Source organism: Erpetoichthys calabaricus, chromosome 5, assembly GCF_900747795.2.
Source record: "Erpetoichthys calabaricus chromosome 5, fErpCal1.3, whole genome shotgun sequence".
Lineage (NCBI taxonomy): Eukaryota > Metazoa > Chordata > Cladistia > Polypteriformes > Polypteridae > Erpetoichthys > Erpetoichthys calabaricus.
In genome coordinates, this window is record NC_041398.2 from 32,428,146 (window position 1) to 32,498,540 (window position 70,395).

Consider the following 70,395-nt stretch of genomic DNA (forward strand, 5'->3'; position numbering starts at 1 on the left):
ATTCACACCTCCCAAACTAGAAAAGACTGACATTAAAGAGAAGGTACTTGCATCACCTGGCAATGATGGGATACAAACATACATCGCCAAAGAGGCTGGAGCCTATATCTGAATCCTCCATGACAACAGAATAAAATACTGACGAAACAAGCAAAGGCCAGCCATGAGGCCACAACCATTTCTTGCAGGTTTACATGAAAAGCTTCTGCCTTGAACAGTTAGAGACAGAAGCTATGTGCAGTGGTGGGATTCAAACCCAAGTCTCCGGAGAGACTGGAATCTGAATCCAGTACCTCAGGTTGCTCTGTCACAGTACCAGTCAGGGCAGAGGTAACCACTATGCTATGAGGAAGTCAGGTGGATTCAATGGGCCATGTATGGAAACCCTCCTCCCTCATTCCTGCCTTACCTTGGCCAGCTTTTAACCAGTGGCATCTTGTCCAACTGCCGGCCAGTGATTAGCTATCAAGGTCCCTTCCCATGTGCCTCTTGATCCATCTCATAACTTGAACACAATTCCACTTGCTAACGCATGTGAGAAAAGGGAACAGAAACCATCCATTCGTGCCTCCTGAGCCAGAGGAGTTTGTCATCCATTCAGACATTTTAAGGAGATGGTCTGCTTGCATTAGCTGGCAACATTGGGATTTACACTCGTGTCTCCAAAGAGACTAGAGCCTAAATCCAGCTCTTTAGACCGGTCAGACAAACTACCTTATGATGACAAATTCCTCCACAGGGACAGAAAATATGTTAAACGAATTACAAATATATAACTCAAAATAAAAGATCACCTCCTTCAAGTCAGTATTTAATAGCTGTACCTTTGGCAGCCATGACAGCCTAGAGTCTGTGTGCTCAGGTCTCTGTCAGCTATGCACATCTGGACACTGCAGCTTCACCACATTCATCCTGCTCCAGCTCTGTCAGAGTGCATGAGGATCATGAGTGAACATCCTTTGTCAATTCCAGCCACAAACTCTCCACTGGACTGAGATCTGTACTCCGACTCAGACACTCCAGGACATTAACATTGCAATTCTTGTAGCAATTCCAGTGTAGCTTTGACTTTAAGCATGGGGTTATTGTCAATCTGAAAAACAAATATTCCCCAAAAGGAAAAAAAATTCTTACAGGCCTTGTCTGGTTTTCCTTCTGTAATTTCTGGAAATGTGTTGCATTTAATTTACCCTTAAACCTCACAGGCTTTCCAGTACGTGCTGCAGAGTAGCATCCCTACAGCGTGATGCTGCCAACATCAGTGGGGATGATCTATCTATCGTATAGTGCCTAATAGATCTATCTCCGAAGGCAATTTCTGACTTGTAAACAACATTACCATTTGCATAATCTACTGTTGGATAATTAAAATATGTCAGCATGTTATTTTAGTATTTCTAAACTTTTCTGGAATGGGTAATTTTCACATGTCCTGCTCATACCTATGATATGCAGAGGTTTTTTTTTTTTTTTAACACTTGGTCTCTCTTTCTCAGTTGATTCTAAACACATTGACTTCTCAGCCGAAACACAAGTAAAACCTGCACACAAATGTAAAGGATGTTTTTGTATGGCTCTGCATCAGTGTGTGAGAGAAGCACTGTAGCCCTGCTGACAGTAGCAATGTCCGATGTCTTCTGCCTGCACATTACTGATGGTCCGTGTGTAATCAAGTACTAAGCCACTGCCACTGAAACGACTTGAGATTCCAGACTGCAGAGTGTTTGACCAGTAGATCAGAAGTTTTGGAGCTTCTCCTGCTCTCTGCTGATACCAGGAAAGAGATTTATAGCTGCCACAGGTAATGGAGCTGCTGGCCTTACAGTTTAAGCTGACAGTTTCTCCTAGTCATGCAGACAGACTTGAGGGAGACAGTCATGATGTTATCGCCACAGCACCCTGGATAAGAATAAAGTTCAATTAATTTAAATGTTTGGACAGAAATGTGTTTGCAATTTTACCTAGTAAAATTCACATTACAGGAAAGCAATTTTTACAGCTCTCACCTTCAATTAAAAACAAGAGGGTCACCAAGAAAGAAGTGACAAATCCATCTCCACTAAATCTTAGAGGCAGGTTTAACTGACTCCATCTTAGTGACTTTACTCTTTAAATCTCTTGAGAAATGAAGAACGTATGCAAATGGAGAAGGGGAGAAAACAGAAGAAAATAACAAGATTGTCAAATTACTGCCACTGTACAGTCTGCATGTTCTGTGTGGTGTTTCTCTAAGATGTGCATGTTAGCTTGATTGTCTACTATAAATAGGCTTGAAACAAACCGCTTGCATTCCAACCAGGTCTGCCTCCTGCCTTACTCCTTATTGATGACACAAAGATGTTAAAATGGAAATAGACCATGGAGATACCAAAAGGAGACATCTCATTACTCATGCCAGCTATTTGGGTCATTCTTCCTCTAATTACAAGTCTTCAATCAGTTTTAGAAAAGGCACTATATGATAGATAGAATATCTATCTATCTTGTCACACACACTTGAGTAGGGGAATCTTGAGGGCTTTTAAAGTAGTTGCAGTTCCACCGTTGTTATAGGTTGATGCTGTCATTTTCACCTTTCCCTCTTTCTTCCTCAGAAATGAAGGCAGGAGGCTTGAAAAACCTTGATGTCTACAGGAAGTCTCTCCATGTCCAGTTTTGGATAAATAGAGCCAGGCTCACTGGAAGTTGGCAGTCAATCAGGGCTCATGTATGCATAAGACACATCTAGACCAGCATTTTTTTATGTCCATCTGCCTATAATGCAAGAAGAATCTAGTTCAGTAGCCATCTCATGCCTGTGTGCATCTGACTTCTCACGTGAAACAACTCGGCTCCACTGTAGACCAAATTTGTTGAAATGTGGCACACTTTTTCATCAAAAAAATTTGTGAAGATGGTTGAATTTTCATTGAGGCATCTTGGATAGATTAAGCTGTACAAAAGGTTTGAACTTTAAAAATTTACCTCTGAAAAGCATTTGTCGAATTGGCAAAACCCGTCTATCTCAAAACAGAGAAACATTGTGTGACATTAAATTAATTATTTTACTATTTCAGTTTTATTTTTGAGAGCGGTTACATCAGCTTGTGTATTTAGTATATTTTCCTCTTATTCTCGTCTGACTGCCAGTCAGATATCCAGTACAAGTGAGTCAAACTTCCAGAGAATAGGAAGATGCGCACAAGAAGCTCATAGAAAAACACACAGAAGTAAAAAATTGGTTATCTAGAAATGAATGGAAGAGGAAAGAAATTATGTAAGCATCACTCTATAACCATAGACTGAATTGACATGCGTTTATGTTACAGTATAAAATAATACATCCATGAGTTATCTGAACATTATTACTGTAAAGAACTGACATTAATCAACTTTTGGCTAATTAATTATACAGAACATGAAGATGCAGCTCCTCTAAGTTATGAAAACATAGCATGGAGTTAGAAAGTGAACTGCAGTTTATATACAGCCAGGCAATCAGAGCTGTGAAGGGTATAAAACAAATAGCATATTGCTACAAATTTATACTGTGCATGAAGAGGATAATTGTGCTGCAAATAGTGAGACAGAGCAGAACTTCCATTTGAGCCTTGCTAAAAGTAGTTGCTTAGCAATACAGCATACGACAAACTGTAGGGGCAATGGCCTGAAGAACTGCTCTTTCCTCTGGGTATTTTGAGACTGAAATTCAGATCTTTAAAATTACTGTCATCATTGGTATTCCAGTTATACAATATATTGGTTCCTTTCCAAGTGGATGGGGAAAATGGAAAAGCCAATATCAATAACTGCACTGCATACATGAGCCCCAGTAGTGTTTCTTGACACACTTCTGCTAATTCGTTTGTTGGCTCATAGTTAAAAATAGAGTGTCAGATTGAGGAAGCGCAGTATAGTGACCATCCACTTAGTCGAGATAGAGAGAATGAAGACTATCTCCATCCAGTCCACAGTGCGTCCCGTAAATAAGCTTGCTTTTATTAATTAGCCTGTAGATTCTGTGGACCTCTCTTAAAGTGAGGTTACTGGCCCAGCACACCACAGCACTGACAATCACACAGGCCTTCACAGAGTTATAGACGATGTGACGGATGTCATTTCCCACATTAAAGGTGCACAGTCTCCTAAGTAAATGAGTCTGCTTTTCCCTTTCTTATATAGTTACTGTGTGTCAAGAGTCAGTCAAGCTATGACCGTAGAACTGCCTCACCGGGACGCCAACACAGTACAGTGCAGACGGATATTGAACAGCCAAATACACTGTAAGCATTATACGCGAGACGGTTTACAGCGAGTGAAAGATGTTAAACAGGGGTTTGGACCTACCGGTAAGTAGTTTCCTTCTTGTTTTTTTCAAATGTTCCACCATTCAGTTCAGCTATGAGCCTCGCGTGTAGTATTCCACGTTTATCGGACGGTGTTTTTAAAGGTGGCACCGAATCTAAGGAGAAGGGTCCGGCTGCAGGTCGCAGACTTGGCCTTCCACGCCTCCTGCCTTCCACAGTCCACCCCACAACCGCCTATAGTCCGTAGAAAGAGAAGAAGAGCAGCTGTACAGTTGTTCCAATTCGAAAAAGAAAAGGAGCTGAAAACGATTTCTGACACGGAACAATGGCACAACAGAACCAGGTATGGACTCACAGAATAAAAAGCTCAGTATATTTAAAGAAACTTTAGATCCATTAAACAAAACTAATGAGATGTACGATTATATACTGTATAGCGAATCCAAGTGTTCTCTGTTTATCGTCATTACTGACATATCTTATTTTAAGCATATCGTTTTAATTATTTTTTACCTCTTGTATTATTTATTTTTAATATTTGCAGTATTATTTCATCTTATTATTTCATCTATATTAACTTTTTCACTTATTTATGAGATGTTATGTAGAGAATCTACAATGTTAGTGTACAATATGAAAGGTATTTATGTTTATCGTCGTCATTAACGTATGTTAAATATCTTATCTTAACTTAGTTAAGTTAGCTATTTATAAAAGCACGTTAGCGCTTTCTGCCAAATTAGTATTACATATTATTTTTGTCTTGATTTCCACAGTCACATTTCTCCATAAAGGCAGAGAATATAAAAACAACTTTGATAACATTGATTAAATATCCAAATGAATCCAAGTGCCCTCTTTGTAAAAAGCACAGAGACTACAGCATCCTGCTACATCACCTTCAGAGTCATGAAGGCCACTTTGTCAAGTATGCAGGTAGTATATATACAGGGTATGCTAAGAGTGTGTGCTTGCAAACAATACTGACGTTTAGATTTCTGAACTGGAACTTTTTTTAAATACAGGTTAAAAAGCTGAGCATTTTCCGTCGTTTGGCAGATTTTACTATTTACAGATGTAACACAGGGTGTGTCCCAAGTGGCCAATTCCATTGTTGTTTTTGTTTAAAAGTCATTGTCAACAGTTTATTGTATGTCAGTATTTAATATTTTTCTTTGATTAAATTTTTTTACCCCTTGTATTAGGGCCTCCCTAGTGTGTGCTTGGTGTGTGCTTGGTGTGTGTGCGCCCTGCGGTGGGCTGGGATTGGCTCCAGCAGACCCCCGTGACCCTGTAGTTAGGATATATAGCGGGTTGGATAATGGATGGATGGATGTATTAGGGCCTTCCAAGCCAAATGAATAGCCATGGCTGTGGAATTTCCATGTTGATGGTATGACCATTTCATATTGTAACTATCATTTTTTTGTATGTCTGTATTTAATGTTGTGTCCAGGTTTCCAAAGGACCATTTTGTGGTGTCTCTGTATTTCATCCTCGAGGCCCCCTTCAGTTTTAATGAGTTATGTCTCAACTTTAGTCCTCTCTCCTTTCATTGTAGTATTTGTAGAGGGAGGATTATATCTGGTTGCTGGTTCCGATTTTTGTCACCTTCTACAATTTGTGTTGGATATTTGTGTTATGTTTAACTTATTTTATTATATTTGTTTTTTTTTTTAATTTCAACATACTGTCCATAGTGGTTTTGAAGTTGCAGAAATGCCTACCTTTCAAAATCCAGATCATTTAAATGTATGTTTATAATGGTTTGCATAAATATTTTTGTAACATTAAACTCCTTTTAACAACGTGACTCTGCTCAGTCCTCTTTAGAATGACATGCTGGCTTTGTGGAAGAGCTGGTGTAGAATGTTACTTGAGAACTCCAGCACCAAAGGGTAAATGAAATTTAAATTTCCTTTAATAACTCTAATTTAGTTCTGCAGCAATATGGCAAATATACTTAGCCATATTGTAAATGAAAGACGAATAGTCCAAATGTTTACCATTATAAACTTAGTGCTTCTTTTTGAAATCACTGAAGTAACTGCTCACATCGGACTGAGCGAGCAAACGCCCTTCTAAATGAAGGCCAAGAACCAAACAAAAAATTAGAAGGTACAGAAACAATGGACAGCCAGGACAGGGTCATTTTTTGTGCTTATTCTTTTGGTTCTTTTTTAACATTTCCTTAGGTAAATATTATTTTCTATGTTTTTAGGTTTAGACTTTATTGAGCCATTAATGAGAAGACAGAGTAAAGACTTGGCACTACATCTGAAATGAACAAATGTCTTGCTATTCTGCTCCATAGCACTGCATTCTGCAGATTTCAGATCTTTACTTTTAGAAGAAACATCAGCGTCCCTTCTCCAACATCCAGCACAGGGCACTGATGAGCAGGTACAGACACATCATTTTATAAACTTCCATAAGAAAGATAAATTACATTTTGTTGATGCTGGCTTACAATGCCTGTGGTGTAGTGAATAAAATGTATAAAAAGACTTAATGCTTGTCTCAGATGCCGACTGTTAATCGTTAAGCAGTAGGAGTCAAAGCCCAAAAGACTGAAAGCCTATTTTATATCTTCTGACAAACTGTAGTACTAGTACAACTCTTAAAGGCCTTAAAACATTTGAAATGCATTGTGTGCTGTATTAATAATAGTGTATTGTAAGAAACATTGAAGACTTGTAGAATCTGTGATCAAAAGCAGCAATGTTAATAATGTATAATAGATTAAATTTGCTGTACATTATTTTTTTTACTTTCCTTACATTCCTTGTAAATGTGGAGGAAAAGGCTATGAGCTTTATGATGACCATTTAAAGAATTTCCTTTCTTTCTTTTTTAATATAATGTATTACAGCAGCATGGAATCCTTCAGCATTTCACCGAGGCACAGAAGTGGTGTGCTGAGAACATTTCCGTGTTCAGAGGGCGAATCTCACTCCCTGCATTACTGTCAATGGACAAAGACGACACTGAGGAGGCCCTTCAGAAATTTGATTTGCTATCTGAATTTCCAGAAGAAGAGGAGAGAGAATATGTCTTTAGACATATTTTTTTCACTTATGGAAGACATGCATCTGTTTTTAGATTAACGTGAGAGGAAAAAGGAAAATGACTGAGTTTTGTGAGAAAATGTAACAAACATACATGTCCCTCATTGTTCAGTTACAACCTACAATTCTTGTTCTATATTTTATATATTCTTTAACTTTTTTGTAATAAATGTTTCAAACCAACTTCATCTTTACAGTCCATTGTCTTAGTGTTATGTATTAAAATAATGTTTTATAAAGCAGGGCAAGGCAATATTTATTTATAAACCACATTTACAACAGCAGCCAGAACTGAACCAAAGTGCTGTACAAGAAAGGGTAAAAGAAGCAGTTCAAATATACCGTATGTACACATCACAAAACTGCAAGAATAACCAGCCATTACATAAAAGATAAACTTAAAATACCCATATATACAGTACATATTTATAATCCTGAATGTACGTGAGCCAACATATACAAACAATGTCAACCTCTTGCAGGGTCAAATGGCAGCAAGAAGAAATAAGACTTTAATGATGACTTAAAAATGGCCTGTGATGGAGCAGACCTAATATAATAAGGAGAGCCATTCCAGAGAAAAGGAGCAGCCACCACAAACACCGATTCCTCCTTTGCTTCAGCCTCGACCTCGGCACAACTAAGCATCGGGCTAGTAGACCACAGGGATCTTGTTGGCACATACAAGTGAAGAGGTTCCAAGAGGCAAGATGGGGCTGATCCACTCAAACATTTGAAAACAAGAAATAGAATTTTAAAATCAATTCTGAAATGGACCAGAAGCCAATGAAGTGAGGTCAGTATTGGTGAAATATGGCCACACTTACGAGAGCCTTCAATAAGCGAACAACAAAGTTGTGGAATAGTTGTAGGCGTCGTAACAGGGCTTGACCAATACCTACATACAAAGAACTGCAATAGTCCAAACGAGATGCTGTAAAAGCTTGGATGGCCTTTTCAAGATCACAGAAAGAAAGAAAAGCCTTTACCTTAAAGTCTCAGCTGGAAAAAGCTTCATTTAACTTCACAATTTATCTGTCTGTCGAGTTTGAATGAGCTGTCACATATCACACCTGGGCTAACTGAAGCTTTATGATACGTATATGGAAAGGGATCCAAGAGCAATATCAGAGACACTCAAACTTTCTTAACTCTTGGACACCATGATCACAGTTTTATTATCATTTAGTTTAAGAAGATGCATTGCCATTCAGGTTTTAATATTATTCAAGCACACATGGAGGGTCTGTATTTTCTTGCTTTGATTTTAGTGGCAAATATATTTAAGTGTCATCAGTATAGAGAAGCCATACTTGTTTTCAGTGGAGCCTAAAGGTAACATGCCTATCAAAAAGATAGCTGGTCCAAGGATGGAACCCCACAAGTAAGAGGAGCTACAGAGGATGAGAACTCACCCAAATGAATAGAAACACTCCTATTTCTTAGATAAGATTTAAACCATTTCAGGGCATTACCTTGGATGACTACATACTGTTCAAGGCAGGATATAAGAATCATAAGATCCACAGCATCAAAAGCTGAAGTAAGATCTAGCAGTACAAGAATGGCAAAATCTCCAGGATTAGTAATTGGGAAGAGGTCACCGTTAACCTTTAACAAGGATGTTTCAGTGCTGCAAGAACATCTGTATCTGGATTGGAATTTTTCCAGAATACTATTTTCATCTAGAAATGTTTGAGTTAGGACAAGTTTTTCAAAGACTTTAGATAAAAAAGGCAGTTTAGAAATTGGCCTGAAATTTGACACATTAGAGGGTCCTTATTTTGTTTTTTATAATACGTTTCTGCACCACAGCGTGTTTCAAGGCAGAAGGAACACAACCAGAAATCAAGCTAGCATTTATTAAGGTAACAATACTTGGTCTGACAGAATCAAAAAAACCATTAACTAATCAAGAGGGGACACTGACCAGGGGGCACTTTGTAGGATTCAGGCGTTACACCAAATCAGACAACAGAGACAATGACACACGCAAGCTCAAAGTAGTCAAAGACAGCTGAACACACTATGGGAAGAATCCTGAGCAGGCAGTGACACCGATGACCTAATAACGGTAATATTATTTACAAAAAAGTATATCTCCGTTTGGAGAGTAAGTTGGGGTATGCAACAAATGACAAATTCCTAATACAAGAAATGGTATATGGCGATTAAATGATTTAAAATCACTAAAAAATTGATTTGTAATTATTGTATCGACCCAAACAAAACATTTTTAAAGTTAAGTTTAAAATCTGTTAGTTCAGTTCCAAAATAAATAAAAACGACGGTTTATGGATGTGCAACTTTCAATAATGCAAATGTTTGCATTTCTTTAGAAAAACAAACGATATAATATCTATTAAGCAATTTGAGAGATTCGCTTCACTTTTTTTGATAAGTACATATTTATAAGTTTGGGTCCCAGGGAGAACAATTATGCATTAAAATTAAAAATCAGGTAAACGTTTGAAAGTTTAATAACTCCACTTGAAATTTATCAACATTATAGCAGCAGCGTAGAACAAAATTAAGAAAACACAATTCAAGACAGACAATGGAAATGAAAGTATGAACTGTATTAGTAAGCTGGATCATTTAAAAAATTGTTCAATATAAACCATTTTAAAAGTTTCTTTTGAACTCGAAAGTTTAGACCTTCATTTTCATGCCTGTTGATTGCTTTGTTGTGTTATTGATCATCATTTATTTTGTAACATAATAAATTAATGTCATTAATGGAATTTTCCTTTATTGAACGAGGTTCCAGAAATAATGTCAGACATGCCGTTTAGTACAAATGTACCATAAAAATAATTTCAAATATTTTGAATGATAGAATTCACTAGAATAGCAGTTACAGCATCCACATTCATATTTAGTATGGGGTTTCCTTAATCTAAAAATATGTTATGCCCTCTTTCTTTTAACTATCGAATCCTGACTCATAAATTATAAAACTGTTTTTTGTTTCTAAAAGTAAACACGACAGTAATACCATAAAGAGAAACTCGGATTCTTGCCTCGTGATTGCAGGAAGTCATATTAATATCGTCTTTTACGGTTACATGGTAAATCAACGTTACTAGTTTTTCAACGAAAGCGATGTGACAGGGGACGCACGCGAATGATGGGGGCGTGGTGTGGAAGGCAGGAGGCGCGGAAGGCCAGGGGCGTGGAAGGCCAAGTCTGCGACCTGCAGCCGGATACTCTTGAATCTAAGGGCAATAGCGTATGTTTTGGAAAGTAGAAAGACAGACAGGGGAGTCCAATGTGGTTTTGTAGTAGATGAAGTAGCGTTACCTTTTTGTCTTAGTAACCTAGAAGTTAGTTATAAGTAAATTTTTATATGTTTTTTAGGGTTCAAAAATGTTTCTTTTATTGTTTTTATACTTTGTTTTTTGTTTGACGTGTGTAATTTCCCCCTGCAGGACCGAAGTGGTGTCTCCCTCTATGTAGGCAAGCTGACCGGGAAATTGAGACGTCTTTATAAGAATGGCTGTGGTCGCAAGAGGGGAAGGTTAATCTATCGGAGAGACTTAATAGAAAGGGCGCGCTAAGAGGTGTCTGGTGGCTGAGCAGTTGGTTGCTTTTAAGGTGCGACTTGAGGCTCCTGAGTTGTTTTTTTTTTTCGAGGAGTTGCAGTTATGGAGTGGGCTGAAACAGAGTCCAGTTTTTTCTTTTTAAAGGCTGCTAATACCAATTCGTGAACTGAAAGAGACTGAGTAAACTTCAGAGTAAGAGCCTTTGTTTTGTTATACGCATTTTATTTTTTTTTTCCTCTATGCATTCTCACAATAAGAATTGTTTGAACTATGTATAACTATTGTATAACTATTTTTATTTATTTAGTGCTGTTTAGTGCAAATGTTTTCACCAACAACTGTTTTTTCTGTGGAATAAAAATCTACTTTTTTTTTGTACATCTGCCTCTCATGCCCATCTTATTACCCCGCAGTCCTGGTCAGTCCAAACTACTACCAGGTCATCTGCTTTAGTACACAGCTTGTGACAGTTTTGCTCAAAGGTCCTTATTTAAACCAACTTAAGTGGTTTAACTAGCAGAATGCAGAGCACTGGTTTAATCCAATTCAATTCATTTTTATTTTCCCAAGAGGGCAGTTTGGTTTGTCATCAGGTTTTATAGACAGACCATGACAGATTATTAAAACACATCACACAGAACACAGCTATCATACATAAATTTAGCACAGCTAATTTAATATATCAGTGAACATAATACTTTTGGGTGGCACGGTGGTGCAGTGGGTAGCGCTGCTGCCTCACAGTTGGGAGATCTGGGGACCTGGGTTCGATTCCCGGGTCCTCCCTGCGTGGAGTTTGCATGTTCTCCCCGTGTCTGCGTGGGTTTCCTCCGGGCGCTCCGGTTTCCTCCCACAGTCCAAAGACATGCAGGTTAGGTGGATTGGCGATTCTAAATTGGCCCTAGTGTGTGCTTGGTGTTTGTGTGTGTCCTGCGGTGGGTTGGCACCCTGCCCAGGATTGTTTCCTGCCTTGTGCCCTGTGTTGGCTGGGATTGGCTCCAGCAGACCCCCGTGACCCTGTGTTCGGATTCAGCGGGTTGGAAAATGGATGGATGGATGATACTTTTGGTTGAATTTTAGGTCAAACATATTACACACAAAAATGATACCAACATCTGACTTGACTGAAGAACTGAATAAAGTTGTCTATATACAGTATTGTCACTACCCAGGGGCCAAGCATCAAGAGAAAGGAAATGCTGGCAATGAATAAAGTTAGTTGAGTGTTTGCTAACACAACAGAAACACAAAAGAACAAACAGCACCCCCTAATGTTTTGGCCTTGAGCTGTTCGGTAACATTTTAGTTTAGGTACTGCTAAAATGCATCTATTACTCATTTGCAATTATGTAACAAGATCTGAAAAAACACTTTCTTGAGTGTTTATACAGTAAATAACAGCCAGCATGGTTTTATGAGAGGGAGATCTTGCCTAATCAATCTTATAGATTTTGTTTTGAACAGGTAACTGCAATAGATGATAAAAGCAAAGCATACTGCATAATTTACTTAGACTTTCAAAAAGCCTTTGATAGAGCTGTCCGTTTTTAAACTAGAAGCTGCAAGCACCAGAGGTAACCTACAAAACCAGATCTGAAACTGGTTAACCAGCAGGAGACACAGAGTACAGATAAGAGGACCGTGGCGGACATCTGGGGCCCCTGTCCAGCCGGGATGCCCCTTCAGCATATGTTACGGGGGAACAAGCATGGGAGACCCAATACCTCCCCCTGGATTCTAGATGGCAGCCTCCCTGGGTTGCAGTGGTGCCTCAGACTTCCGCAGGGCTTCATGGGAGTTGGAGTTTGGTGCAGCCCTGTTGGGTTCCGCAGGCGCCGCCAGGGGGTGCTGCAGCGGGAACCGCTGGGCCCTTGTGGGCAGTATTTTCACCACACCAGGAAGTGCAGCCAGGACTCGGCCATCAAGCCCCTGGAGCACTCCCGGGTGCCTAATAAAAGGCGCCAGCAACCACCACTTTGGAGCCAGAGTTGGGAGGAGGAGGATGAGGTTGCCTAGTAGGAGTGATGGAGGAAGAAAGAGTGTGGTGTGCTTTATTTTGTGTACTTGGGACTGTGTTGTGCCTGTGGGGGTCATGGGGAAGACATGCCCCACAGGTGAAGAAAAATAAAAGTTTATTTATTTTTATACATAGATAGATAGATAGATAGATAGATAGATAGATAGATAGATAGATAGATAGATAGATAGATAGATAGATAGATAGATAGATAGATACTTTATTAATCCCAGGGGGAAATTCACATACTCCAGCAGCAAAAAAATATTAAATTAAAGAGTAATAAAAAATGCAGGTAAAAAAACAGACAATAACTTGAATAATGTTCAACGTTTACCCCCTCTGGTGGAATTGAAGAGTCGCATAGTTTGGGGGAGGAATGATCTTCTCAGTCTGTCAGTGGAGCAGGACAGTGACAGCAGTCTGTCGCTGAAACTGCTCCTCTGTCTGGAGATGACACTGTTTAATGGATGTAGTGGATTCTCCATAATTGATAGGAGCCTGCTGAGTGCCCGTTGCTCTGCTACGGATGTCAAAACCGTCCAGCTCTATGCCAACAATAGAGCCTGCCTTCCTCACCAGTTTGTCCAGGCGTGAGGCATCCTTCTTCTTAATGCTGCATCCCCAGCACACCACTGCGTAGAAGAGGGCACTCGCCACAACCATCTGATAGAACATCTGCAGCATCTTACTGCAGATGTTGAAGGATGCCAGTCTTCTAAGGAAGTACAGGCGGCTCTGTCCTTTCTTGCACAGAGAATCAGTATTGGCAGTCCAGTCCAATTTATCGTCCATCTGCACTCCCAGGTATTTATAGGTCTGCACCCTCTGCACACAGTCACCTCTGATGATCACGGGGTCCATGAGAGGCCTGGGTCTCCTAAAATCCACCACCAGTTCCTTGGTTTTGCCTCCAGTGTGAGTCTGTGTCAGGTCGAGTGCATATATAGCGCCTTTTACAAGGACAATGCACCATGTGGAGAGAGGTCATCTGTGAAGTCCCCTAAGTGACTCATTAATTCTGGTGTAGTTAGTAAACTTGTGAAATTTGCAGATGACACTAAAATTAGAGGAAAGGTAGACATAGAGGATGCAGTAAAAAAAAAAAAATGAAAAAGACATGGACAACCTTCAGAACAGGGCCAACATTAGGAAGATGCAGTTTAATCAAGAAAAGTGCAAAGTGCTACACACGTGCAAAAGAATGTCAATTATAAATGCAAGATGTGAGACACTGTCACACACTAAGCAACCTTTGAAAAGGAGTTAGGGGTTTATGTTCACACAACATTTTCACCATCAAAGCAATGTGCAGAAGAAATTAAAAAGATGACGACACTTTAGTTTAGGTACTCCAACATTGCTCATTCACTCTTAAGTAACAAGACCTTAACAAAGGCTTCTTTTGGTCTTCATAACACTTATAAAACATCAGTAGATCGGTTATTCATCTCCATGCAGTGCGTCATATTGACATGATGGTAAAATGGCTTGTTAATATGAAGGATTCACATCTTATACTAATTATGTAATATGAAAAAAGATGTGCCTCAGTCAGGGCCGGATTTATATGAAAAGAGGCCCTAGGCTATTCCACTTATGAGGCCCTTTCACCTTCCATTTTTAAGTTTGTAAATTACATGAGAGATAATAAAATACGTAATACTCGTTGATCTTAACCAATACATTTTTATGTTTGTTTATTAGTCATATGCATAGAATTTCTCCTTATTTTCGGTTCAGTGTTTTAGTGTTCACTGTTTTTAGAATAGTGTAATTTTAGTTTTGCTAACAATTTGAATGTAGGCCCCTCTTGATCTTGAGGCCCTAGGCTGAAGCCTAGTTAGCCTATAGGAAAATCCGGCCCTGGCCTCAATGAAGCACCCTCAGACCACTCCAAAGTGAATTTTTGTTTGTAAGTCACATTGCAAAGATGAATAAACACTTCACTGATGCTTTGTGTTATGAAAACCAAAAGAAGCTTTTGTTAATGTCTTGTTACATAACAGTGAATGAGTAATAGATACATTTTTGCAGGACCTAAACTAAAGTGTTACCAAAAAAGCAAATAATATGTTAGGTTTTATTGTGAAAACTGTTAAATATAAATCAAGGGATGGTATGCCTAGATTATATAATGCACTACTGAGACCACATCTGGAATATTTTAGTGCTATTCTTGTCACCAAAATACAAGAAAGACATAGCTGCACTTGATGTTGTGCAGAGGAGAGCAACCAAGTGCATCATGGGACATACAGTGCATCTGGAAAGTATTCACAGCGCATCACTTTTTCCACATTTTGTTATGTTACAGCCTTATTCCAAAATGGATTAAATTCATTTTTTTCCTCAGAATTCTACACACAACACCCCATAATGACAACGTGAAAAAAGTTTACTTGAGGTTTTTGCAAATTTATTAAAAATAAAAAAATTGAGAAAGCACATGTACATGAGTATTCACAGCCTTTGCCATGAAACTCAAAATTAAGCTCAGGTGCATCCTGTTTCCCCTGATCATCCTTGAGATGTTTCTGCAGCTTCATTGAAGTCCACCTGTGGTAAATTCAGTTGGTTGGACATGATTTGGAAAGACACACACCTGTCTATATAAGGTCCCACAGTTGACAGTTCATGTCAGAGCACAAACCAAGCATGAAGTCAAAGGAATTCTCTGTAGACCTCCGAGACAGGATTGTCTCGAGGCACAAATCTGGGGAAGGTTACAGAAAAATTTCTGCTGCTTTGAAGGTCCCAATGAGCACAGGGCCTCCATCATCCGTAAGTGGAAGAAGTTCGAAACCACCAGGACTCTTCCTAGAGCTGGCCGGCCATCTAAACTGAGCGATCGGGGGAGAAGGGCATTAGTCAGGGAGGTGACCAAGAACCCGATGGTCACTCTGTCAGAGCTCCAGAGGTCCTATGTGGAGAGAGGAGAACCTTCCAGAAGGACAACCATCTCTGCAGCAATCCACCAATCATTCCTGTATGGTAGAGGGCCAGACGGAAGCCACTCCTTAGTAAAAGACACATGGCAGCCTGCCTGGAGTTTGCCAAAAGGCACCTGAAGGACTCTCAGACCGTGAGAAAGAAAATTCTCTGGTCGGATGAGACAAAGATTGAACTCTTTGGTGTGAATGCCAGGCGTCACGTTTGGATGAAGCATGGTGGTGGCAGCATCATGCTGTGGGGATGTTTTTCAGTGGCAGAGACTAGTCAGGATAAAGGGAAAGATGACTGCAGCAATGTACAGAGACATCCTGGATGAAAACCTGCTCCAGAGCGCTCTTGACCTCAGACTGGGGCGACGGTTCATCTTTCAGCAGGACAACGACCCTAAGCACACAGCCAAGATATCAAAGGAGTGGCTTCAGGATAACTCTGTGAATGTCCTTGAGTGGCCCGGCCAGAGCCCAGACTTGAATCCGATCAAACATCTCTGGAGAGATCTTAAAATGGCTGTGCACCGACGCTTCCCATCCAACCTGATGGAGCTTGAGAGGTGCTGCAAAGAGGAATGGGCGAAACTGGCCAAGGATAGGTGTGCCAAGCTTGTGGCATCATATTCAAAAAGACTAAGGATCTGGTATCCCATAGGTTGCCAGTTCGAATCCCCGTCACTGCCAAAAAGGCCACTGCTCTGCTGGGCCCTTGAGCAAGGCCCTTAACCTGTAATTGCTCCAGGGGCGCTATACAATGGCTGACCCTGCACTCTGACCCCAAGGGGTATGCGAAAACTACCAAATTCCTAATACAAGAAATTGTATCAGGCGAAATAAAGAACAAAAAAAAAAAAAAAAAAAAAGGTGCATCGACAAAGTATTGAGCAAGGGCTGTGAATACTTATGTACATGTGATTTCTCAGTTTTTTTTATTTTTAATAAATTTGCAAAAACCTCAAGTAAACTTTTTTCACGTTGTCATTATGGGGTGTTGTGTGTAGAATTCTGAAGAAAAGAATGAATTTAATCCATTTTGGAATAAGGCTGTAACATAACAAAATGTGGAAAATGTGATGCGCTGTGAATACTTTCCAGATGCACTGTAAGGACATGGCCTACTGCAGGGGTGTCCAACTCCGGTCCTGGTGGGCCACAGTGGCTACAGGTTTTCATTCTAAACATCTTCTTAATTAGTGAGCCGTTTTTGCTGCTGATTAACTTGTTTGGCCTTCGTTTTAATTGACATGACTCATGCCCCTTAGTTGTTTCTTTTTCCTTAATGAGCAGCCAAACAATAATGAGACACAAAACAAGCTGCCATGTGACCAGCTAACCAGAAAATAAAGAAAGGTAAAGGTCTCGGTCATGTTGGTCTGCTTAGGTCACCAAAACATCTTGACGGTGGTCTTAGGAAAAACAGAAAAGCTCTCAAAACAGAGCAGCAACAAGTCACGATATTCAATTACAGCTTTAATGAACAGCAAGAATTGGCTTCTCATTAAGAAAGTGATTGGAGTGAAATTGGTTGGAGATTGAAGATCCAATTTAGCTGGTCATCTGTCGGCTTGTTTCATGTCTCATTTCTGTTTGGCTGTCATTTAATAAAGAAATTAATCAAGAGGACTGAATCCTTAAAAACAGGGCTATTAATATGAAGGGAAAAGAAGTTAATTAGCAGTGAAAACTGGTCACTGATTAGGGAAAGGGTTAGAATGAAAACCTGTAGCCACTGCAGCCCTCCAGGACCGGAGCTAGACACCCCAGGCCTACCTTGACAGGCTCAAGAGAATTAAACCTGTTTAGTCTCAAGTAGAGGAGACAGTGAGGGGATGTCATCACAATAATTTAAATCCTCAAAGGCACTGAAAAAAATGATCCAGTAGCATTCTTTCAGATTAAGAGTGAATAACAGACTTGAGGACATAAGCAGAAATTAAGTGGAGCAGAATTTAGGACTGAAGCCAGCCAGTTTTGGGACTCTGGAACAATCTACGGAGTAGTGAAATTGAAGTGGAAACCTCAACAACCTTTAAGAAGCATATTGGTGAGATATTGAAACATTTTAGCTGTTAACTAAACAAACAAGCCTGGTGAAAATAAATGTTTTGTGAGATTTCTTATGTTTTAACTCATGTTTAAACAGTATGACCAAAAAGCCCACTAACTACTTTTTTTTTTTTTTTTCTTGGGATTCTGAACACACAGTGTCTGCTGTGACCTGACAGGAAGTCAAAAACCACCCACACATCTGCACAAGAGGTGTCTGTAGATGTGCAATTGATCTCTAGGCCCTGCTGCATGCATTGTCCTGAGGTTTTTCATAAAACAACAGGTGTGGGTGAGCCTGTGTTTCAGTTATAGTCATCTCTTGTGTAAATGCACTGGTGTGTATTTCTTCACATTTTGTACACTCATGTCCAAGATTTACATCTTTCTCCTTCAAGTTGCAGTACATTGGACATCAGCACACACTGCTGGGTTGCTCACTTAATTTCTAACGCATGCCCATTTCTCTTATTTAAAAAAGAATGCTACTTGGGTTAAGCAGAATCTAATGAAGCGTACTGGAGTGTCTCTAGGGCTGCAGGTAAGCTTCAGCCTAATCCAAGTAAACATCAGTTACAAGGCAGGAACAATCCTATAGGACAGAGTAACAGTCCATCACTAGGGACAATTTAGCATTGCCAATCCACCTAACCAACACGTCTTCAGATTGTCGGAGGAAATCAGAGCTCCTGGAGGAATCCCATGTGGAAGTCAGGAGGACATGCAGGGAACACCTAAAACACAAACCGCAGTGTACTTTATTTTTAATGCAGCAGCATTACCAATGTGTCATTCTATCTCCCCCAATAAAGTCAGTTGGTTATAACATAGAATATAAGTTTAAATAGGAATATAGATGACAAAGGCCGCCAACTGGATCTTGAACACATGGTAATAACTCACCCCTTGGCTTCAGCTTCAATAGATTGTGGTTTGAAGCATCAATTAACTACAATAAAAATGCTGCTGCCAGAGTCCCGACACAGCCCATGCACCATCTGCCCGTATCTTTTCACTTGGCTCAAGGACAATATCTGCCTGTAAGGTGTTGGAGTGATCATCAAAACTCTCCTGGCAGCTTACAACACTATCAGACAGCTGACATCCTCAGATTAGTTTTCCCTCTAAGCTGTACACAAAAGTAAAAAAAGCCACAGACACAAGTAAATAAAGCACACTCAGGATAAAGAATTGAATGTCAGTCAGTCAGTCATTTTCCAACCCGCTATATCCTAACACAGGGTCACGGGGGTCTGCTGGAGCCAATCCCAGCCAACACAGAGTGTAAGGCAGGAACAAACCCAGGCAGGACACCACCCCACCGCAGATTGTATAAAGCCCCCTTTTCATTTTGATCTGTTGTTGCAGTTTCCCTTCATGGACAAATTTTGTTTATTTAAAAATATCTTTAGATATTAATTATTATTAATAAAATTGTTATTTGTCTTAAGGCATCAGGTTTACAAAACCTAATGTAGCCTACCTGTTTTATAGAAATAAATGGACCTTTTTCAACAAAAGAAAAGAATGTAACATTGTGTTGCATGTCGCTTTGGATATAAATTTTAAAATTGCCTGGTCTGTACCATAGATGTTTTTTTTTTTTACCAAACAAGATTAAAGAAATTCATTTCAAAATGATGAATAAATACAGTATTTGTCACATACAAGCAAATGCTCATTTAGACAAGCCAGATTCATTTTGGAACAAAGTGCTTTGGACTGATGAGACAAAAATTGAGTTATTTGGTCATAACAAAAAGCGCTTTGCATGGCGGAAGAAGAACACCGCATTCCAAGAAAAACACCTGCCACCTCCTGTCCAATTTGGTGGAGGTTCCATCATGCTGTGGGGCTGTGTGGCTAGTTCAGGGACTGGGGCCCATCTTAACGTTGAGGGTCGGATGAATTCAACCCAATATCAACAAATTCTTCAGGATAATGTTCAAGCATCAGTCACAAAGTTGAAGTTACGCAGGGGTTGGATATTCCAACAACACAATGACCAAAACACAGTTTCGAAATCTACAATGGCATTCATGCAGAGGGAGAAGTACAATGTTCTGGAATGGCCGTTACAGTCCCCTGACTTGAATATCATCGAAAATCTATGGGATGATTTGAAGCAGGCTGTCCATGCTCGGCAGCCATCAAATTTAACTGAACTGGAGAGATTTTGTATGGGAGAATGGTGAAAAATACCTCCATATAGAATCCAGACACTCATCAAAGGCTATAGGAGGACAGCATCTAGAGGCTGTTATATTTACAAAAGGAGCCTCAACTAAGTATTGATGTCATATCTCTGTTAGGGTGCCAAAATTTATGCACCTGTCTAATTTTGTTATGATGCATATTGCATATTTTCTGTTAATCCAATAAACTTAATGTCACTGCTGAAATACTACTGTTTCCATAAGGCATGTCATATATTAAAAGGAAGTTGCTACTTTGAAAGCTCAGCCAATGATAAACAAAAATCCAAAGAATTAAGAGGGGTTCCCAAACTTTTTCATATGACTGTATTCTTTCAAGATGTTACAAAATTCAAAAGTTCTCATCTTTTCCTGTATGAAGTGCACTTATAGATAGAGATAAATGGCAATACAAAAATGATTTGCAAGTACAATTCAAATCTGACGAGTGACGTGTGTCGTAAAACATTAGACATGTGCAGTACAAATCAGGCAGTGTCATGAAAGTAATTTTTATTATGCAGAGAGTGCATGCGCATTGAAAATCAGATGGGGACTCATGTCACAAAACAAAAAAAACACGAGTCAGGCACTGTCATAACAGTAAATTTATGCACAGTCCTTCTGCGCATGTGTGCGTGGATTGGGCAGGCAGTGCAGATTGGGTAGTGACATGGTCACCCCTGGTTTCTAAACAACCCGGAAGTTCTTCCAACAAGCAACAACGTGCCACCGGAAGTACTCCTGGGTCCATCATAAAAGGAGCCTGCCGCCTCAGTTGATGCAGTCAGAGTTGGGTGGAATAGGACAAAGCTCACTGGAGGAAAGAAGGAGAGGAAAAAAGAAGATAAGAAGCATTGGCTGTGTATTGGCTGTGTATTATTATAATTAAAATAATAATTACTATTAATATAGCACCTTATCATATATTTACATGAAAGTCAAGGTGCTTTCCACAGATTAATCAACAAAAATAAAGATATACCACATTTACTTAGATTATTATCATTAATTAATACTATGATGATTTCTAATAAATGTAACGATACTAAATACAAAATAAACCAGGTATTTTTTAAACAAAAGTTAACCAGTAAAGTGCAAAACAAACTTGCACTCTTATCAGAAAAAGGTTTCTAATTAAAATATTTATACATTTATGCATTAAGATTGACAACAGAACAATCAGATCTAATTAATATATATATATATATAAAAAAAATATATCCTATATATTGTCACACATGTGTGCATGGGAGGCAGCTAAAGAGCCTGAGGGAGAGTAATTCTACGCCAGACTAAGGGGTGGTGAAGTGCACTAACCCTTTTCCCCCTTTCTCTGCAGACCAAATACAGGAAATTCCACCTGGCTCCGGTAAAGCCACTCCTGTTTCCGGCCCTGATGACGCCAGTTCCTCTGTCTCACCATAAAACCGCCATTTTTACAGCATGTAAAGCAGTTCCATTTTCAACTACAAAAAAGAATCAGTTATTTGCCTCAACAGAGCTACCTATAATGTAGGGGGCAGCTACCCCAAACCTTTGTTTGACCCCTTTTGTCTTTGTTGGCGTGACATTGGCGTAGTCGGCAGGATGATTGACTCCCAATAGTCCCAGGAGCAGGACATAGCAATCCACCAGGAAGAATCAACATCCATTAACAATCAGGTGGGAGTGTACCATACCTGAGTAGCCGGGGGTAGGACGCATGCCGCTGTTCAGGGAGACTGGGTGCTAGCCCCATCCTCAAGGGTTATAACTATACAAAGTAGATCCCAAGGGGAGGGTGCAGAAAGGGCCCACAGAATACAGCTGGTCCAAGACCCTTGAACGCAAGAGAACCAAAGTTAAATGAACAAGATTTATGAATCAGACAGGAAGTTCTTGCACATACTCTTTAAACATCTAAGTGAGACTATGTATTTAAAAGTGTGTTTTGTTTCGAACTCAAGTCTTTAAATCATACCATTTGCACCACTGGGTTATTTATAAGGAATTATGAGCTTACACCACCTCACAGTATGCAGCACAGATGTCTCCATTAGCCAACAAGCCAAACTCTTAACTAATGACCTGTGTGACTAAATGTGGCACCGGAGAGTGGCAATGTGTTTTGTGTTTCTCATCATAAATATAGCATTTTATTATTTTTGTTGTTTGTGCAATCATTTATATCGATTATTAATTTTGATAGACAAACACATGAAACAGTTGCCATCCAGATAACAGAATGGGTCTGATTGATTGTGCACTTTAAGTGAGAGGTTAGAGATCGATTGCTGCATTGGTTATTGTGATGGGAGTGCTCCAGCAGCATTATGTTATGTTTACCACCCTTCGGGGCTCTTTTACTCCTATGAGTACATGCCAAGTGCTCACTGATTACTGTATGTGCCAGAGATTGTTTTGTGCAGATTACACATGCAAGTAAGAACAAACTAAAAATTAACACTATTAAAAAGATATATTTATGAGCTCAGCAAAACCACCCTGCCATGCTCTCTCCTTCATGGCTGAACCTCTTATCATGAGTGACAGAACGTCAGGCTCTGCTTGTTGCAGTCATGACTCAGTGATCTTCACCTCAGCATCTGTACGACCGCACTGCTGTTAAGTCGAGAAGGTTTTTGTATGGCTGTCTAACATTGTGTGAAGGGAAAACTTTGCCTCTGCTGACAATAGTAATATCCTGAATCTTCGTCCTGAACGTCACTGATGGTTAGAGTAAAGTCTGCGCCTGATCCACTGCCTCTGAAGCGCTCAGGAATCCCAGTAAAGCGGTTAACAGCATCGTAAATCAGGAGTCGGGGAGCTTGCTCTGGTTTCTGATGGTACCACATCAAGTACTGACTAATGGAGGTGCTGGTGGTGCATTTGAGAGAGACACTCTGTCCTACAAGAGCAGTTTGGATCCGCTGGGGCTGAGTGAGGATAATGTCGGCACTGCTGTCTGGGATACAAAGAGACAAGGATAGACACACCATTATGATACTTGTTTAACAATACTAGAAAAGGAGAAAAACTGCATCATTGGAATGTTGTAATATTTATAATCACCAAGAATAACATTCAGCTTATGTAGCACCTTACACAGCAGTTAAAACGATTAAACTGTGCAACCAACATGCTGTTTCTCTCACTCATTAATTTTCAATGCACTTTTCCTATAGAGGTTCATGGTGGCAACATGTGAAACGTCAATGATCTTTTCTCCACTATTGCACTTGACCCTCACCATTTGACTTGCTTTCAGCCCGAGCTTGTCTGATTTTATGTAGATTGAAAATCATTTAAAGTAAAATGTAAACCATTTTATAAGCACTTTCGAAAAAATCATAACCATCACCAGATACCTGCCAACCAGCTAATTAGCTAAACTTATTTATTTTTAAATAAGTAAAGGCTTAAAGGCATTTGTTTTACTATGAGTACCATAAAAGTTACTATAAAGGCAAGCTGACAGTCAATGGATTGACTTACTCTGAGCAAACAGCACGGCCGTCCAGATCAGCAGGATGAGGGACATCATTGTTACTGTGCTTCAGTCTTTCAAATAAGCCTCACTTGTTCATTTTAAAAGCAGTGATGCTTATCGTAGGATGCAAATAAACCCTTACAGTCAAATACCACTCAGGAGTGTAAAATGAATATTCAAATTAATACATCTTATAGCAGCTGCTATTTGTTTGGCAAATATCATAATGGGAAGATGAAGAAATTTACAGAAGTAGAGCCGCTAGTCAGTGTTACATGAACCTGAACGTCACAGTTAGGTTGAATCAATGGAAAACCATTACACATTACTTAAAACCCATTATTTTAATTTAGTTTTTTCATAGTTACATTTTAGTTGTATTCCTAATAGACTGTATGGGCGTAGCATTATCTAATTCTTCAGGGATCTACAATCTGTACTAATTCCCACTATTTCCTGCTGTCTTTTCTGGTTCTTCTGTGAGATGATGGCACCATTCAGCCCCCTGAGATCTTGGAATGAAGAGGATGTCTCAATTGTCCACAAGACCAACTTCATCAAATCCTCTCATGTGAAGCATGAAGAAAAAGAGGACTGATTTAAGAACATGTATGTTAGGTAGAATGCCCCATGAGGGCTGGGTGGACTTTTGGGCTTGGAACCCCTGCAGATTTTGTTTTTTCTCCAGCCTAACTTGAGTTTGTTTTTTTGTTGTTTTTTTCAGTTCTCCTGTCTCTCCGACCTTACCTTTATCTTTCGTTACTTATTTTTTAATTTTATTGCCTTTTCTTAATAGTTTTTTCTTGTAACGTTTTCTTTGACTTTTTGTAAATCACTCTGAACTACATTGTCTGTATGAAAATGTGCCATATAAATAAATGTTGTGGTTTTTATTACCAATACTAAAATAACATTCTTAAACTGGTTTATCCATGGGTTACTGGAGTGTAACCAGACACTTCTGACAAAGCAGGAGCCAACCCTGGATAAGATTCCAGACCATTGCAGGTCCCAGTACAGCCAGATTAGAACTAACAGTTAACTGAACCGGTATGTCTTTGGAGATGTGATAGGTGTCCTGACCTTACAAGGACACGTCCCTGTGGAGGTGTTGTAACAAGAATGGAAGATGTCTTGTTGTTTGTCTTTTCAGGGTAACAGCAACCAAAGGAGATGAGCAACAGCTTGGATGAGTGTTATCTCTTTTTCACTATTTTTTGTTCAGGGTTACTGGGAACCTTTTGTCTCAACAAGGAAGTACCACAGAAGGGTCACCTTTCTATTATGAAACACATCCAAGAGCATCACTGAAAGCTGCTTAAAATTAGAGAGAGTGTGCTATGTACTGCTAGGACGCTGACAATATTGTTATTGTTACCCGTAACTCCAGAGATTAATGGTATCAATTCAAAGTACAGAATGGTTGTACCCAGGCATGTTAGAGAGTGGCAAATGTTATGACTATGAGGCCTTCGCTGTAATAAGAGAATGGGGCCACAAATGGCTAAAAATGCATTAAAAGGTGGCAGCATAATTTTGTGGCCACCTGTATGAAAATGTATCTGCATGAATATTTACTGGATATTTTTATATACAATCACACACTGGATAATTAGAATATAGTATGCAGAGAAATTAGAATGCATTCTATGATTAAGCACTTGTTTTACTATGCAATTCTGCACCCCATAAGACATTATTATATTTTAAGTATATTGCAATGACACTAATATAGTTTAAGACCTGTTGAGCATTTACTGTAAATGCACTAAGCCTTATAGAGTTAAAAAACTGGAATGCACTGATCTGTACTGAGTCTTACAAGTAACCACTCCATCAATGTGAACGCTGATGCCAAAGACTGAATGGAGGATTAACATAATGATTATTAATGGGCATGGATACACATAACCTAAAGCAGAGCTGGGCCTGACTGAAAGATACCAGACAAAGATGGCAAAATGTCAAAAGGTGTTGGCTATTAACCTAATGAATAATGGGCATAGAAAAGCACGACCTAAAGTGAAATTGGGCTTGACTGAAAGTGATCAGAGAAATGTGACAAAATGCCATTAGGTGTTGTCCATTACCATAAGCAGTGTTGTCCTGGTAGAGTTCTATATTACTCTACTTTCCCCTTTTGTATTATTTGTTATATATCCTTTGTCAGAATGCCTCAAATCCCATATATTTACCACTGTTTATAAGGTACTAGGCTCACCCGCCTTTTAAGGCGATCGACTTTTATTCTCAATTTGTGTGCGCTCCATGTGTACATGAGGCATGTAAGTGTAGGGAATGAGAACATCAAAGTGCCCATTCATAACATCTCCCGAAAACCTACGTTTTTTTATCCCATCGAGTGCCTGTCCAAACTTGGAGTGTAGGACTCCATAATAATATACTTGAAACTCATAGGGGAACAACTCTCCCGCTGCCATTAGCTCAGAAATGGTACCAAAAGTTTGAGATTTTGACATTTCAGTGAGATACTGAAGCTGATTTGTAAAAGAGATTCCTGATGGCATCATTGTAAATGGCTGAAACCTTGACCAATTACTTAAAACATGTCGTACAATGTCAGCCCGAATCTGTACCGCTAAAGACGGAGTTTCATGCACTAAATAAGCTATAGATGAGAATAAGCAAGCACCAGCTCCCCTGATATTTACTACGCGGTGAGGCATTTGTACTCCATCAACATTAATTATTTCCAGAGACATAATTTTGTCTATTTTTCCAGTGCAAAACGCACAAAAGCAAGGGAATGATGGGAGCACCAGAACTCTGCTCACATCGCGTCGCTTCGTACCGCAAGCCGCAGGTAGTAAGTCTGTGATAAGCGGAATACCGCTACGCTTTGCACTCACGGGACAGAAGGACAATCCCAACCGCTTTTATATAGTAAGATTGTTTATAACTTCTCACCACCTTCCCTTCTACATTTATAGCCTAAGGCAATTATATAGAGTAAAAAACAAGCATGAATTAAGTTACATCTTTAAATAATACATTATTGATAATAATAATAATAATAAAATAAAAACTATAAGCAAAGTACATGTGAATATTGGTAACCATACAACCTGATAAATGCTGATGTATAGCTTCAGGTGGCACACAGACTTGTACTTACTTGAAAAGTCTTTAGTTAAGTCTTCATTTCTACTTTTCTTCAGGACAGGCCGTATGCCTGTCTCAATATGGCTGCTGAGCTGTGCTTTTCAGTGTGTTGTCCTTTTCATGGTAACAAGAGAGAAAGGAATGGGTAAAGAAACAGAATTTAGACATTTTCTGTTCAAATCCTATGGTCAATAGAGTGTTGTGGTACAGAATGGCTTCTGATTCAAAACAAAACAGACAACTTTAGACCAACAGAATTCTGGTGCAACACAATGGGTTTCACACCTGCCCCCGATACCATTTGTTCAGGTCAAGAGGTCAAGTTTGCCAGTTAGGTAGTTTGGCCTCCGTGTGGGGGATTGGTTGAGAGAGTCCTGCAGAGAATCACTTGCCAAACTGGTGTGAGGCACTTCCCTAAACTCTGTCACAAAATTCACTTCCTAAGCCAGTCCTAAAGACTTAGGGTTGCGGGGTGGAGGGTGTTGGTTAGACATGAAAGCATATGAATGAAATTAAACACTAATATTACATTTACTTTGTCTGACTTACACATAAATTTAGTACTAGGGTGTTGTAACCTGTTAGCCATTATATAGTGAGAAGGCCTGAAGAAGGGGCCTCAGTTGCCTCGAAAGCTTGCATATTGTAGTCTTTTTAGTTAGCCGATAAAATGTGTCATTTTTGCTTGACTTCTGACTTACAAAATATTTATCAACTTAAATATAAAATTTCACACAACAACAGTATATTACCTATGTAAAGCTATACATAAAACTATCTTTGAGCCCAGGACTAGCGACATTCTCCGCTGACAGAATATGACTTTACTATGTGTTAATAAAGCCACTGAAAACCAGCTGTTCCTGACTCCGTGTGAAATTCTGACTTTGAATATTATTGGTTTCGGATTTTATTCTGCAACACTTGTCAATCCATCTTGACCTTGCTTTTTACGTGAGGAGGGACATGGTCCTAACTTCTGTCAGGTGCTTCTACCTGTTGCATAGGAGGTTTTGTGGACTTCTGCTGGACCCGCCATAATCATTTTTTGTACACTCTCTGTAAAGAGCCAGATAACACTGGCCACAAGTTGGTTATCTGCTCACTTGTATGCCTGAAGTGTATCATACGCTTTTTTACAGAGCGTCATTTTCTTTCTGTCTTGCATGGAAAGCATTCACTTTTGACGTACTATGAATGACAAGGTCTACCAACCTGCTAGCAGCCCTTTCCTTATTGCCAGTAAGGGTCTCTCTTTCTGTCCTTCTGAACTCTGCCACTGCCCTGTATCCTTCGCCTTCCTTGTGGAGTTTGGGCCTCAGCATTCTCTGACAATAACTGACAGTTTAAAATGCTGTATGCAGTCTTGTGACGCCCTTCCCCTCCCGTCCCCCCACTGTGTAAGTTAAACAGTGTCTACAGTGCCCGGCCATAGCTATGTTTAAAAATGATTCAGTTGTGAATGGATGTCATTTCTTCTACTTGTTCTTTATTAGAAAATCAAGCGTAGATGTGTTGGTAAAAAAAAAGTATTATAATTTGTATAAAGCCCTTTAATTCACCCAACACCTAGTAAGGAACGTCAACTATCACAAGACAAACCAGTGCAATGGCTAAGCTCAATAACATTAACAGGTCTGATGTATTTAATGCCAATGTGATTGTAGAGAAGTAGAAATAACAATAACAATTATTCAGCTTAACATCTCCAGCCATCCATCCATTATCCAACCCACTATATTCTAACTACAGGGTCACGGGGGTCTGCTGGAGCCAATCCCAGCCAACACGGGGCACAAGGCAGGAAACAAACCCCGGGCAGTGCACCAGCCCACCGCAGACTTAACATCTCTCTCATTTAAACTTGTCCAAAATGTTTCCAGGGTAAGATCCAACCTGCGAACGTTGCCATCAACTTCCAACTTCACTGAGCCGCATGTTTTGGGCATTCACCAAATTAACATAATTTTGGACCAAAATCTTTAAATGCCTTTCAGACAGCCTTGGTATCACGATCCCTCCTAATCTGCTAATGGCTGTGTTTGGTAGGCTTACAGATGGGCTTAAAGTGGAGAAGGACAAACAAACTGTAATTGCATTTACTTCACTATTGTCATAAGGACTTATCTTGCTCAACTGGCAGAATGCTAACTCACCTATTCTAAGTCTAAGTACTATTTGAAATTGGAAAAAATCTAATTCTCACTTAGAGAATCTGTGCAGAACTTTTTCAAAACCTGGCAGGATCTGATCAATAACATTTTAGAATAAGCTTTTAAAATGTGGAAACAGATTCTCTCCCCTATTGCTTATTCATCCAATTTCACTCCAACCAGTTTCTTAATAAGAAACCAATTCTTGCTGTTAATTAAAGCCATCATTGAATATCATGACTTGTTGCAGCTCTCATCCTGCCACAGTAAACTGTTGATTTTTTTGTTTATTCTAAGACCACCGTCAAGATGTTTTGGTGACCTGAGCAGACCAACATGACTGAGACCTTCACCTTTCTTTACTTTCAGGTTAGCGGCTCACATGGCGGCTTGTTTTGTGTCTCATTATTGTTTGGCTGCTCATTAAGGAAAAAGAAACAACTAAGGGGTCTGAGTCACATCAATTACAACTAAGGCAAAACAAGTTAATCAGCAGTAAAAACATCTCATTAATCAAGAAGATGGTTAGAATGAAAACCTGCAGCCACTGCAGCCCACCAGGACTTGAGCTGGACACCCCTGCTTTAGAGCCTCATCGAGGCTCTAAATTTTCGCATGTGGCAATGTCATATTTCATCTGAAAAGCATGAAGGACGCATACTCTAATTGTCTTTCGTGATGCCATGTGGTGGCAGAGTGTTACACGTTGATTAGAGATTCAGGTAAGAATTTCAATGCACTGTGTTCACGTGGCAAAGTGACTACTGCTGCTACTACTAGCACAACTAGTACTACAAGCCAGTTTGTTGATATCAAGGGCACCTATCAATACATGTCTTTCCTTCAAGGCTTTTCTAAAGGATTGTCAAGAATGTTTGCTAAGGCTGATACCAGAGTACGGATCAATTCATGAATGAACTCCAATGCAAGGCACAGTCACTCACATATCAGTATTAGGCCAATTCAGAGTCATCAGTCAACCTAACTTGTAAAGGAAGAAGCAAGTAGTCTGGCAAAAATTCCATGAGGGTACAGGGTAGTCATACAAAATCTATACAGATAGCTAGCAGACAAGGATTTTAACTAAGTCAACTGGAAATGTATGGGGTGAACAACTGAGGGGTCTGGGGCCTCATGTATAAAGGGTGCATTCAAAAATGTTGTGTACACCCGTGTCCACGCCTACATCATGATGTGTAAAAACAAAACTTGTCATAATGCCACACACATTCTCATACCAACATCCCTCCTTGCGTACGCACGTTTTCTGCTCAGTTTTTCACACTGACGGCAACCAGCATCAAAGCAGTGCTTTTGCTCCTGTGTGGCTTCCCTTTCTTTTTTAGTTTCACATCCCTGACACGGTTTTATCAAATACAATGAGATTAACTGCATATTGTTTATAAATTTAAGGCATCTGATTGTAATTGATCTGTAACAATATAATGGTCCACGGAATGGACAAACTATTCCAAATACCATTGCTGCTTTAGCATTGTTACTCTCAGTGCACCACTCAGAGTATTTTAGCTGACTGTATCTGAATGTGGAATCACAGCTCTACAGCAGCTGATTGGAAAGCTCTACGAGAGCTCTCGTCGAGAACGCAGAGGATTATCGGGATACAGCATCTACCCTGGAGAATATTTAAAGCACACACTGCCTCAGCCACGCACACAGTCAATTTGAACTTCCCCTATTTGGTAAACGCTTCAGAGCCTTTCCTCGCAGTTCAGAAACAGTTTAATCCCAAGAGCTATAAACACACTCAATCAATCCATCAAGTGCTCCTGGTAGAACTGTTTGTACTTAGAATTACAATTACCTCACTGTAAACTTGCACTACAACTGTAATATTGCACAACCTGAGGCACTTTACGAACCATTTGCACTATCTGCACTATATGTACATGTATATTGCACTTATGCTTTCATATTGGATATTGTTCATTGTTTTTTATTAAATTATTATTTTTTATTATTATTAATATTTAATCATTGTACATGAAAATAAATTTATGGAGGATTTGCATATTGAATCTCATTGTATAATATAATGACAATAAAGGAATTCAATTCAATTCAATAGAAGAGAAAGCGTATTCTGGCTTCTAAGTCGACTTACATTTTTTAAGATGAAATGCATTAAAGTATGTACATTACATTATTTACATTATTACATTATACATTACTTGTAGTTCACTGTAGTCACTGTAGTGTGCCAGTTACAACACAGGAACTAATCCAACCATTGCAGGAACATTGCTTTAATGTTGAAATGCCAGAAATACACATGAAGTAGAGGAACTGTACAGGTAGGTGAGTGTATGTGGTTATAACAAGGCAAACAACTAAATTAAACATTTAGCACATCTATACAGTACTGTAAATGTTTTTTCACTATGCAATATATAAAACGTCCAATAGATGGCACTATATCCACACACTATAAACGTAAGGTATTTGCATTTACAACCTCAATGAGGCAAAGTAACAGGTTTATATCCATATTAATACACGTCTTAAAGATTGAATGAAATATCCTAATAATTTACAGGCTGGGTCTATATTAAACAGTATAAACATCTTCTGTTTTACTGAATAATAATAATAATAATAAATTGTATGATATTGAAGGTATTTACAGTAATAATAAACACTAAGTGATGTAAAATATTAACATGACTATTAATTCAGAACAGTTTCCTCACCAACGTTTAATGTTTTACTTCTAAACATGTACATAAGAACTTACATTTGGTCAACAAACACACAAACTTAAACTTTGTCTAGTGTCTCCAGTAGTTCCTGTGTTCACTTCAGTTGGTCAAACTCACTCGCTCACTCCACAGCTTTCATGTGAAAAGATGTTAAAGACACGCGAGCCTTTTTACAACGACTTTCTACTTTAATAACAAAATAAACTACGAGATTAAAGTCGATATTTCAACCTTTTTCTTCAGTGTGTCCCTATTATTTATCTTTTCTCTGTACTCTAATTCGCTTCAATATGACACTCAGACGGTGAGCTTCGACTCGCCTTTTCACGGCAACTTTGATATCCGACCACTTCTTTTTTATTTCGGGTATTATACGACTTTCTGTACTTGAACTTCCGAGTATCTACGCTACTCTGTATCACTCCATCAATTTCTTTTCGTTGTTTACACCACCAACAAATGCTACGTTTTTCTTTGCCTCTACATCGTATTTGCTGAAATTTTTTCTCACGTGCTTTTGCCATTGTCTTTTAACCAAACACTGAATTGGGAAAGTGATTATTTATTTTGGTTTGCATATTTATGGGAGGAGTCGGGGTGGGACGGCAGGCGCGTGCACGTGCGTTACTTTTCATGCTGACAGGTATTTATGGGCGGAAGTGCTTGGAAGTTGGATTACTCACGGTTAGAACTATAGTGGGGCACCACATATTGTTCTGTCATTTTTTTTTGTTGTTGTAGTAAAGTGATCTGACAGGCTGGCAATGAGGACAAATAGCAGCATTTGAATTCACGATCCTCCAGGATACACACCATCTGCACATCAGAACATTAGAACAGTACATTTATTTCAACAATCTTGCTAATCCTAGTGGCCTGATTTCTTCACAATAACATCAAGATGGGTTGTAAAGGTCCCTAATTTACTTGGGTCTGTGTGTGAAGAAAAACTTTACAATATTTATGCGAAACCCATTTCTACCTGTGTCCCTGTATTTTTGTTGAATTCTATTTTCTTTTTTTTTTTGGTTCTTTATTTCACCTTTTACAATTTCTTGTATTAGGAATTTGTTAGTTTTCGCATACCCCTTGGGGTCAGAGCGCAGGGTCAGCCATTGTACAGCACCCCTGGAGCAATTGAAGGTTAAGGGCCTTGCTCAATGGTCCAGTAGAGTAGGATCTCTTTTGACAGTGGCGGGGATTCGAACCGGCAACCTTCTGGATAACAGCGCAGATCCTTAGCCTCCAGTTATTCATTATATAAAGTAAATTTAAAGTAATTTTCAAAGCTCATACCTCTCAGACCAAAACTGCACAGAACACTCTGGGTTCAGTGTCAACAGTCTTTTGCAGAATTTAAGCATAACCTCTCTTGACTTCTCCACACATCAGGCGTGCTACATACTGTAACCTAACATCCTATTAGGCTTTATGATCACTTCTGTCTACTGTATTGATGTAGATACTGATGACTCCTAGGTCCTTCTCATAAGGTGTACTTTCAAGTTTCACACCTGCCATTGTGTCTTCATATCTAACATTTTCACTTCCTATGTTCAACACCTTACTTTTACTGAACTTACAATACATTTTGAGTGCAATAAATCACACCCAACCTGTATTCAGCCAAGATACCTCTTCAGTGATTAGGCTGAGTCTAGATTTTCTGCTATTCCATCCATCCATCCATCCATCCATCCATCCATCCATCCATCCATTATCTAACCCGCTATATCCTAACTACAGGGTCACGGGGGTCTGCTGGAGCCAATCCCAGCCAACACAGGGTGCAAGGCAGGAAACAAACCCCAGGCAAGGTGCAAGCCCACCGCACACTATTCCATCTAGTTCAGCATCTTCTGCAAAGTTAAACAACTTCTTATTTCTATTTTATAATGAAAGAAAAAAGACATACACCAGTAAACCTTGCATTCTTTAATTTTATACAACTTTTTTTTGAGACAACAGTAATGCACAGTCTTTTCAAAATCAGAAAAGGTTCATCAGTGGACAGGTCTTTTGCAAAGGAGCTGGTCTGTCATCTATCCAGCCAGATCAAGATTGTAGGGTGCTGACCATTTGCTGGTGGTACTGGGTGCTAGACAAAAATACAACCCTGTATGCGATGTGAGTTTGTCACAAGGCACCAGACCAGTTTAGAGTCACCATTTCATCTAACCTGCTTGTCTGTAAAGTCATGTACTGGGGATAAGGAAAGAAATCTGGAGAACCCAGAGAAGAACTCATGCAGACACAAGGAGAGCATGCAAATCCTACACAAAGAGTGACCTGACTGGGATTTGAAGCCAGGACTCAGGAGCTGTGAGGCAGCAGAACTTAAAAGAATGATTTTCAAAACTGAGGAACAGAAGCTTTAATTAAAAGATGAAAGTGCATTACTGAAGGGGATGATTCTTCAACATTTGCTTTATCCAGACCAGATATGAAGACACCCTCGTGTAGACATTAGGGTAGCATGGATTATTGCAGTTTGGACCAGTAAAAGAGGCAATGCCAATAGATTTCTTTTTGCACACCATTGGACCACCAGAATCTCCCTGAAAAGAAGTAAAAAATAAATTAATATTTATATGAGTGCCATAGATAGATAGATAGATAGATAGATAGATAGATAGATAGATAGATAGATAGATAGATAGATAGATAGATAGATAGATAGATAGATAGATAGATAGATAGATAGATAGATAGATAGATAGATAGATAGATAGAGCATTTTTGTCCACTGAAGGAAATTTGTTTTTTACAAAACCTCAATGAATAAATAAATCTTATTATATTATGACACACAATAAACCCCTTCTCAAGTCCACACCAAAATTTATACAAAGAAATGAAAGAAAAAAAAAAGACTGTCTGACTTGGGCAAGGATAAAAAAGCAGTCTCGGACAGGCAATTTAAAGACGTATTGCTGTTGTTATAAAGGAGCTCCAGTTGTGTTTCTTGACACACGTTTGCTGAATGCTTTGCTGACTGAAGTCCTCAGTGTCTATATATCAAAGAGAGGATGTGCAGCATTGCTAATAATGACTATCAGTTTTGTTTTCATTCTATCCTTTGCTACGATCTCCAGGCGGACCAGAGTGCATTCCATAAGTAACCACCTTGTTAAGCACCTTGTTGATCTGATGTGAGTCTCCTGAAGTGATGTTACCTGTCCTGCAAACACTACTGGCCATCACAGAGTTGTAGAACATATAAAAGGATGTCAATACCCACATTAAAGCAACGCCTTTTCTCAAAAATAAAGAGTCTGTTCTGCTCTTTCCTTTGTGTTATGAGATCAGTCCAGCCTGTCATTGAAATGGACCTCCAAGTGCAGGTAGCAGTGCACCAGCTCTACTCCATGAATAGTTTCCAAGCATAGAGGCTTTCTTGTGCAGCAAGAGATAAACCAGTGTCTTGGTTTTGCTGAGGATAATTTGCAGACAGGAAAGGCATTTTACATTAAACAAAGCTTAACAGGAAAGCAACGTGTACTTTTCTACTTTTATTTTTCTATTTTTTTGCTGCTGGAGTATGTGAATTTCCCCCTGGGATTAATAAAGTATCTATCTATCTATCTATCTATCTATCTATCTATCTATCTATCTATCTATCTATCTATCTATCTATCTATCTATCTATCTATCTATCTATCTATCTATCTATCTATCTATCTATCTATCTATCTATCTATCTATCTAAAGAGAATCAGGAGATTTCCAGTGAAAGGATGTGAATTAATTTAACAGTAATTAGGCTGGATAAAGTGAAGGTAGGAGTGGAGAGGTTTAGGTGAAGGAATGTGGTAGAAAGGGGATACTGTAGTAATAGAGAGAGTGGAAGGCAGGCTGTCAGAGATGGCAGAAAAAAAGGTAAAGCCTGGAGGACAACCCTAATACAGTGCATATGAGGAAATGTGAAAAGAACATTTAAGGGACAACAATGACAAATGGAATCTGCAACTAAATGGTAAGGTAAGGTATAGGCAATGTACAGCTTTAAGTTGAAAACTCTGATAATTTGGGTTTGTTACTAATTGCTGTTATTGCATTATGGACTTCCTGCTTGTGGATTTGTTGGGCTAAGATCTTATTGGCCTTCCCTCCATGTTTATAATAATGAGGTCATGATTTCAAGATAAACTGTTCTGTTTCTTTAGAAGTAAAGAAGTTAAATTGTGATTCCAAAGCCTGTCTTTTCCTATAGTGTGTCTCACTTGGAGACCTGGATCTAGATCTATTCTACTAATTTTGCTTTCTTAGCCTTCTTAGTTTCCAATTTATTTTTGTGAGAAAGATATGAAATTATCTGTCCTCTTTAAAGTGCCTTCAGAGTTTCCCCAGAGTATACCTTCTGAGACCTCTGAGGATGCCAATTTAAGGATTTGCCAGTCAATTTGCTTGGATATGGATTCTGTACAGTTCTTAACAGCTAATGACAAGGGGGTTAAGAAGCCAGCTATGAGATAAGTGTGTAGGACGCAGTAATTTAAACTCCATGACCAGATGGGCATGATTAGACATAACAATAACATCATACTTACAAGATTTGACAGTAAGCAAAAAATTATTGTCTATGAGGAAATAATCAATTCTTGAATAACAATGATGTACAGGAGAAGAGAAAGCATATGCTCTTAGGTTAGGATTTAAAAACCTCCATGGGTAAGATAAGTTATGATCCATTACAAACTGTGTAATTATCTTTGCAGTATTAGATGTTATCACCGTTGTATCTGAGGATCTATCCAGGACTGGATTTAAAACACAATTAAAGTTTCCAGCCAATATAATTTTGTGAGTGTTCATGTTAGGGATAAATGCAAGAACATTTTGGAAGAAAGCTCTGTTATCCGCGTTTGGTACATATACATCAATCAAAATCATTTTAGCATTAGATAAATTGCCCATCACCATGACATATCACCCTTCAGAATCAGATATTGCATCTGGCACTACAAATGGAATAGTTCTGTGTATTAAGATTCCCACAACCCTAGTTTTCTTTGTGTAGGTAGAGTGAAAAATTTGGTCATACCACTCTATTTGCAAACAAAACTGTTCTTGGCTTAATAAGCGAGTCTCCTGTAAAAATCTAAAATATTACTACTTTTTCTCGTTGGAAATACTTTCACTGCAGGTCTTGATGGAACTTCATCTATTATGACCATAAGTCAATACAGTCTTTTTGGTCTACTTTTCCACAAAATTCATGGAGATGTGGAAGGACTGTAGACCATAGTGTAGAAGCTAACCTAGAGAGGTTGGCTATGGCATCACCTGGGAAAATTGCCTTTAGGCTGTTCAATGTCCATTCACTCACAAGTAGGAGGCCTATATTCTATATACTCTATCTGTTAAATGATTGTAAGTTTGATTTTCTTCGTTTAACTGAGACCTGGCAGCAACCCAGTGATTTTTTGCAGCTTAATCAAGCTCTTCCCCCAGGGTTCATTTACATTTGCCAACCCTGTGCCTCTAGTCGTGGTGGAGGTCTCGTAATATTCTACAGCATGAAGTTGAAAGTATCCTCTAAAACTATGCCTCAGTATGTCTCATTTGAATCCATTGCCGTGCAAATCAATGGACCCAGTCCCGCTATACTTACCACTATTTATCAACCACCTAAGGTGAATTAGGACTTTTTAAATGAATTGTCTTGAGTTTATGAATTCCCTTTGTTCTATGTCTTCCAATGTTATTTTGCTGGGTGATTTTAATACACATATGGACACTGTTACTAATAACCTTATGAGGGATTTTATATCATGCCTCTATAATATTGGTCTAAAGCAATTTGCAGACTTTCCTACAAACTCTAAAGGCCATATTCTGGATTTTATTTGTTGCTCTGGTGTTACTCCTTATAACTTTACAGCATTTGACCTGTCACTATCCAGTCACAAACTGGTGTCTTAATGTCGACTTAATGTAATCTAAATCAAATCTATCTCATTTCACAATACTAAGAATATTGATTTAATTGCCTTCTCCAATGGAGTTAACAGTCTGCCCAGTAGTGACAATTTATTTACCTCTGGTGAACTAGTTTCCCAATATAATGATGGATTATGTCCTTTCAGATAATTTTGCTGCTCTGAAAACCTGGACTGTCTCTTTCACCCACTCTGCCCCCTGGTTTACTCCAAAACTCCAGCTTAAAGCTAAAGGCCGACGTTTGGATTGCCTTTATAAAAAGACGGGCTTTGCTGTCCATAAAGATATGTATGATGAACACATGAGTGACTATAAGGATACTTTGTCTGAAGCAAAAACTACATATTATACAACACTAACCTGGTGAAGGGAATACTAGGGCTTTATTTAAAACTGTAAATAACATCCTATAGCCTCCAGACAATCTTCCAGCTCAGTTTTACTGCACTGATCAATGTAAATCTTTTATGACATGTTTATTACGGAAATTGGAAATATCCACAAGCAGTTGACTTGTCATGGAAACTTTGTAAATGGAACATTTTATGATCCTCCTTTTCTTCTTCTTCTTCTTCTTCTTCTTCTTCTTCTTCTTCTTCTTCCAGCTGCTCCCGTTAGGGGTTGCCACAGCGGATCATCTTTTTCCAAAACCTTCTTCGGCCAACAGTAGCCCAATTTCCGCCAGCACCCTATTGGCTAACAATACTGGTGGCAGTCGTTGTTAACCCAGGGCTCGACCGATCCGGTATGGAAATTTGTATTGTTGTCCGCATATTGATTTGCCAAAATTTTACATCGGATGTCCTTCCTGACGTAACCCTCCCCATTTATCTGTGCTTGGGACCGGCACAAAGAAACACACTGGTTTGTGCATCCTCTCCTTCTTCTTTTCTTACTAGTTTTAAACTCCCAGCTGTGGTGGAAATATCTAGGATTTTTTAGAAAATCCAAGCCCTCTACCTGTCAGCTGGATGCAGTTCCTACTTACTTCGTTAAATTCTGTTTATCTTCTCTTTCCACTCTAATAACTAACATCACACATTCTTCCCTTATGTCTGCTCTTGTTCCTTTATCTCTTAAAATGGCTGTGATAGCTCCTGTTCTCAAGAAATCTGCTGCGGATCCCAACAACCTAAATAATTATTGTCCAATTTTAAAATTTACCCTTTCTTTCAAAAACTCTTGAAAAAACTGTTGCTGTGCAGGTTAAGTCTTACCTTATTGACAATCATTTGTTTGAACAAAGACAACCCTGGTCAAAATCACCAAAGGCCTGCTGATGGCAGCTGTCTCTGGGCTGTTAACCATACTTGCAATTCTTGATCTGAGCTCTCCCGCCAATACAATCTCTCATGATATTCTCCTAGAGAGAGATTAAAATCGAATGGCACTCCATATGCCTGGTTTAAATCTTATCTCTTGGATCGTACACAGTTTGTACAACTAAGAAATTTCAGATCACAAGTTTGCCCACTTGTTAGTGATGTTCCCCAGGGCTCTATTTTGGGTCCTCTTCTATTAATGAGTATTATTTAACTCCTGCCTCTTTGTCATATCTTTTTGAAATTTGATATTCATTTTCACTTATGCTTATGCTACCCAGCTCTATCGATCTACTAAGCCTGATTCCACTTTTCCACCCTCTTCCCTCTCTGAGTGTCTGCAGGAATTTAAATCACGTCTGTGTGCTAATTTTCTTAAATAGTGATAAAACAAGAGGTTCTTCTGGTAGGAACTAAATCTGTTTTGGACAAATGTGCTAATATGTTGTTGACCATTGATAATTCTCTAATCTCTTCCTCATACCAGGTTAAGAGCTTAGGTGTAATTTTTGACAGCATCTTAAAAGTTGGGCACATATTAATAATATTACTTGGTTGGCATATTTCCATGTACGTAACATCAGCTGTTTATGCCCATGTCTTTCAGCTACCAGCATTGCTATTCTTGTTCATGCTCTTGTTACATCTTGTATTGATTATTGTAATTCTATCCTCTCTGGTCTTCCTCACAAACTTCTTCACAAACTTTAATTGATTCAGAAAGCTACAGCTCATCTTATTACTAGAGCCCCTTACATAGAACATATTATTCCTGTCCTGCAGGAAGGATCTTCACTCTCTCCATGTTAAATGTCACATTAATTTTAAGATTCTGCTTATTATTTACAAGATCCTCCATAATCTTGCTCCTTCTTATCTTCCTGACCTCAATTCCTTCTTGAATTCTTAGATCTTCTTCCTCTATTAATCTTATTATACCTCCTACTTGCTTGACTACCATGGGGTTTAGAGCTTTCAGTCAAGTTGCCCTCCGCTTCTGAAACTCTTTCCGACAAGACATTTGTAATATCGACTCTCTTCCTACCTTTACATCTCGCCTTAAAACATATCTTTTTAATCTGGCTTATGCTATTTGATATAAATTTTAGTTGATCATTTTAAATTTTATTTTCATTTTGTATTTATTCCAGTTTTATTGTACTTTAATATTTTAAATTTTATATTCGATTGCTATTAATGTGTTCTATAAGGTGTTCTTGTGTGCCTCGACAGGCACCTATAAATAAAATTATTATTATTACTATATACTAAATACTAGATGATGATGATGATGATGAAGATGAAGAAGTTGATGAAGAAGAAGAAATATTTCTAAGACCAAATAGTGAACTTCGTGAGCTGGAATGTAAAGGGTCTCAGATATGAATTAAGGAGAAAGAAAAGTACTCTCGCTCTTAACAAGTCTAGATAATTTGGGATTGTAATGGATACAGAGATGTTACTAAGTATAAGTTAAGTATAATACAATACAATACAATTTATTTTTGTATAGCCCAAAATCACACAAGAAGTGCCGCAATGGGCTTTAACAGGCCCTGCCTCTTGACAGCCCCCCAGCCTTGACTCTCTAAGAAGTCGGGGAAAAACTCCCAAAAAACCATGTAGGGAAAAATGGGAGAAACCTTGGGAAAGGCAGTTCAAAGAGAGACCCCTTTCCAGGTAGGTTGGGAGTGCAGTGGGTGTCAAAAAGAAGGGGGTCAATGCAATACAATACAATGCACAGAACAGAACAAATCCTCAATACAGTATAAAAATAAAAATTTTAGAAGTATGGAGCAGAATTTAACAGTAAATTATATCACAGAAGAAAATTTGTATAAGTATATAGTTAGTTTAGAGGAAAGGAGCTCATGCTACTAGATAAAAAATAAAAGTAGATGTCTAGCAGGTATCTTATTTAGTATGAAATAAAGACTCTACTGGTAAATAGAAAAAGTTATAAGGCATGAGTAAAGAGTGGATAGAATATTGGGACACCAGTCGGTTTAATGATTAATCTGAGTTAGAGACAGAAAAACTTGAATCCAATTTTGAACCTGCCTAATCCAATTGGTTGGAAGAGTCTGTCCATTTAAACTGAGATTAGACTGCTTAGGACAGGAACTGTGAAATAAGATGTCATGCAAGATTGTATACCGGTTTTGACAACTCGTCTGGCCATAGAAATGGTGGTATAATTATGCAGGAACCTTAGGAAAAGGTGCTCTTGTGGTTGTACCGTAATGGAGGAATGGAGCACACTCATCAAAGGTAAGTCAGATAGGTAGAAACAGAGTGGCTTTGTAAGGTTTGCATACATTGCCAATTTGACCTAGTGGTTGAATATCCCTTTCGAAGAGTAGTGGGGCCCACAGAGCCATGGGCACCTTGAGCTGCCCAAGAGGGTGTTCTTTAAGGAAGGCGTCATTAGATTTCATGGTCATTTCTGAATGTTATTTCTGAGACATGCCTGGAAGTGATTAATAGCAATTCTCACAAAGACTCAATTTGCTGGAAGAAGAGAGCAACTGGACGATGAGGACAGGAGAAGACCCTACTTAATGTACTACGAAATAGGAAAGCGAAGCATCCACCCTACGTTGACAGGTACAACACAAAATCTTGTAATGTTAGACAGAGAGAGGCTTTGTTCATTTGTACATTTTGTTCTCCTGATACAAAAGACCCATCTCATATTTATTCATCCTTTTGCTTTTTTTGTTTTAATGGCAATAGTTGGGTAGTGGAATGACTCAAGAGTGCCCCCAATTTTCCACAATAGCCAGAATTTTTACTTTAATATTTCTTTAACCTGGACTGTTGCCAGGATAGACTCCATCTCCCCCGTAACCCTGAACTGTATTAAATAGCTTTGATAATATTATTTTGTTGTATTATTTCATATACTTTATTTAATACTCTTGGGGTCCCCTGTCTGCCTATGGTAGCCCAAACCCCCTAGATAGCTTGCTTTGCTCGCTGTTGGTCCACAGGAATATTCAGACACAGTCAGATTGCTGGCCTGAGATTTATTTATAGTTATAGAAAATGCTAAAACTATTGGAAATTGTTGTCTATCAAATATTAATGGTACAGTATCTACTTGGAGAAGAATCGGCAGCATCTAACTTAATATGTGAAAGGAATCGACTTTAATTTTTAAGTGTGTGCTATTACACAAGCTTTATTTGTCAACTACTAACACACAACTCAACTACTACTGTTCTTACTGGAGTGAATGCATGTAAGGTGTTTTGTTTGACATATGTGCATTAAATTGGTTGTACTGACAGAGAGTATCATTGTTATGTTCTCCTAATGAAGACAAAAAAAAAGATATACAGTAATCCCTCGCTATATCGCGCTTCGCCTTTCGCAGTTTCACTCTATCTCGGATTTTATATGTAAGCATGTTTAAATATATATCGCAGATTTTTTGCTGGTTCGCGGATTTCTGCGGACAATGGGTCTTTTAATTTCTGGTACATGCTTCCTCAGTTGGTTTGCCCAGTTGATTTCATACAAGGGACGCTATTGGCAGATGGCTGAGAAGTTACCCAACTTAATTTTCTCTTTCTCTTGCACTGACATTCTCTGATCCTGACGTAGGGGGTGTGAGCAGGGGGGCTGTTCGCACACCTAGACGATACGGACGCTCATCTAAAAATGCTGAAAGATTATCTTCACGTTGCTCCCTTCTGTGCAGCTGCTTCATGAAACAACATGCTGCAGGGTGCTTCGCATACTTAAAAACACGCACGGCACGTATTGATTTTTGATTGTTTGTTTTTTTCTGTCTCTGTCTCTCTTTGTCTGCTCCTGACGGAGGGGGTGTGAGCTGCCACCTTCAACAGCTTTGTGCCGCGGTGCTTCGCATACTTAAAAGCCAAACAGCCCTATTGATTTGTTTGCTCCTTTGAAGAGGAAGATATGTTTGCATTCTTTTGATTGTGAGACGGAACTGTCATCTCTGTCTTGTCATGGAGCACAGTTTAAACTTTTGAAAAAGAGACAAATGTTTGTTTGCAGTGTTTGAATAACGTTCCTGTCTCTCTACAACTTCCCGTGTTTCTGTGCAAATCTGTGACCCAAGCACGACAATATAAAAATAACCATATAAACATATGGTTTCTACTTCGCGGATTTTCACCTTTCGCAGGGGGGGGGTTCTGGAATGCAACCCCCACGATGGAGGAGGGATTACTGTATAGATGTATACTATATGACATACAGTTTTGAAGATTCACTAATCTATATATATATAGTATACCGTAGTGTGCCAGGGGGTGCTGCAGCAGGAACTGCTGAGCCCTTTTGGGCAGTTCGAAAGTGCTGCCGGAAACTAGGTCATCAAACACCTGGAGCACTTCTAGGTGCAGAATAAAAGGAGCCAGCAACCTCTACTCAGGGAGCCAGAGTTGGAAGGAGGAAGACGAAGCTTGCCCAGAGGAGTGGAGAAGAAAAGAAAGAGAAGGAAGAGTATTGTGTTTGTGCTGTGCTGTTCTTTGGATTGTGATAGACTTGTGGGAAATGGGGGAAGGCGTTTCCCACGAGGTAAAAAGAAACAAAATAAATCATGTGTGCCTTGAACTTGTGTCGCACGCTTGTCTATGTCGGGTTGAGTAGGCAGTGCCAGATATATATATATATATATCCATCCATCCATCCATTTTCCAACCCGCTGAATCCGAACAGGGTCACGGGGGTCTGCTGGAGCCAATCCCAGCCAACACAGGGCACAAGGCAGGAAACAATCCTGGGCAGGGTGCCAACCCACCACAGGACACACACAAACACACCCACACACCAAGCACACACTAGGGCCAATTTAGAATCGCCAATCCACCTAACCTGCATGTCTTTGGACTGTAGGAGGAAACCGGAGCCCCCGGAGGAAACCCATGCAGACACGGGGAGAACATGCAAACTCCACGCAGGGAGGACCCGGGAATCGAACCCAGGTCCCCAGATCTCCCAACTGCGAGGCAGCAGTGCTACCCACTGCGCCACCATGCCGCCATATATATATATATAAAACAAAAGTGAAACCACCAAGGAAAGACAAACAAGAGAGAAACTTCCATAGCCGCTGATAGACAAGGGGGGCGAACACGTCAGCAAAACGAAACCGCTGACTCTGCATTTCAATTTTCTCAATTTGTTTTCTGACGATTTCAATAGTTTCTAGGAGCCACTGGCTTTTTACAGCATGGACTTACACAGTTAGTGTATAATATATTTATATATCGATTATCAGAATATCGATTAATTTTTGTCTCCCTCAATTGTGTTGGCTAAGAGCTCATCATTTGGGTCCAAGGCAGGAATTAACTGTAAATTGGGAGCTGGGGCAGGAACTCACCACCATTTGTAAATACCTATATAAAGGAATACTTAGCCCAAAAATTATATGTATTTTTAAATGATACTGACCCCATGTACTTTCTAGAAATATTTAATCTCATATTTTCATGGAGAAAGAACATATGAATTTCTGATAGAGCAGGATCCAATAGTGACCAATGCTGCAGAAGAGCAAACAATATAAAAATGTCCATGAAAAACATCTCGCGTTAGCTGGTATTGCATAATCCACACATCAGTTCATGAAAGGAATGAACTTTTGGCTAAGATATAAAACAAAACTGCAGAAAATGCTCAAATAGGAAGCCCTTTCAAATGGGATCTCATTTTTAAATTATAGACAGGATTCTTAACCAATGAATGAGGTGAGAGTTCAATTCAATGGAGCTATCCCATGTGAAGGGGCTTCCAGTTTGTGGACTGCATTCATTTTCCAGAAGTATATATTAGGAATATTTAGCAAAAAATACATGTTGTGCATGGTGTGAGCATACAACTGGATGACTTGACATGGATTATGGAATACGAAAAACGTGAGATTTTTTTTCATGAATGCTTTGGTACTGTTTATTGTTGTCCATTGGGTCCTGTTCTATCAGAAACTTTATCTCCATTCTCCATGAAAACATGAGAAAAATTTTTTTTGGCTATCATTACAAAATACACGGAGGATTCCTTTAAAACTTATAATAATTATTTTTTTATTTTTATTAAAAGGCACTTTCTCAGAAGTAAGGTGCGCTTTAAGATAAATGCAGTACCACACATCACAGATTCAATGTGTTTTCATGTGATGAAAGATCTTGGTGCACACATGTTCTTATTTCTTGTCAGCACCCTTAACTCTTTGGTACAAGGCTAAAGGCCAAGGATCACCTAGGTCCAGGTGTTTAAACATACAGTGCTTCCGGAAAGTATTCACAGCACATCACTTTTTCCACATTTTGTTATGTTACAGCCTTATTCCAAAATGGATTAAATTCATTTTTTTTCCTCAGAATTCTACACACAACACCCCATAATGACAACGTGAAAAAAGTTTACTTGAGATTTTTGCAAATTTATTAAAAATAAAAAAATTGAGAAAGCACATGTACATAAGTATTCACAGCTTTTGCCTTGAAGCTCAAAATTGAGCTCAGGTGCATCCTGTTTCCCCTGATCATCCTTGAGATGTTTCTGCAGCTTAATTGGAGTCCACCTGTGGTAAATTCAGTTGATTGGACATGATTTGGAAAGGCACACACCTGTCTATATAAGGTCCCACAGTTGACAGTTCATGTCAGAGCACAAACCAAGCATGAAGTCAAAGGAATTGTCTGTAGACCTCCAAGAGAGGATTGTCTCGAGGCACAAATCTGGGGAAGGTTACAGAAAAATTTCTGCTGCTTTGAAGGTCCCAATGAGCACAGTGGCCTCCATCATCCGTAAGTGGAAGAAGTTCGAAACCACCAGGACTCTTCCTAGAGCTGGCCGGCCATTTAAACTGAGCGATCGGGGGAGAAGGGCCTTAGTCACAGAGGTGACCAAGAACCCAATGGTCACTCTGTCAGAGCTCCAGAGGTCCTCTGTGGAGAGAGGAGAACCTTCCAGAAGGACAACTATCTCTGCAGCAATCCACCAATCAGGCCTGTATGGTAGAGTGGCCAGACGGAAGCCACTCCTTAGTAAAAGGCACATAGCAGCCTGCCTGGAGTTTGCCAAAAGGCACCTGAAGTACTCTCAGACCATGAGAAAGAAAATTCTCTGGTCTGATGAGAGAAAGATTGAACTCTTTGGTGTGAATGCCAGGCGTCACGTTTGGAGGAAACCTGGCACCATCCCTACAGTGAAGCATGGTGGTGGCAGCATCATGCTGTGGGGATGTTTTTCAGCGGCAGGAACTGGGAGACTAGTCAGGATAAAGGGAAAGATACTGCAGCAATGTACAGAGACATCCTGGATGAAAACCTGCTCCAGAGCGCTCTTGACCTCAGAGTGGGGCGACGATTGATCTTTCAGCAGGACAACGATCCTAGCCACTAAGCCAAGATATCAAAGGAGTGGCTTCAGGACAACTCTGTGAATGTCCTTGAGTGGCCCAGCAAGAGACCAGACTTGAATCCAATTGAACATCTCTGGAGAGATCTTAAAATGGCTGTGCACCGTCACTTCCCATTCAACCTGATGGAGCTTGAGAGGTGCTGCAAAGAGGAATGGGTGAAACTGGCCAAGGATAGGTGTGCCAAGCTTGTGGCATCATATTCCAAAAGACTTGAGGCTGGAATTGCTGCCAAAGGTGCATCGACAAAGTATTGAGCAAAGGCTGTGAATACTTATGTACATGGAATTTCTCAGTTTTTTTATTTTTAATACATTTGCAAAAACCTCAAGTAAACTTTTTTCACATTGTCATTATGGGGTGTTGTGTGCAGAATTCTGAGGAAAAAAATGAATTCAATCCATTTTGGAATAACGCTGTAACATAACAAAATGTGGAAAAAGTGATGCGCTGTGAATACTTTCTGGATGCACTGTATCAAAGTATGAGTGGGGACATGCATGTCTTGTCTTAGGTAAACCTGAAAAAGCAATAGGGTATGCATGTGATGATTCTGTATAGAGAGTGAAGAAATGCTGGCACTTACTTGGCAGATCCCTTGTTTACGAGCACCCCTAGCACAGATCATATTTGCCGTCACTAAGTCTTTGCTCCATATCTCAATGCATTCCTTCTGGTCAGTAATGCTGATGTCTGCCTCCATCAGGACGTCACTTGGTGACCCACCCGTTTCATTTGTACCCCATCCTGCAATGAAGCAGGACATTCCAGTTCGTTCATCTTTGTCCTTGCGCTCACTGAGTGGAAGTAGACTCACATTTCGATTCAGCTTGGCAGGACTGGCGAGCTGATGGAGAAGAAAACCAGAGACACACCAGTGAGCAGCTTAGCTTAGACCCTTCATCAGCTTTAAATTGCTTTCCAGTTCATGCATGTATTAGTACCTGTTTGTACTTCTTTTTTTTTTTTTTTTTTTTTTTTCTGGCTTGATTTTTTTGTTCAGCAATGTTGCAAACTGGGAGACTGAAGCAGAGGCAAATGGGACAGGAGTTGGGGTTTTATGGAGTACTATGGTCAAAATCAGGAGACAGAAAATTCACAAACAGCTAAGCCAGGCCAAAACAAAAATCAAAGTCAGCAAAACATGCATAAGTCTTTATTCTGAAAACATTTTAATTCACTCCCAACTAATGCAAACATTTTTACATCATCTTAAATAGTTACCTTTGGTGCGATGCCAGTTTAAATACCACTGCATCTATGACTTTACCAGGTGTGACTTCCTGTAGCCGACCCCTAGCAACTGGCCACTGCATCATAGCAATGGCTGCACCAGAATTGTATTGTAGGACAAACATCACATGATGATAATCAAATACAACTTGTATTCAGTACAAAATTATGTGAAATGAAAACTTCAACTAAGAATGTCATAAATAAAGAAAACAGAAAATTGTAATGAGGATATGAAGAAATCGATATGGAATGGTCCGGTACTATCATGTAAATTGTACTTTAGTGATATCACAAATAGCTCAGTGCGAGATTTGAAAATACAAAATAAACGATTGTAATGTACAATTAAATACGTGAACGTCTACAATATTTGTTATGTATATTGTCGTGGACGGCTGGGACACCACCACGCCAGAACGACCGGGGGAGCAAGCATGGTCAGAGCATTACCTCCTCCAAAACACTAGATGGCAGCCCCCCTGGGTTGAAGTGGTGCCTCGGACTCCCGCAGGGCTTCATGGGAGTTGGAGTTGCATACAGCCCTGTTGGGATCTGGGGGCGCCGCCAGGGGGTGCTACAGCTGCTCCTGAGCCCATGTGGGCAGTTCTTTCACCTCACCTGGAAGTGCTGCCAGAAGTAGGTCAACAAGCACCTGGAACACTTCTGAGTAACGTATAAAAGTAGCCAGCAGACAGTACTCGGGGAGCCAGAGTCGGGAGGAGGGAGACGAAGTTTACCTAGAAGAGTGGAGGAGAAAGAGAAAAAAGAATAGAAAAAGTGTATTGTGTTTGTGTGTGCTGTTTTGGACTGTGTTCAACTTGTAGGAACAGGGAAGGTGTTACCCACAAGAGAGAAAAATAAAATAAAATCACGTGTGCTTTTACAAGTGTGCCTCCTGCGTCTGTCTGTGTCGGGTTGGGTGGCTGGCACACCCCCTACAGGTGTCACAATATTAATAAATGTCGCTTGAAATAAACAGGAAACTGAAAGAAGTAAACAGCCAAAAAAATTTTTTTAAATTTCAAACTAGAAACTCTTTGGGTCAAATGTAGTAAACAAGATGCATAAAGTGACAGACTGGTAAGAGGTGGCATAATGCCTCTGTCCATGGCAGTGTTTACAGATCTCCTGTGGTGTGTGTGTTTGAGTGTGTTTATGTGTAGTCATTTCTTTCTCTTCTTCATCCAGAATAGGATCTGGTAATGCAAACAAGCTGTCAGCTACTGTATCTGCGCTTGATAATTTCTGTTTGTGTGTTGTGATAGATTGAGGTCTCCGTGACCCCTTGAACCCTCTGATCAGACGTCAGACACCATATAAAAGTCCAAATATTACTTTTATTCAGACAATAATGTGCACCAAGCACCCTTCTCTCCACAATACTCATAAACAATAACCAATCCTCCACTCCCAGACGCGTTGCCACCCTTCCACCCAGCTCAGCTCAGCGTACTGGGCTTTCCCATGGTTCTTTATACCCCCTGACCCGGAAGCGGTTCCTGTTCCACAACCCATAAGTCCTTATTCCTCCCGGGTCAGGGTAAACAGTCCTTTTCTTCAACCCGGAAGCACGCCGTTTCTTCCTGTCCTGGGATTATGACGTACTTCCGGGTTATGGGGCATGTAAGAGTCCACGAGCTTCCCTACAGCGACTCCTGGTGGTCCCCAAGGCATCCAGCAGGGCTGTGCATAAAAACTACATAGTCCATGAGTCCCTGCTGGAACTCGGGGCACGTCCATGCTGCAGGGAAGGCTCCACCTGGGGGAGTTTTTTTTTTTTTTTTTTTTTAATAAAAATATCTGTTTGTACCCCGAATGAAAGACTGAGTGATTTTCTGAAATTGGTGTAGTCGGCAGGATTTTCTTGCCATCTGCCTTCCAGGGACCAGTACATCAAAAGCCACCTAGACTCAGCCTTGCAGAATGCCCTTTGTGTCATGACTGAGGATACACACATGCTGGCAAGTTCCAGTAGTAACAGCAGAAAAACCCTAACCCTCTTATGATATACAGTATGTGGAAGGGAATCTAATCTGACAGACAGGTGGACTGAACAGCCTAAGTAAAGGAACTATGCAACCACCAGGTGTGAAGTGAAAATTCTAAACCAGCTGATTTGCACACTTTACATACCTTGAATGTGGTCAAGAGTTCCGTGCACATAAGTACTGTTTGATACTGTAACTGTCTGCTTGTTAAGGATGGGAATAGAAGTGCTGCCAAAAGGTGATTAGGCTGTATAGGTAAGCTAATCCTGTGCAGTAAAGCATAAGGGAATACAGAGTGAATGGGCTCCTTGTAGATGTAACAGAAGCAGAATAGTACTAGTTCCAACAATGGTACAAACCAAGAGGTTGCCCATGACTGCACCCAAAGCTGGGTAGATGACAGCTCTAATTATATAGGTCAGGAGGGAGACACAGGGAAGTGTATGCTTATAATGGCTCTGTTTTTTTTTCCCCAAACAGATCAGCTGATATTTGTAAACCTGAGTCAGATGCTGCACTCTCAGACAACCGTGCAAGACTTGCTGTGATGACCTTAATTGTTTAACTTGGAAGAGGGCAATGTCGTAGATAGATGGGCATCCCATTGTTCTCTTACATGAATGGGAGGTCAAAAAAATGGATGGTCTCAGATGTTTGGCAGTTTCTTACCCTGTGAGGGCATCCCGGTCAGGATAGTTATCATTCCCTTTCCTGACTGGAAGGTGAAGGTGAGTGAAAAGCCTCCTGTGCTCATACTACTTCCTTATACACAAGGGACAGCATTCCTGTCCCTGTCTGAATAATCAAAGGTCAGCATGGTAGTTGTAGTACCATAGGGTTGTACTGTTTGGTTCCACGGGTGGCATCAATGGGAGGCGAGTACCCTGTCTTGTGGCGATTCTACTGGACCTGGAAGTGTGACAATTAGATACAGGAAAAACTCCTAGGTTAGGTTAGGTTAAAAGGGAGTGGTCCACACAGAACAGGGAGTCAAAGTCGGAAGGAAGTGGACAAAGTTCACCTGGGAAGAGTAGAGGAGGAGTAAAAATTGTTTGGATTTTGAGAAAAACATTTATAGAATGTAACTGTGTGTGTGGGGATAGGGGGGTATGCAATGTCACCTAATGGCAACAATTTAAATAAATAATGTACCTCAAAAACAATTTGTAAAAATTTTCAAATCAATAGATCCCAAGACAAAATGGAGCAGACTGCAAAGTTCTCGGTTAAATTAAACAATTTCTATGGCAGTTATCATTGAACATACTATAGGTCAAATGGTTTTTGAAGGGCAGTGGGAGAAGTTCTTAACCAAAATAGATCAAAAACAATAGGCCCAGAGCCTGTAACAAGGCAAACATGATGCAGCTTGGATGTAGTCATCCAGGAAGACTGCAGAACGCAAAAAATAATTTATAATTTTTTGATGAGAACTGTAATTTTAAGTTGTGAAAATACATTTTTGCCATGCTAAAATCCACTTTTCTTGATGTTTTGAACTTCACAGAATCAGAATGTGAATTTAACTCGATATGAATTCTTGTACTCATCGTCAATCTTCCATTTACATGGAAGTAAAAAGGTGTGACAACAAGGAGAGTGGAATTGTCAAAGCAATGAAAATGCTTAATCGTGGTTTATCTACAATTTATCGCTAAAAGCATTCTACCCATTATATTAGATTAGATGTAAGTTTATTTGTCCCAAGGGAAAAATTTGGCTTTGTACAGAATCTCAATAAATAAATAAACAAATATTTTAATAAACAAGTACACATAAAAATTACTAAAATGTAAGAAAACATCTGACTTGGCTAAAGATAAAAAGAGCAGCCTCAGTGAGGCACTATAGAGGCGTTGGTATAAAGGAGACCCCATATAATTTCTTCACATACTTCTGCTGAATAATTTGTTGGCTGAAAGTCCTCCTCAATGTTAGTTAGTCTGTCTTAAAGCGGATGTGCAGCACTGTTCATAATGGCACTCAGCTTTGTCTTCATTCTCTCCTCCTCTACTACTAAGAGTTCATCCCATAACTGGGCCTGACTCTTTAATTACCTTGTCGATCTGATGGACCTCTCTTGAAGTGATATTACACTCCCACAACACTACAGAGTAGAAATTTGCAATGGCCATCACAGAATTCTAGAACATGTACAGGAGGTCAAATACCCACATTTCCAAAGAAATAAAGAGTCTGATCTGCCCTTTCTTATAGTTCCTCTGTGTTACAAGAACAGTCCAGCCTGTCACTGATGTGGACCCCCCAAGTATGGCAATGCACTACCTCTACATTCATTCATGAATAGTGATGGAGCATACAGGATCTTTGGTGTGATGAAAGTCAATACCCAATTTCCTGGTTAATCTGAAATTGAGTTGCAGACAATTCTCAAAGTCTCCATACTCTGTCTCATCTCTGTTGTCAGTGAAGAATCACCTCAGAATGTCTGTGTGTGACCTAACCTGGTGTTATATTTATAGTGTACAAGTATAAGGTATTATAGTGTTAAAGTATACAGGCTGAAGAGAAAAGGAGACTGGAATATTCATTGTGGTGGTCCATTCTTGCTCACAGAGTCTTTCAGCATCACAAACTGTAGTCTGATCGTTAGCTAGTCATGTTTTTCAGAACGCCACAGGCCTGTCTCTAAGGTTAGCCCTTAACAGGGATGGCTGGATGGTTCTGAAGAGACTGGAGAAATCAAAAAACACAATCGTCACAGTGCTGCCAGCTTTGTCCAGCCTTATGGAGCAGGGAGATAAATGCATCTTCCACTCCAATCTTTTTCCAACAGGCAAAATGCAATGGGGCCTAATGGTCTTTCACAGAAGGACTCACGTAATCCAGGACCAGCCTATCAAAGGTGCTCATGATATTGGCTACTGGTCAAGTAATGTTTTCATTAGCTTAACTCGGTACTGATATTATCTCTTATATATATTTCAATTCTGGTTCGTCCTGATTCCACTTCAAAACCGGTCCCACCCACACGCAGCCGACACAGCATTTCTCGATTCCTATTTGTCCTCTTCCATGTCATGCACTATACTGGCCTGCTGAGCGTTATACATCCAACAAGTACTTGAGGTGCTGCCACAACAGTAAAGTAGCTTTACCACCCTTGCGGGAGCCACCTGTGTCTTTATAACAGCTTCTTACACAGCAAACATCAGAAGCTAAAAATAATTGTGAACACAATCGAGAATACAACTCTTCTCTAGCGTTTGCTTCCATGGGTGCACAGATAAATCAACTTCCTGGCCACGGACCATACTTTTTTAAAATACACAGGCAAATTCATCACCAAATCTCTCCACTATATGCTAACACTTCTACCTCTCCACGATATGGACAGTTGCATGTTTTTGACACAGCGCAAGCTACTGAAGTACGCTTACAAAATAAAGCAAACTCTGCATGCAGCGAAAATGTACTTCTCCAGTTAGATTCCATGCTCAGAACCATCAACCGCTTCTCTAAATCATTCTAACACATGCATGAAATCGCTCAGTCCAATCCAACAGCATCTGTACGAATGGTTTTCAAGGAAAACCCTAAGCAGGATTTACGATGATACAATGCCCCAACATGTCACACTGATGTTGCAGCAATTTTCATCGGAGAAGATGGTGAAACGCCTGCCGATAGGGACATTTGCATCTATCCCATAGGTAACTCCTGGAAATAGATTTCCACGCTCAATATGAATAGCGATCCTATGGTTTACCCACTTTTATTCCCTAATGGAGACATTGGCTGGCACAAAGATTTACAACATGTTCCCGATAAAAGAACCGCCAAGCGAATAAGGCTTACTCAATGCCAATTTTACGCGTACAGATTAGCAATGAGGAATACATTTAGTATTTTGCACTCCAGCGGCAAACTATTCCAACAGTACATCGTAGATGCATATGTTAAAATAGAGGGCACGTGTCCCAACTATCTCAGATTACATCAACAAGATCTGCGCGTGTAACAATTAGACGCACAGCAAGCAAACGCTGAAAATAACAACGTACGTGTAGGCAAAATGATCATATTACTGTCCACATTTCCAGGAAGTCCAAGATACATGCAACAAAACTATCAGGATGCCATGGCCATAGTACATACAGTAAATTTGGAAAGCCTGATTTATGTATCACTTTCACATGTAATCCTGCTTGGCTGGAAATTCTACATGCACACTGCGTCTTTCAGGAAGTATTTATTTCTTCTTGATTTCTGAATTTCTTTCTCACCGTTTTCCGTTCTAATTCTTACACCGCCGTATGCTACGGCGGGCGTCGGCTAGTTTACATTATTATTTATGTTTATTAGACCACAGTCCAGAACATCCACAGTGTTTCACTTAAAAACATTTTACCAGTGAATTCTTGGAGTAATTACCTAGTAAATTTGAAGGGCTAAACACAAAACGTCTGATGTAGTGTTACAGCAGAATCCAGATTTCTTCAAGAGTGGCATGTTTTCCAGAGTCCCTTATCATTTTTGTTTATTTTTATGCTGTTTTGAAATCAAATTAGAGTAATACTCTACACTTAATCTTGATAAACGTGAGAAGATTTACAATTTACACAGACACTGAATATTACGTTTGTAAAGTTTTGCATTTGTCTTTTTGAAATTCCAGTAAGAGAATCGGTGAGGAAGCTTCAGAATAACACTGAAGGTGGGAGAAACATTGCATTGTCAGTAGAAGGAGGCAGCAAGTGAATAGCCCACCAAGCATTTACTAACCAAATGAGGTGGACAGACTGAACAGTTTCCTCTTACCTTTAGTAACATGATGTCATTCCTCATTGGTTTCAAGGTGTACTTTGGGTGAGTGAAAGTCTCTTTCACTTTTATCACTTGCCAGGCCTGCATGGGTTTAGACAAGCGATGTACACCAAGCTTCACAATCATTGACCTTCAAATGAAAAAACAGAGTGATAATTTGTCTGTGTATTTCAAAACTACATGTAATAGAAGATCAGAATACTGTACAACTATATTTCAGCAACACACAAAATTAATGAAATGGGACGACTAAAAATAGTTAATAGTGATTTATTTTCCCTTTTTATCGTACTGCCATGCAACACTTTCCATTAAACCACAAGACTCGACCACAGTGGCCTTTTCTGACTGTCTACCTGAACTATAATGGGAGTAAAGAGCTACTTCTGTGAGGGGGGCTCAGACCTTGCACAGGCCAGCCAGGCTGGCTGAGGAGAAAGGCAAGAGAAGTGGGGAAAATAAAAAGAAATGCAAAGACAAACAGAAAGGCAAGGCATTGTAGTGATCCCAAAAGTTTTAGCAGCAGATTGTTTAAATAAAATTAATCTTCTGTATAATAAAGGCGGTTAGGAAAATAAAGTTCAACGGTGCTCATTTTCTAAGGATCAATGCTCTTCCCCCCTGTGCCTTTAAAGTGGATTTTCAGGAGGTTAGTTAAGCATGATAAATTCAATAACTCTTACTTTTCCTTGCAGTGAGCAGCGGTCAACACAAAGTCTTCACGGATTAGAAATCCATCACAAACAAAACGTGTGGTTTCTAATCCCCCATACAAAGCAGCCATGTAGGGTCGACTGTTTGGTTTTGCTTCACGTCCATTGATGATCCAGTCTCTTGAACTCGCTGGCAAGAAAGAAGAGTATTAGCTTTGTTGAAGACAGTGGATGCTGCCCACTGTGGATGATCATCTGAAGCTTGCTGTCTTACTGAGAATATTAAGAAGAAAAATACTCCAAGTGGTCTACCTTGAAGTGTTATTTTAATTTTGTAAGTCTTTTAAGGTTTAAAGTGAGAACAAATTTACTCCATGTGTCTTCCGTGAGAGCCTAAAAAGGCAAAAGCATGAGGAAACCATTTGAATCGCCATAATCACAAGAATTTAAGAGTTGAAAAATCTGAAAGTGAGGTAAAACATTTCAGTTAACCATGTTTTTTGACTCTGCCCTGAGCTCAGACTTTTCTGGATGTCTATTTTTATTATTCTGTTAGATGCCTTTGAGCGTCATCTTATACCTATCTTTTTAGAAATATTTTAAAGCTTAGTACACAACTATGGTATGTTGGTGCCCCATATCCCATCAGTGCTGTGAATCAGGTGAACACAAAATCGCAAAACAGTGTGAGGCCTCTAAACAGGCCTACAAGACCAGGCCAGATTCCTTCATGGCCAACCTAATGACAGATCTTACCCCAGGCAGCCTAGCTCAAAACTCTATTTGCAGGCTTTGGCCTGACAAGGCTCCAGAAATGGGGAACACACTTTACAAAATTCAAAATACTTCAAATGTCCCAAAATATAGCAAAATGCCTCTCCAGAGAGAGGAAAACCACCAAATCTTGGGCTTGAGGACCAGTCTACAAAGAAAAAAGATTTATGTAAACTGCTGTAGATAGATAGATAGATAGATAGATAGATAGATAGATAGATAGATAGATAGATAGATAGATAGATAGATAGATAGATAGATAGATAGATAGATAGATAGATAGATAGATAGATAGATAGATAGATCTGTAAGGCACTATAAGATAGATAGATAGATTCCACCTGGCTCTCTTGACGTCACTTTCGGGACCGAGCCTATGGAAGGAGACCTTGCCGGCTCCGGCCCCTGTGATGTCACGTCCGGGCTCGAACCAATGGCTGAAGACCTTCATGAGCCCGACCCCTATGATCTCACTTCCTGTCTTCCCCTTTAAAAGCCTGCACCTTTTCCCTATTCCCTCAGCTCTGTTCTGGACTCGGTTTTGTGCACATCAGTGCTGTATTCACTTTTACGACTTTGCAGCCAGGAAATCAATTATACGGGTGGCTGCCCCAAACCTTTCCATGACTCTGTGTCAAGTTTCTGACAATAGATAGATAGATACTTTTTTAATCCCCAAGGGAAAATTCACAAATATGATAACCAAGTAGAAATATTATTGTACTTAAGTATGTTTTTAGAATATCTGTACTTGAATATACAATTTTCCGCCTACTTTTACTGTACTTGTACTTTACTATATTATTTAAACTCAAAAGTCTACTTTTACTGCTATGTATTTTGTTAGGTAATTTTGTTACTGAAATATTTAACCAGAAAACAAAAGGCCTTCACCAGCTTCAGGAAAATACATGTATATGAAAACTTGGGATGGTTTCCAAATTTGTACCACTGGCACTAAGACCAAATTGGTTATCTATGCAAACATTCCAAGTGTACCTTGCTGCACCCCGCAGACCGAACTAGGCTGGATGTTTGAGGCAGGACTGAATGTTGGATATGCATAGTCTCAGTCTCAGTGTCAAGCATTCTCAGAGCAAATGCTGAGTTCAGACACTCTTCATGGGAAGAGGGCGAGGGTGGGCGATGGTCATGGGCAGTCCCAGTCTCAGTCATTCTGAGACCTCATGTTCCTACATTCACTTTTAAAAATAAAGATGCCAAAGCAGTTCTTCAGTGTGATGACATCTCTGATTTCTTAAAGAACCATCCACATGAAGGATTGACAAAGAACCTTTCATACAGATTTGTAACAGGCTCCAAAAATAATCATGAATTGATGATAAGTTTGTAGAAAAAAAATGGGATTCTGATTTTAAAAAGCATCTTGCAGCATATAATAACTCAGGCTAAGTTCAGGTTTCTTTGATCAGTCAGTATACTGCCTGCTAAACATTAAAGACTCCTGCTTTGTACACATATCAGGAACTTTTTCAAGGCCCAAAGAGCCAAATTAATTTGCAAAGAACCCTTCCCAAAATGAAATGCTTTTTTGTGTACGAGAAACTGCACAATCCAGTGAAAGTGCCATTGCAGGAGCAGTATTTCAGTGTTCAAACACTGACCACATGGCAGACTGTCGAACTGGGCAGAAATGAGCCGCTGGCTGCAGCGAGGAGACCTTGTTCTGCTTTCATGTGCAGTGGTTCTCTCGCCTTCTCATGTGCATTGCTGACATGTTTTCTCATATTATCCTGAACATCAGGGTTGCACAGCAGATCAAGAACAAGCTGGAAAAGCCCAAGAAAAACCAAAAGGCCATTCCTTTGAATGTGAAACTAGAAGTGATGAAGTACAGGTAAAGTGTTGTTCGCTTTCTTAGAGTTATGTCTACCCCAGGAAAAACCAGCCACAAACTTTGAGTTCTTTTTCAACAAGAAAAAGTATCTATATATATAAAATCCCTGTGTGCGTCCAGGTGTCCGTGTGTGGGTGTCTTCTGGTGAAGTGCGCATGCGCGGGGCACGGTGCGATGCATGATATTACTGTCAGAGAAAGTTACAAGCGTTTTACGGAAATACAAACCAGTATTACTGCGAGAGGAAATTAAAGGTACACAATACAGTGACGCATATTACAGCCACATACAAGCCAGTATTACTGTCAGAGGAGATTAAAGGCATATTACCGATGCGCTCGCCTGCATTACCGCCAGAGAAAATTAAAGGTATATTACGGACGTACAAGCCAGCAGACGTACAAGACGGTATCCTTCAATAAGGGCGCGCACAAAAAGGCGAGCCTCAAAAGGGCGACCTCAATTGGGCGCAGCGAATAAAGGCGCGCGTAAATAAAGATCTGCACCTTTGTTGCTCTTCACATATTCCAGAGCCATTTGAACTAAATTATCTACGAACGCCTTTATTCGCTGCACTCAATTGAGGTCGCCCTTTTGAAGCTCGCCTTTTTGTGCGCGTCCTTATTGAATAGAGCCGTACAAGACAGTATTACTGTCACAGAAAATTAAAGACACACAATACACGGTGGCAGCCCACGAAGAACGGTCAGCTCAGCAAGTAAACATCAACGAAAGAAAGGCTGAAAGAAAGAAAAATACGACCAACAAAAAGAATGAGTTCAAAGTCACTTGCCGTTTAATATAGAGTGTTCCTACTAATGTTTATGCACTACTGTTCTAGCGCCCGTTATTGTAATGGGCTAAATGACTAGTTATTACATAATACAGCCTGACCAAAATGTCAATATAAATACATAAATAAATAAATGTTCTAATGCACAGAGAGTACTTGCCCTTCATGAGGTATTCTTTGAAAGAGTCACCAATGCACAGCCTGAAGTTACAATCAGGACACAAGAAGCACTTTTCTTATATTTTATCTGTCGCTTGCACATGAAATGGTAGAATGTCAGTACCTGATTTGCATGATCGGTGCGTCCCTTGTGTTATTTCAGGCTACCACACTGCAAGGCATAATTAACAGTTGTCACATTGTGACAAAGGCTTAGGGGACTAACATTTTTCAAGTCCTTGCACCTGATTTCAATTATTTTGCCTTTTTATCACACAGCTACTGCTGCACCACTCTGAACCCTCACACAACCAAATTCACCCAGCATATCATGGTGGTTTCAGTAGTACTGTACCGTATCAAGCATTAGACGGATATGCTAATGTACCCCTCAAATGAAAATACTGCAATTTTATTTTAAAATGCTTATGGGGTCTGCAGTGGGCTGGCGCCCTGCCCGGGGTTTGTTTCCTGCCTTGCGCCCTGTGTTGGCTGGGATTGGCTCCAGCAGACCCCCGTGACCCTGTAGTTAGTAGATAGTGGCTTGGATGATGGATGGATGGATGGATGGAATGCTTATGGGGCGCCACTCAGCTGAATCGGGTCCTGCTCCAAGCAAAATAGGGCAGTGGTCTTATAGTACGCATGCATAAAAGTTCTAAATATGGCTGCTACAGAACTATGATGTCACACTGGCCTTGCAAAACATTATGGGGCACTATGAAAAAAAAAAAAAAATCATCAAATCTGGCCACACAACAGATTTGCAGGAAAATATTTTGTAAGCAAGGCCACGGGTGAACAAGGCACATTTGCTGTAAAATATAAGTAAATAAATAAAAGAAAACTGAATACTCTATTGGTACCAAATGGGAAATATAGGCCTGACAGAAGGACATCATAATATATTACAAAAAGAAACCCTTCCCTCCCAGTACTCTAACAAGCATAAAATTCTCACATAGAGACATATGACATCAGGTCTGCCTCAAGAAAAAGAAAGCAGACAAAGTGGGGTATTGTTTTTATGACTTCCTTAGGCATGACGGAGCTCTAGAAAAATCCACGGACACACTTTAAAGATAATGTGTAATAGGGACGATACAAATTATTATTTATAATGGCCATACATTTTTTTTTCTTCATTCTGTCCTCTACTACTTTCCCCCTGTTTTTCAGTAACTGAGCCTGTCTTCTTTAAAACTCTGTTAATTCTTCGGACCACCCTTGCACACTGCAGCATAGGGAAAAAAAAATCTTTAAGCAGTCATAAATATAAAGGTTTCTGTAATAGAAATAATTCAGATTACTGTTTTGAAGAATACGAATAAATCTGATATCACGGTATCTACAGTTTTTGTGAGCCTTTATTATATTTCATTGCATGTTCTCCATACATTAACATTTATTTTAGATTTTCTGAGCATTTAATGGTGTAACATATTACTAATAACTTTGTTTTTTTTTAATAAAATTCACCCTATTTAACAATATCCTTTCATTTATCATCAAACCAACATAATTCCACTTCATCATGGACAGCGCTGGGCACAAGGCTGGGTCCTGTCTAAATAAGATACCAAGCCATCACAGTTTGTCACTCTTATATTTTGCGGAAAGCTCCTTAGCCGAATAACAAACGGTGTACCTCAGTGAGGTTTACCTGCATGTCCCAAGCAGATGACAGCAATGGTTGCCCAGTAGATCCTCATCATATCACCGGCACAGCAGCCCCAGACTGACTTCGAGTATCAAACCAGCACGTCTGATTTTTAGAGGATCAGCAAGGTGAAATAACCCTCAAACCACAGCGTAGGTGGACCGCTGACATCAAGTGCAAGTAGTAAAGCCACACAATGAGGCAGTCACATGTTCTCATCTATAATACAATGTGCTATTCATGGGTTGAGGTGAATTTGTTTTTGATTTTAATCGACCTGTTTACAGCACAGATAACATCCTGCTTCAGATATTTAAAATGATAAACAGCTTTGACAAGCCAAACTATAGAGAATCTATTAATATCTAAACTCTACATTGTACACAATTTGATCACAGGTCCTCCTAAAAATTCCATTGGCAGTTTAGAAAAGTGTAGGAGGCAAAGGTGTCAGGCTATCAAAATTCTAGAATGACGTACCTCACTAGTCCCACCGTTTTAGTCAAGTCTGAACACTCACTGGTTTAGCTCAGTCTATTCTTGTTTGAGCTGCTGAAGTGGATGTTCATGTTCATTTTTTATTTTAATCAACAGTGCCATTGTCATTGCCTATCCCATTCTTTCCCTTCCTCTTGGTACCCTCAAGTGTGACTGAGAGCGTGAGTGGGCATGAAGCAAACCCTGCGATAGACTGGCATTAGCTGTCCCATCACCCCAATTGGTGCTCAATATCCCATCTGTACTGTGATTTAAGTGCACACAACAATAGCACCAGGGTGTGAGGCCTCTAAACAGGCCCACAAGATCTTCACTGGCTTACCTAAAAAGATAAACCTTACCGAAGGCAGCCTGACCCAAACTCTGTTTACAAGCTTTGGCATCTCAAGGCTTAAAAATGGGGAACCCTCTTTAAAAAATTCACAATGCTTTAAATGTCCAAAAATACACCAGATTGCCTCTCCAGAGAAAGGTAAACAATAAAACATTGGGCTTCAGGACCAGTCTACAAAGAAATAAGATTTATTTGAATTTAATCAAAAAGGAGCATGATGCAAAAGGATTTGCCTCAAATCCTTGTCTGTAAACCAACAATCATTAGCCAAAGATAGGAGCAAAAATTGAGAAACCAGAAACATTTTAACACTCACATACTTCAAAAGACAAACAACCACAATTAACCACTGGAGGTTCTGCTTCCTAGCCTCAAAATACACAAGCTGAGGTGGTCCTTCAGTTTTGATATCAGAGTGGCCCCACCAATTGGAATACAGGAATATAAAACAACACATCACACATACATAATAAACAAATATAACAATATAAACAAAAGATACATAAATAACCTGAAAAATAACACTTTACCAATACAAAGATGATGCAGAAAAGGGAAAATAAATATAGGCTAGGGAACACATCTTGGCTAAAACATGACAGCCTGAAAAACGTGTTGTAACCATGTGCATTTACCTGCATTGTGGTGGATTGTATACAGAGGTTTACAGTTCTACAGATAGGAAAGGCACTATATAATACAAAGATAACCTGCTACATAGATAGCTCTATACAACAGATGCATATCAAAATGAAATTAACTATGTAATTCATAAGTAGCTAGATAGATAGATACTGAAAGGAACTATAAAATGATAGATAGATATATAGTGAAAGACACTATAATATACAAAGATATAACTGGATAGACAGATATCACTATATAGTAGATATATATCAAAGTGAAAGGCACTATGTAATAAATAAATAGCCAGACAGATAGAATTGTAAGGTACTATATGATAGATAGTGAAAGGCACTATACAATTACAGATAGATAGATAGATAGATAGATAGATAGATAGATAGATAGATAGATAGATAGATAGATAGATAGATAGATAGATAGATAGATAGATAGATAGATAGTGAAAGGCACTATATAATACAAAGATATAACTGGCTAGATAGATACCACTATACAACAGATACATATCAAAATGAAAGGCACTATGTAATAAATAAATGGCCAGACAGATAGAATTGTAAGGCACGATAGATAGATAGATAGATAGATAGATAGATAGATAGATAGATAGATAGATAGATAGATAGATAGATAGATAGATAGATAGATAGATAGATAGATAGATAGTGAAAGGCACTATATAATACAAAGATATAACTGGCTAGATAGATACAACTATACAACAGATACATATCAAAATGAAAGGCACTATGTAATAAATAAATGGCCAGACAGATAGAATTGTAAGGCACTATATGATAGATAGATAGATAGATAGATAGATAGATAGATAGATAGATAGATAGATAGATAGATAGATAGATAGATAGATAGATAGATAGATAGATAGATAGATAGATAGATAGATAGATAGATAGATAGATAGATAGATAGATAGATAGATAGATAGATTTTTTTTCAGTATAATATAAACCACTGCAGAAATCAACCAAGTGATATGATACCAATGCAGATAAAGAGCATTTATTTGCGGTAGGGGATTTTCTGACAGACTAGTTGTTGTTACTACAATCTGAAGTCCCAAATGCGATGAAGACTTTTATTGGTCATGTGTGGCAAAGGAGAAAGGGGGTTTCCTGTGCTGCTCTTTGCCACTGAATAAATTAACAAGATAGAAAATGTTAATTATGGCGTAACATTCAGGTGCTTTTGAGGGCTGTGCAGGCACTGTAACTTTCAATGAACGGAGTTCAGTATGTCGTCTCTAGAACCTTTTTAATCCATTTCAGGTTTGCCAGGACCAGAGACTATCCCACCAAGATTGGGTAAAAAAGGCTGAAAACAGGCAATTAATGTATTTTATTTTGCTTTTGTATTTAACTCCTTCTTTGATTGAGCAATTCTGGATATAGTAATTTCCATGAAACAAGACTTGAAGCTATTTGGTTATGACAAATTTTAGGAAATAACAATAATGAAAAATAAATTTTATTGCAGTGAGAGACCATTATGGATAGCAAGTGCCTGTGGCGCCCTAATGGTAAATTATAGTGTCACTGAAATAGTGAATCATTATAATCTGCAGACAATGGAGATGGTGGGTTGATTTAGTGTAAAGTACCAAGAACTCTCTAACGTACTTTATTCATATCTAGGTTCTCTTTTTTTTATCTAGCTTGCATTTTACACTTTTACTGTTAGGAAGATCATTCAACTTGCCTGTTATGACTTAAAGCCTTAGAAGGAGTGAGATGCTGATGCACTGGTGGTCTTCTGTTTGCACTCAAACAGCTGGGAAGACTTCACCAATCCATCCATCATACCTCATAAAGCAGAAACAATTTGCTGATGCAGTGGGCCTGCCAGCAGTGCATTGCCTAACTGCATGCACGCAAGTGAGTTCCATTCCATGCATGCTATCTGTAGTGTTTTATTAACTTGTATTGGAGATCTGTTTGCCATCAGTAGTGATATTGAGAATGAGCAAAATACACAAGATGGTGTAACTGCTGTGAAGGTAAAATTAAATGAGTAAACTAATTTGTAGCAGAAGTGCATTTCTCTGTTTTAACAGACATGTTTGCAGAATCACCAATGCTTTTCATTGAACGATTTTCAAATTTCAAAACTTTGTACAGCATGATCTGTTTAATACGAAAGCCGAGAGAGGATGTGCAATATTGTTATTTTTTTAAACTGTTTCCTCATGATAACAGACTCATTTTATCGAGATCTTGAGAAAACAAACTTTGTTTTCTCGAGATAACAGAATAATTTTATTGAGATCTTGATAAAACAAAACATCTTGTTTTCTCGAAATTATGAAATAATTGTATCTAACATTTAATGTTTAGCTTATTGAAGCCACGTCCTGTTTGAAATGGCAGAAGAGCAGAACTGTATTGATCAGCGCGTCACATTTCTGTTCAATCAAGGGCTGACGCAGGCTGAAATATGTTTATATCTTAGTTTAGAAAATAATAACGTTAGTGTCCATCATTTAAGAAGACGGTTAGCAATGACTTCAGCTGTATAGGCATCACAATCTAAGCAAGCCTGATGCCAGGATCAAAGGTTAAGTTTTGTTTTCTCGAGATTGCGATAAAATTAATCCGTTATCTCAAGAAAACAAATTTCGATACATCTCGATAAAATTATTCTGTTACGAACTTTGTTTTCTCGAGAACTTGATAAAATTAGTAGGTTATCTCGAGGAGATAATTTAAAAATAACAATATTTCACGTCCTCTCTTGGCTTCCGTAGTTCAAGATATCATCACAAAATTGTAATGCCACAGCAATTTTCCTTGAAGAATAAGTATGGCATTTTTCAACAAAATTGATCCCCAAGGGGCTGAATTGTTTCATGCAGACAGAACGATAAGACATAGCTATCACAGTAGGTGATTCTCACATTATATTGAGCATGGGAAAGGTGCTATATAAATATGATGTATTATTATTATTATTATTAGTGAATGCACCTAAAAATTATCTCACAATGATTCACAATCTGTCCTGGCATTGTAACACAACTCTGTGTGAAGTTTGCATGATTTCTCCAGCCTAGCTGGGCAGTTCTCGTGTACTCTAAGATGGTGAGGTTAACTGGTGACCCTAAACTGGCTGCAGTGTGTGTTGGCATGAATGAGCCCTGCAATAGACTGGCTTTCGATCCAGGATTGGTTCCCACCTCTTATCCAATGCTGCATCAAACTATCCTAACCTAGATCAAGTGAGGTACATACTGGTTGGATGTTGAACAAAATGTATGTCTTTTGGATAATTTTATGGGTAGAAGTGCAAACGACTAATACCAGTAAAGGGGAAACTCCTGTCTTGGAGGATTGCATCCCTCTCTTTGAAGAGGTAGTCAGTCAAAGGGCTTCAGAAGGCTTGAACAACATCAGGACTCTTGCAGTCTATCAATTGTGCTTTCCTCTTAAAATCAGAGAAGAACAGAATGCTTAAAATAAAAAAATGTAAAATTATCAGCTCTCTTTATGGGGCAGTGAGCCGAACATCCAGTAGTTCAATGTAAACCTCTGCTCTGTTCCATTTCAAACCCCTTATGTATTTTTAACTTTAGCTAGACTGTGGTTTTCTAATACACATCAGGGTTAAAAGTGCACAGACATTCCATTAAAATAAAAGAAAATGCATACTGAACAGAGAGCAGGGTGAACCCCCCCCCCCAAATACAGCTTAATAATAAATGTGCATGTGCTTCAATGGAAAATTGTCTTTCCGCCCCCACATGCACACATTTAACTTGCAACTAGCAGACATCAAGTTACAATGGGGGCTTCTCTTCTCAGTTTGAATAATGACCTAAATGGCAGAGCAAAGGTGCTAACAGGGCTGAGCAGAGCAAGCCAAGGTGTGACATCCTGTAGTGCAGGTCTTTGTTGCACTCTGACTCTAAAATGGCCATCAGCGGGTGCACCAGTCTGTTTAGAAGGCGGCGTTTAGTGACTGGAGCACAGTCATTATAACCCTCTGGTAAATATACTCAACAACAATATTTGAATGTGACCGCGGCCTGTTTTTAAGAATCTGCTAGTTAAGATGGTGTCACTCTCAGACTTAATTTGTCACATTAATAGTCACTGTAGTAGTTGCCTCACAAGTGGTGCAGTGGTAGTGCTGCTGCTTTGCAGTAAGGAGACTGTGGAAGGTTGTGGGTTCGCTTCCCAGTTCCTCCCTGTGTGGATAGCGCTTTGAGTACTGAGAAAAGTGCTATATAAATGTAATTTATTATTATTGTAGTCCTGATGATATAACAACCTGAATAAAGCAACTGACAGGCTTTGCAGAACTTGGGCTCCACCAGCTTGGTGGATGACAGTCTTAAATACTACAAAGCAAAAAACTTTATTTTACATAGTGCCTTTCTAATGTAAAATACCAATCCAAGGTACTTTAAAATTATGGAGATTAAGTGACTTGTTCAGCGTCACACAATAAGTTACTAGAAAAGACTGAACTGGGTGTCTTCCACAAGACCCCCATGCAGAATTCTTACTGTGATGCAATATTTGAGGGGTGTCTTGCATGCACAACCTGTCACAAATTTCCTCATAGCATCTCATGGGGACTCAGATCCAGGTTTTGACATGGCCATTCCAGAACGCTCCATTACTTTCTTTTCAGCCATTCCTTGTTGGATTTAATGGGATGTTTAAACTACAGTATGTGTTGCATTCTTTATACCTCAAGTGTTCAGAAACTTGCAGTAAAAACCATGTGTCACATTTGTTCTTTATATCTTGGGATTTTAGAAAATAGAAGTTTAAATCTTATGACATTTATTTTTTACACATCAAGATATTATAAAAATAACAGTTTAAAAATCATGCCATGTTATTTTATATGCTCTTGTGAGAAGCAGAGTCTGCAGACAATTTAAAATAAAAGTTGTGATGGAATTATTTATGGCTGATCACAAACGTATGAATAGTCAGAGCAGAGAAAGTTACGTATAGCGATGAGTAAACAGTGCAGAGTTAGCTTTGCCGTGAAATGTCTGTGATATTCACCGAACTCAGCAAAATGTATTAAAGTAAATGGTGAGAGAGGAACTGAACTAGTATTGAGTGAATTGGTGAATTGTAAAAAAAAAAAGTCTGCCAGCTATTCTGGATGGATTATTGTTGCCAAATATGTGATATGAGGCAGCAATGCTAACCACTGTGCCACCTTACCTCAAACAATAAAAGAGGCAGATGGGAAAAAAATACCACAAAAATACAAGAAAAGTCCACAAACTACCAATAAGTAAATAAAATATGAATCATTGCGCTCCAGGAGTACCGCTCTTGGTGTGCACATTGGCCAAGCAAGGGAGCTGCGGCAGAAGTCTGGCTCATTCCATTGTTTGGAGCAGCGGCTGGTCAACTTTTTATTTTGTTTCACAAGTATCTATGCAAGGAAAAAGACAGAAATGCCTTAAGCAATAAAGCTTTTTTATTATTCATTTATTATTTTTTATTATTTCACTGCATATCCTCTGTTTTCTGATGAGGAGTGGGGCTCCTTTAAGCTTGAGACGTGGTGGGGCCACAGCACGTGGTTAATTACATATGCAAATTAGCCACGTGCAGCTATGTAAACAGAAATCAGTGTGATTTATCCGGTGGCAGTACAGGTATACAGGTGCAGGTCCTACGCCTCATCTAGTAACGTCCGATCGTATTTATATGTCCGTGGTTCGTAGCTGGGGTCTTATGCGATATCTGCCTTTAAGCGCCATGTGTATTCCAATCAAAACTGATTACGGTATCAGCCTGTAAGGGTATAGTAAATATCTAACATACAGGATAATACATATATGTGTTTAACGGATATATCTAGTTTATTATCGTATGTTAACCTATATTTATTAACAAAAATGAATACTGTACTGTATAACATTTTGCTGCCAGTCTCATAACATATCGGGCACCAGCTTCTTTATCTGGCCAATCTTGTTCATTTTGTGATCATTCTGAGGACACCGGTGTCATGCTCGGGACAGTGCCCCAGGACTCAAGATATTTATTATTTATTTCAGTTGAAGAGCCTCTGTGACTTCGGTGTCACTAAGGTGAGAGAACCACAGGATAAGGCAGAAGCAGAAAATAAGCGACTCGATGGCCAAATGTGTTTTTGATTTCAGTTGCCTGCCTTACTGATCTGTGGTTAGTATAGACGTCCAGTAGCCATGTTACCATTGTACAAGTAATTTTAAAAATTAAGATGTTTACTTGGTGCTTTGTTAATGAATGTAGTTGCTCTCGACGGATTTGGCTCATTTTGTAATCGCTAAAGAGATTCTACCAACACTACTACTGTTGTACCTACTCAAGGATCCAAACCCCAAACTTGTGCTCTGTAGTAATCCATCCATCCATCCATCCATTTTCCAACCCGCCGAATCCAAACACAGGATCACGGGGGTCTGCCGGAGCCAATCCCAGCCAACACAGGGCACAAGGCAGGAAACAATCCCGGGCAGGGTGCCAACCCACCGCAGGACACACACAAGCACACCCACACACCAAGCACACACTAGGGCCAATTTAGAATCGCCAATCCACCTAACCAGCATGTCTTTGGACTGTGGGAGGAAACCCACGCAGACACGGGGAGAACATGCAAACTCCACGCAGGGAGGACCCGGGAAGCGAACCCAGGTCCCCAGATCACCCAACTGCGAGGCAGCAGCGCTACCCACTGCGCCACCGTGCCGCCCTCTGTAGTAATTGTGAGGCAAAAAAAAAAAAAGAAAGTCAGCCTATGGAGACGATTACAGGATTACTATGTCTAACATTACAGCAAAAATTAGATTGTGTCAGTTTACTACTATTTTTGCTTTAAATTTTATAATTGATTAAAATGTCACTATACTGACATCAAATGATAATTTTCTATCAGTGGCATATATTGGGTACCACTTTAGATCCGTGCTTTAAATTCCTGCTATATTTTTTTTTCTGTTATTGCTATGTAACACAAATAAAGCCCTTTTTGTTACATAGCAGGTAGTGGCGGCTAATAAACAGTATTTGGGGTAACGGAGCACAATGTAATGCATTAATTACAGTAGTTTAATTACATTCCCCAGCTAAGAATTAGTGTAATACCTAATAGTTTACTTGAGCGAAGTCGTGGCTCTAAAGCTAGGGCTCCATCGGGGCCTTTGCTATGACGTGAATCTGCATCTAGCCCTGGAAGCTGGTCCTACAATTTGCAGGTTAAAAATGAAAAAGAAAAAAAAAAAAACCCTCATACTGTCCCAGGGTGGTGCTGAGGTGTCACCCTTGCACGGCTGCACTTGTGTCCCAATCCGAGTGGTTCGCCCAGTAGTGGATGGGGCAGCACGCTGTATCAGCTATTGCTCCCAACCTCTTTCTCTAATAGTTTATTTTGCTGTACTCGCATTTCAGTTACTGACTTAACTTGACATTTGTTACTTGGTTTGCGCATAATGTCTGTTTCAAAGTGAATAATATGAATTATTGCAAAACATATTATTGCTGTTTAAGCCAGAAGAGTCTGTACGATTGGTTAAGTTCAGGGCTGTGGGAAAAAGAAAAGATAGATACAACCGCTCAGCCTAAAGTAAAAAGCCGTATGTGAAGTAAAGTTTTAATTTACCCGTTTTAGTGTTCCTTCCCAGGTTAACACGGTAACGGCACAACGTTTCATTGGCCTTTGAGCATTATTTTGCTCAAAGACTGCCGGACGGACTACAGACACGCCGAAAGCAAGCAGTGGGGCTCGAACAAGCCAGAGCCGGGGCGCGCTCCCGGTTTCAGACGGCCGAATTCTAAGACGCGCTCCCGTAATCGCTGCATGGGAGAAAGAGAACGTGTTAGGTAAAAGTTTAGGGAAGCAGGGTAGAAAACCAGAGGTTTCAGAATAGCCGACAGAAACGTTCAGAATGGAAATAAAAGTGGGTGAAAGTTCACAGCAAGCACTTACCAGAGTGTGAGCGAGTTGCCGTCGCGTCACCAATGCAGACGGGTACGCGCGCGCGCGACTGAGGGAAGGTTTAAACAGTGGTGATTCTTTTTAATGATTTGATTCATTTCGTTCAGTTCACCAAAATGATTCAAATCTTTGAATAACTGATTTGTTCACTTAAAAATCAACAAGCTATATTTTAGTTTAAAATCTAGAATAGTATTATAACTCTATAACAACTTTAACCACCAAACAATATAAAAAGCAAGCAGCAAAATAAGTAATTCACATATAAAAGTAATAATAAAAATAATAATCTTCTTCATTGAATTTTGACAAATAGCAGTTTAATTTCCTCCTATTATTAGTGAGTTTCTCAGTGTTATGTAATCTGCAGATGGTGGCATGGTAGCACAGTGGCGGTGCTGCTGCCTTGCAGTAACAAGACTGGGGTTCACATCCTGGGTTCTCCCTGCGTGGAGTTTGCATGTTCTCCCCGTGTTTGAGTGGGTTTCCTCCGGGTGCTCCGGTTTCCTCCCACAGTCCAAAGACATGCAAGTTAGGTGAATTGGCTATCCTAAATTAGTCCTAATGAGTTTGTTTGTATGTGTCTGTTCATTCTGCGATGGACTGTCTCCCTGTCCAGGGTTTGCCCCTGCCTTGCACCCAGGGCCGGATTTATATGAAAAGAGGCCCTAGGCTATTCCACTTATGAGGCCCTTTCACCTTCCATTTTTAAGTTTGTAAATTACATGAGAGATAATAAAATTTTGCTAACAATTTGAATGTAGGCCCCTCTTGATTTTGAGGCCCTAG

At 39.4% G+C, this 70,395-nt stretch overlaps 1 protein-coding gene and 1 gene segment (V, D, J or C); both read right to left on the minus strand.

Annotated features, from left to right (window-relative positions):
- Positions 1 to 22,713: 22,713 nt before the first annotated feature.
- Positions 22,714 to 23,746, minus strand: LOC114652595 (immunoglobulin kappa variable 3-11-like). The segment is given in 2 exon segments: positions 22,714 to 23,052; positions 23,583 to 23,746. Coding segments are annotated over 2 exon segments (360 nt in total).
- Positions 23,747 to 33,488: 9,742 nt separating this feature from the next.
- Positions 33,489 to 60,307, minus strand: LOC114651600 (granzyme B(G,H)-like). 2 transcript variants are annotated; one of them, XM_028801434.2, is made up of 5 exons: positions 60,156 to 60,307; positions 54,939 to 55,098; positions 54,250 to 54,385; positions 46,830 to 47,090; positions 33,489 to 34,131 (listed from the first exon to the last, which is right to left on the minus strand). In XM_028801434.2, the coding sequence occupies exons 1-5, from the start codon at positions 60,205 to 60,207 to the stop codon at positions 33,970 to 33,972; spliced, it is 771 nt and encodes a 256-aa protein (XP_028657267.2). In that variant the 5' UTR covers positions 60,208 to 60,307; the 3' UTR covers positions 33,489 to 33,969. The 2 variants fall into 2 exon arrangements, with proteins under 2 accessions (XP_028657267.2, XP_051783576.1); XM_051927616.1 differs by having other exon boundaries at positions 60,141 to 60,240.
- Positions 60,308 to 70,395: the final 10,088 nt, after the last annotated feature.

Bases quoted from the DNA above. Each gene is read 5' to 3' on its own strand.
- LOC114651600 (XM_028801434.2), bottom strand. From the start codon at position 60,207: ATGATGAGGATCTACTGGGCAACCATTGCTGTCATCTGCTTGGGACAT. The intron at 54,386-54,938 runs GTAAGAGTTATT...TTTCATTTGAAG, and splicing joins GCTGCTCACTGCAAGGAAAA to GTCAATGATTGTGAAGCTTG. The intron at 47,091-54,249 runs GTAAGAGGAAAC...CTTCTCCATCAG, and splicing joins ATGACATCATGTTACTAAAG to CTCGCCAGTCCTGCCAAGCT.